The following is a 72,089-nucleotide window of genomic DNA, read 5'->3' on the forward strand; positions in this document are numbered from 1 at the left end:
GCTCCGGTAGGTACCCACGTGGGTAGGCACCCACTACGTGGGTACCTACCGGAGCATGATGGGACGGTGAGGCCTATATAAATGGGATGCAAGGCGCGCTTCCATCATTGCAGCGAGAAGAGGCGTCGGGTCAACATCGGAAGAAGGGAGAAGAAGAGAAGAGAAGAAGATGACGTCACAGAAGACCGCGCTGGCTGCCTGCTAGTAATTGAGCTAACACACGAAGATAGCAGGCAGCCAGCGCTGAAGGAGAAGGCACCGGACAGCTGGAGAAGAACCGGGGTGCGCCGAGTCAACAGCGGAGAGCGGCGAAGATAGAAGAAGACCCCCGGAGAGCGGAGAAGACCCCCCCCGGAGAGCGGAAGAAGACCCCCCGGAGAGCGGAAGAAGAAGCCCCCCCTGTTATTAGAGCTAAAGAAGACAGGGGGGGCCTCCGGAGCAGAATAATAAATGATTTTAAAAACCCTTGTGTTGTGTGTTTAATAACTATCACTTTGCCTCCAGGTGAATGGGTAGGGGTACGATGTACCCCATATCCATTCACTTAGGGTGGGGGGCCGGTATCTGGGGGCCCCCTTATTTGAGGGGACTCCCAGATTCCGATAAGCCCCCCGCCCGCAGACCCCGACAACCAACGGCCAGGGTTGTCGGGAAGAGGTCCTGTCCTTATCAACATGGGGACAGGGTGCTCTGGGGTGGGGGGGCCCGCAGTGCGCCCCCCTGCCCCAGAGCACCCAACCCCCCCATGTTGAGGGCAAGCGGCCTGGTACGGCTCAGGAGGGGGGGGGGGCGCTCGCTCGTCCCCACTCCCATTCCTGGCCGGCCGGGTAGCGTGCTTTGGATATGGGTCTGGTATGGATTGTAGGGGGGGGTCTCCTTACAACCCATACCAGACCTAAGGGCCTGGTATGCTCCTGGGGGGGGAACCCATGCCGGTTTTTTATTTGAAAATTGGCATGGAGTTCTCCCTCTCAGGAATGCATGCCGAGCGACGCTGTCAAATTTTTTTAAATTTTTTTTTTTCCCGACGCAACTTTTTTTACCCGGCGCGATCCACAAAACTCGGCGTAACGTAACTTCGCGCATGCGCAGTACGGCCGGCGCGGGAGCGCGCCTCATTTAAATGGGACTCGCCTCATTTGAATAGGAACGCCTTGCGCCGGCCGGATTTAAGTTACACAGCCTGAAATTTCTAGGTAAGTGCTTTGTGGATCGGGCACTTAGGTAGAAATTTTAAGGCAGTGTAACTTAAATGGGATTTTTTAAGTTGCGCCAGGTTTTTGTGGATCTGGCCCAGGATTCCCATGTATAGCATTATTGTAAGGGTAAAGTTGAGGAGATGAAGGGGAATACACATTCCAGAGAGACCATTCTGCTGCAGGTCCCTTTGTTTGACAATTGAACAATTTACAGTTCGGCTTAAGCTTGCCATACATGGCTCAGTGTTTTCGCCTTCAGCCCACTGGGTGAACAGGAGAAAATCAGTGGATTTCCCCATCTGCACTATGGATTTGATGGAAGAATCTCTAAGGCCTCGTACACACGACAGAGATTCTCGGCAGAATTCACCGAGAAACTCGGTCAAAACCCGGATTCTGCCGAGAATCTCTGTCGTCTGTACAGTTTTGGCTCGATGGAGCCGCCGAGGAACTCGACGAGAAAATAGAGAACATGTTCTCTATTTTCTCGTTGTCCTCGTTGTTCTATGGGAGAAGCCGGCCCGCCGAGCTCCTCGGCGGCTTCATCCCAAAACTCGACGAGGAACTCGACGTGCCAAGCACGTCGAGTTCCTCTGTCGTGTGTACGGGGCCTAATGCTGGATATTGTATTCAGCAGGCACTCCACCTGCGGCAAAAAGCCTTGTTTCCTATTGGGCCAGTGTACACCACTGTGCTTCAGAAAAGCTAAAAAAAAGAGCTTTACGTGGCGCAATGTGGTGTGATGCTGTACATCACACTGCGCCGGGCAGGATTGACAACCTCCCACAACTTTTTTTTTTTGACAGAACATGGAAAATTTACTGACAGAGCACATATTTACTGACAACCTGAAATAATGACAGAACTCCTATTAGAAACTAAAACAATTGATATTTAAACAGTATAAACACAATCTGTAAAAACTGACATTACCCATAACAGTAATTGGCCTGGTTTACATTTAAAAAGTCAACACAGCATGACAAATTATAAGCCACCCTGCTGGGATACAGCATACAGGTGAAAAACAAGTTCTGTTATGCATGCCAAAAAATGCAATGGGCATGACCAGATTGCATCTAATAGTGGGCGTGGTCTAAAAGACGATGATTAAACAGAACTGTTCCCTGACCACCTACCTCTAAGGCTGCATTCACACCTAGGCGTATATACGCCTGAAGCGCGACGCCGCAGCCGCCCCTCATACGCTGGAGGGGTGATTTTACATGGTCGGCTATGGAGATGGTTCACATCTCCACGCCGAACGCCGAACGCCGAGACGGCTGAAGCTCAAAAGAGGTCCCGAACCCTTTTTTTCGGGCGGCTTCGGCGTTCGGTCATAGCCGACCATGTAAAAAATCACCCCTCCAGCAAAAAAACAATGTTTAAAACGTCGCATTTTGTCGCCGCACATCGCGGGACAAAACGCCTATTTGATGTCGCCGCAATACGCGGCAGATCACCTACGCTGAGGTGTGAATGGAGTGTCAATGAACAAAGCAGCTGCTTGGGTGAGTACACGTTGCCATGGCCTCGATGCTTAGCTTCACAGTGCAGCAATTTTAACTCGACATGCAAAGTTTCACAGGCAACAGCGCTTGTCAAACTTGCCCATTGAGCTCAATGGTCAAATGCTTGGCTTGCGGTTGTGACACAATATTTTCAATGCAAAATTCTTATTCAGCTGGAGAAAAAAAAAACTTATTCAGGAGGCAGCAGTATCACCTCCTGCACCAACAGTTAGAGGGTCCTAAAGAGGCATTAAATACCGGGAGTGTGCATTAAGTACAGAGTGCAGGGTTCAAGTGTGCGCTACATACATAGTGCAGGTTTCAGGGGTGCGCTGCATACAGAGTGCAGGGTTCAGGGTGCGCTTCATACAGAGTGCAGGGTTCAGTGGTGCGCAGCATACAGAGTGAAGGGTTTAGGGGTGCACTGGGTACAGAGTGCAGAGTGCAGGGGTGTCACCTTTCCCCCCCAAACCGCCCCCCTCCCTCAGTACAGTGCTCTACTCCCACCCTCAAATTCCCCTCATTGACAGAAAAGAAGGATAGGTTACTCAGGAGGAGAATGCAGTGTAGCTGTAGGGCCATGGGCACAGGCTTCAGAAGCCATTGTTGCCAGACCATAAGGGGCATAGGGGCGCCGCCCCCCTAATCCATGCACCCGGCCACTAATCTACATGCAGGGCGCCGGACGCATGGATTTCGAAAGGGTTTTTTTTTTTTAAGCTCATGATTAGAGCCTGAGGCTCTAATTGGCTTCAATTGGCTACCCTGCATCCTTGTCATCTGCTTCCTAAGGTAAGAAGGCTCCCGATCGCCGCCTTCCTGTCTGTCTCCCATGGGGGGGGTGATTGCGGCCTTCTACTCTGTCTCCCGCCGAGGGGGTCATCACCCTCCCATCCTTTTACCGTGGGTTCTGTATTACACTTGCTGAGCCAATACTAACCTGCCTGAAAAAAAGGACTGATTTATACTGACATAAAATTGCTACAGTGGGGATCGAAAGTTTGGGCACCCCAGGTAAAAATTTGTATTAATGTGCATAACGAAGCTAAGGAAAGATGGAAAAATCTCCAAAAGGCATCAAATTACAGATTAGACATTCTTATAATATGTCAAAAAAAGTTAGATTTTATTTCCATCATTTACACTTTCAAGATTACAGAAAACAAAAAAATGGCGTCTGCAAAAGTTTGGGCACCCTGCAGAATGTATAGCATGCACTGCCCCCTTTGCAAAGCTGAGACCTGCCAGTGTCATGGATTGTTCTCAATCATTGTCTGGGAAGACCAGGTGATGTCAATCTCAAAGGTTTTAAATGCCCAGACTCATCTGACCTTGCCCCAACAATCAGCACCATGGGCTCTTCTAAGCAGTTGTCTAGAAAACTGAAACTGAAAATAGTTGACGCTCACAAAGCTGGAGAAGGCTATAAGAAGATAGCAAAGCGTTTTCAGATGTCAATATCCTCTGTTCGGAATGTAATTAAGAAATGGCAGTAATCAGGAACAGTGGAAGTTAAAGCAAGATCTGGAAGACCAAGAAAAATATCAGACAGAACAGCTCACAGGATTGTGAGAAAAGCAATTCAAAACCCACGTTTGACTGCACGATCCCTCCAGAAAGATCTGGCAGACACTGGAGTTGTGGTACACTATTCCACTATAAAGAGATACTTGTACAAATATGGTCTTCATGGAAGAGTCATCAGAAGAAAACCTCTTCTACGTCCTCACCACAAAAATCAGCGTTTGAACTTTGCAAATGAACATATAGACAAACCTGATGCATTTTGGAAACAAGTTCTGTGGACCGATGAGGTTAAAATATAACTTTTTGGCCGGAATGAGCAAAGGAGAAGAAAGGGCACAGAATTTAATGAAAAGAACCTCTGTCCAACTGTTAAGCATGGGGGTGGATCAATCATGCTTTGGGGTTGTATTGCAGCCAGTGGCACAGGGAACATTTCACGAGTAGAAGGAAAAAGCTAATTTTGGATGGTAACTTGATGCCATCTGTGAAAAAGCTGAAGTTAAAGAGAGGATGGCTTCTACAAATGGATAATGATCCTAAACACACCTCAAAATCCACGGGGGATCACATCAAGAGGCGTAAACTGAAGGTTTTGCCATGGCCTTCACAATCTCCTGACCTCAACATAATTGAAAATCTATGGATAGACCTTAAAAGAGCAGTGACAGACAGCCCAGAAATCTCAAAGAACTGGAAGACTTTTGTAAGGAAGAATGGGCAAAGATACCTCAAACAAGAATTGAAAGACTCTTGGCTGGCTACAAAAAGGATTTACAAGCGGTGATACTTGCCAAAGGGGGCAGTACAAGATATTAACTCTGCAGGGTGCCCAAACTTTTGCAGATGCCATTTTTTTGTTTTCTGTCATTTTGAAAGTGTAAATGATGGAAATAAAATCTAACTTTTTTTGACATATTATAAGAATGTCTAATCTGTAATTTGATGTCTTTTGGAGATTTTTCCATCTTTCCTTGGCTTCGTTATGCACATTAATACAAATTTTTACCTGGGGTGCCCAAACTTTCGATCCCCACTATATATTGGACATTTAGTGATAGCTGTAAAAATCACATATTTTTACTAACTCACTAAATTTACTGACGGTTGGAAACCCTGGCGCTGGGGCCCACAGAACTTAATAAAATGTGACTTGCTATTTTCTAGGGTTGTCCCGATACCACTTTTTTAGGACCGAGTACAAGTACCGATACTTTTTTTCAAGTAGTCGCCGATACCGAATACCGATACTTTTTTTAAATGTGTCTCCAAATGCAGCCATGTCCCCCCCCCCATATGCAGCCATGTCCCTCTAGCCATGTCCCTCACATATGCAGCCATGTCCCTCTAGCCATGTCCCTCACATATGCAGCAATGTCCCTCTAGCCATGTCCCTCACATATGCAGCCATGTCCCTCTAGCCATGTCCCTCACATATGCAGCAATGTCCCTCTAGCCATGTCCCTCACATATGCAGCCATGTCCCTCACATATGCAGCAATGTCCCTCTAGCCATGTCCCTCACATATGCAGCCATGTCCCTCACATATGCAGCAATGTCCCTCACATATGCAGCAATGTCCCTCTAGCCATGTCCCTCACATATGCAGCAATGTCCCTCTAGCCATGTCCCTCGATGCGGCGGCACGATGCGGCAGGAGCGGCGGGGGGGGGAAAGGGGGGGGAAGTATTCTATTTAGGTATCGGGGGTATTTGCGCGAGTACGAGTACTCCCGCAAATACTCGGTATCGGTCCCGATACCGATACTGGTATCGGTATCTGGACAACCCTACTATTTTCAATAAACTTCCAACAAAAAAAAAAGTACAGTATATACTCGAGTATAAGCTGACTTTTTCAGCAATTTTATTTGTGCTGAAAAAGCCCCCCTCGGCTTATACTCAAGTCTCCCGCTGTGTCATGCAGTCAGTCGGCGACTGTCTACTGTCCATGATAGACGGAACACTGACTCACTGCTTGGAAACTGAATTAGTATTCCATCTATTACGGGCGAGGAAGAGGAGGAGGTGGGGCTTTGTTACAGTGGACGGCCGCCGTCTGCAGTTAGGACTGCACGACACAGCGGACACATCGGGAGATCAGGTACATGAGACATGCAGATGGGCACAGTGAGGTACAGTGAGGCTGCAGATGGGCACATTGAGGCTGCAGATGGGCACAGTAAGGCTGCAAAAGGACACAGTGAAGCTGCAAATGGGCACAGTGAGGTTGCAGATGGGCACAGTGAGGCACAATGAGGCTGCAAACGGGCACATTGAGGCTGCAGATGGGCATTGTTGACCCTCTTTTCCACTTCCAGTAACTGCTACATTTCCCACTCTATGCTTATACTCGAGTCAAGAAGTTTTCCCATTTTTTTGTGGTAAAATTAGGTGCCTCGGCTTATATTCGGGTCTGCTTATACTCGAGTATATACAGTATTATTTGATTTGGCACTATATCCTTGCAGGGCACACCAGTGACCAAGAGTTCAGTGCATCTACTTGTGTGAAAAATCCCTAAAATATATTTTTTAGCCCATGGCTTATTACATTTTCCTTTCAAGTATTTATATTTGTTCAATAACTTCTGATTGTTTAATCATTTAGATCCGCAGAAAATTAAATTCCTCATATATATATACTATACATTTACTTTCCAGAATATCTCATTGATTTTCAAAAAGTTGGAAATATCTGAGGTTAATAATAAGTATTCAGTTCCGTTGACATAGGAAGTTTAGTTGGGTTACACTGTTATTTGTAGTATGTGTTGGTGTTCTGTGCATACTTTCTTTTACATGCCTGCTGCATTTTAGGAAAGAATCTCTGTACATCAGGGAGCTATGAGGACATTTTTCAGATTCTCGGGTCTGGTGTGGGATTAACCTGTCAGATTATCTGACATATCTGTGTTATCTCTACAAGAACAAATGTAAAACATAGCTGCTAAAAAACCTGAACAGGTTTACTTATCTTTGTACAGGATAAATACGGAATAAACATAAAAGCATTTAGCAAAAGCATATATTTATTTTTTACACAGATGAATAAAATACATAATCAATGCATAGCCGTGTAATATAGGAAACCATTAATGGGTTTCTTTTCCAAAAAAGTATCAGTATATGACATTGACATACTGTATTATCTATATCTAATCTATTATCTAATCTAAATATTGCTAATTTTGTCTAGGGAATTGTTAAAATATGAAAATATAAGCATACAAAAATTACTCTACAACTGGCTTTAACCACTTCAGGACCCGTTCACGCCGATATACGTCGGCAGAAGGGCACGGCTGGGCACAAGCACGTACCTGCATGTTCTCTTTAAGAGCCCGGTCGTGGGGTCGCGAGCGCGCCGCTGGCGGCGGACTCGCGACCCGGTCCGAAGCTCCGTAACCATGTCCGCGGGACCCGTGGACCCAATCGCCGCCGGTGTCCTGTGATCGGTCACAGGAGCTGAAGAATGGGGAGAATCCTCACAGTTATAGGTTTCTGGATTAGATGGTTCAGACTCAGAAGAACCACCTACTGGGGAATCTGGGTAGTCCCAGAGTTCCCAGAATTTTGGGAAATCCCTTCCCACAATGGCGTCATGTGGCAGTTTGGGAACTAAACCCACCTGGTGACACAAGTTACAGAGGGAGGTTTCAAAGGAAACCGTAGTCACCGGATATTCTCGAGTGTCCCCATGTACACAAACTACAGCCATTTTCCTAGGATGTAAGGTTTTTCCCACCACTAGATCACTTTTCACTAAGGTGACCAGGCTACCTGAATCCAACAATACCACAACATTTTTACCATCTAAGCACATTCTATATAAAGGTTTCTCATTTCCCTTTACTGCAGTGCATGTGGTTGCAAAAAGGGACTGTCATCTCTCTGTCAGATAGTCACACTGCATGGGTTCATCACCCGCTGGGCAAACCGCTGCTACATGTCCCTCTTCCCGGCAACGGTAACAAATCAACCTTCTGGTCCTCTCCTGTGGGATGGGTCTTCCAGCCGCTCTCGCCAAACATTAGCAGTAGTCCCGATAATTCCTCTAGCTGCTCCTTGGACCCTCTCTCCACCCCCATCCCTTGATGCAGTCTTACCTATAGGTGGGGAGGGTCTGGTCTTGGGGTGAAAAGTCTGTGCGTCTCTGATAGAAGAGGACAAATTCTCCGTTGTTAGGTACCTTTCGACCAGGTCTACAAGTTTGTCTGCGGTTTCCAGACCACCATGGTTCACCCATTTCTGCAGGGTGTTAGGAAGAGACCTAAGAAATTTGTCCATGACCACTCGCTCCAAGATTTTTGGTTAGGACAGAGTTTCTGGCTGCAGCCATTTCCTAGCCAAATGGATGAGGTCATACATCTGCGACCGAGGTGGCTTCCTCTGCTGATAACTCCAATTGTGGACCCGCTGAGCACGGACATCCAGGGTTACACCGAAACGTGCCAATATTTCCAATTTTAACCGATCATAGTTTTTTGTATCTGCAAGCTCCAAATCAAAATATGCCTTTTGGGCTTCTCCAGATAATAGGGGGGGCACTAGTCCAGCCCACTGTTCTTTAGGCCAACTCTCTCTTTCCTCTGCTCTCTCAAACGTGGTCAGAAACATCTCAGGGTCCTTATCTGCAGTCATCTTTGGCAATAAGTGTCGTACCTGAAAAGTCGGTATGTTACTGGCCTGACTCCCAGCCTCGGTCTGCTGTCTCTGAAGCTGTTTCACGATGGCCTCCATTTGCTGCTGGTGTCTCTGTTCCAAGCCTGCAATGCTCTCTCAGTGAGCTGCAAGGCTCTGTTGGTGAACCTGTTGTTGAACTGCCATGCTCTCTTGGTGAGCCTGTTGTTGAGCTGCGTGACCCTGTTGTTGAGCTGCCTGAACCTGTTGTTGAGCTGCCATGCTCTCTTGGTGAGCCTGTTGTTGAGCTGCGTGAGCCTGTTGTTGAGCTGCAAGGCTCCGCTGCAAACCTGCATTCGTCTGCTGTTGATTTGCATTTGCTATAGCCAGCTGTTTCAGTATCTCCTCCATTTTGGGTTTACTTTAATTGCCCGCATTCTCCACCATATGTAAGGGGTTAGCTCGGTAGCGGGGTGTGTGACCCCTTGGATGGGTTCACTACACACTGAATTTATACAGACAGGCAGTCGAAGATGGTTGAAAACAAAGATTTTGGTTTATTCTTCCATCTTGCTGGAAACAAGTGCAATCATCCAAACAGCATAAACAAAATCAAACATAAAATAAAGCCTGGCCACTTGGGGCGTCTATCTTCACCACACAGTAACCTATCTAGGGAGTCTGGCACAGCCTAGTGCTGGGCAGACACTGCTGGTCATACAGCAGAAAAACAATAGTCTTTTGATTTTTATCACACAGAAAAATCAATCACCTTCTCACCTCCTCAGAAGACTTTCAGCTACTGCTCTCCTTCACTCGGAAAGCCTCAGGATGCAGCAATTCAGTGGTAATCCTCTGGATTACTTATAGAGGCCTTAATTGCCTCATTCTGAACAGCTGAAGTTTTCCAACGCCCTTAGACCTTTTCTGGCTACTTTTGCAGCCGACGCCTAATAACAATTGGTGTATTGTCTAAACAAGGCAGAAATGTGTGTCCCGTCTGTGACAACACCCACAGATTTACCTGACTTCCTGTCACAGTATGTATGTCAGTGTGTGTGTGTATTTCAGTGTGTGTGTGTGTATGTCAGTGTGTGTATGTATGTCAGTGTGTGTATGTCTGTCAGTATGTGTATGTATGTCAGTGTGTGTATGTCTGTCAGTATGTGTATGTATGTCAGTGTGTGTGTGTGTATGCATGTCAGTGTGGGTATGTATGTCAGTGTGTGTGTGTGTACGTCAGTGTGTGTATGTATGTCAGTACATACACACACTGACATACACATACTGACATACATACACACACACTGACATGTCTTGAGTTCTATGGTACAGGTCAGTCTAAGGTTCCATGGTCCCGGTCAACCTTAAGGTCTATGGTGCCAGCCACTCTTAGTTTTTTTTTTATACAAGCTGGCTTCTTATTCTATGTTATCAGCTGGTCTTAGAAACAATTTGTTCTTCCCTAGGGTGGCACAGTACTTGTAATATCCTGATGTTCTCTGTTTTGCCAGGTGTAGACCAAGGCTAGTCGCATACAGTACACCAGGGGTGCCCAACCAGTGGCCCGGGGGCCACATGTGGCCCGGCGGAGCCCTCTGGTGTGGCCCACAACCTCCTGCTCTGGAATGTATGGTTGGCAAGCCCAGATTGCAGGATGCCGACCTGCCATCCCAGAGCATCAGTGTTGCGAATGAAGCTGGCGGTAGAGGAAGCAAGCGGCTTTTCATAAAGTACACCACACCTGCAGGATATAATAGACGTCTATGGCAAAGTGCAGCTAACCAGTGGGAAAACCACAGGTACAACAATGTGCCACACCCACAGTGTGGGTAGACCGCAGACCATCAGTGTAAAAGCAGCCTTAGGCTCCTTTCAAACGATTGGTCTGACCCAATCGGACCCTCCATTCACCTCTATGGAGCAAGAGAAGTAAACAGACTTGTGTCCGTTTACACCTGCCAGAGGGCCCATAGAGTAGTTGGGCTGTGTCTGCTTTGCATATGCAGACTAGACACAGCCCTGTCATCTACCCACTCCGTTCATTGTGGCCCACGACTGGTTACTACATTGCTTAAGTGGCTCTCAGCCTTCAAAAGTTTGGGCGCCCCTGCAGTACACATTGCATTGTCTAAGTACCTTTAATCTTGCAGGAGAAGGGAAGCCTTTGATGGAAGCTACCGTTTCAGCAACCCACAACTTAACTGCTACAAATCCTAGATCCATGGTTGACCTTCCAACCATCCAGTGGCCAAAGCTCCCTTTCCCTCCTCGTCGCACCCATAGGGACTCACCTTCCTGGCAGGGTCCTGTGTGTTTCACCTTCAGCTCTGTCCTCAGCCTGGTCCTGGCAGCCTCCTGAAAGCGGCAGATGTTTTTGCAGGTCCTGCGGTCGGTGCCGCACACGCTCTCCTAGCTGGGGCAGACGCACTGGGGTTCCTCGCTTTGCCCAACTTTTACTTGGCATCTCAGTTCCTCTCCACAGGTCCCAAAATGATGCTCCATCCAGGGCAGGTCACACATCTGCCCCTCCACATTGGCGCACCCCCAGCAGCAGCCACAGCGATCCTTCACACCCCCTGGGTGTACAATGCCGCGACGGCATTGTAATTCCCACCTTCTGGAGCTCTGCAGCGCCTATGATGGACTTCACACTTCCCGCGGTCCCGGCATTGGACCAGTGGGCCAGTGGGACGTCCATCACAGGCGTTGTGCAGGCTCTAGAAGGTGGGACCTGCTGCTATGGCACTTGGCTGCACTCGGCCACATTCGGCGGTGCTCGGGATCAGATCGGTCCCGGCGCTCGCCGCTCGTTCGGGGCTAATAATGGAAACCTGCAGTCATGAGACTCTGGCTTTTCGGGGTCACATTCGGGGCTTCAGCCCCCCCTAGCCCCCGCCCCTGGGTGTGGGGACTGTGTTAGTTAAAAGAGGCCAGAGATGTGGGGGTTGTGTAAGTTAAAGGAGGCCAGAGATGTGGGGGTTGTGTAAGTTAAAGGAGGCCAGAGGTGTGGGGGTTGTGTAAGTTGAAGGAGGCCAGAGGTGCGGGGGCTGTGTATTGCTATCTTCATTTATTAGCAGGTGAATGCAGCCCTCCATTCATTCACATACACTGAATCCAGCCCTTAAAGGAGATGTAAAGGCAGAAGTTTTTTTATCTTAATGCATTTTATACATTAAGATAAGCTTAAGTGCCGGTGGACTGACCGGCAGACAGCGAGGGGGGGGGGTTTAAGTTGCCATGGAGGGGGGGTTTGGTTGTTTGCCGCCCCCCTCAAATAAAAAACACCAGTCGTTACTGGTAGCTCCGCAACAGCTGGAGGGCTTCCAGTTTGACACCCCTGATCTACTGTATCCCAACAATCACCCAAAATTAAACTGGAGAATTTCCCCTGCAGTGCCCCCTAATGGCAGGAATGCATATTTCTCTTGTTTTTGAACTGCATTGAGAAGTACAGTGTTACTAGAACTGTATTCCAGGACTTGCTTGTCTTCAGCTGAGAGAATTTGCAAAAATGTAAGACTTTACATAACTTCTCAGAAATGTTTCATCGTGTTTTTTCACCTTAATGCATCCTATGCATTAAGGTGAAAAAACACCTTGCACTCTCCGGCCCCCCCGTGCCCCCATTTTACTTACCTGAGCCCCGAATCTCCGTAGGCGCGATCCTGCGTTGTTCTCTCCATGGCTGATCGCCTCCTCATTGGATAGATTGATAGCAGCGCAGCCATTGGCTCCTGCTGCTATCAATCAAATTCAGTGACGCGGCCGTTGGGGGGCAGGGCCAAATCATAAACTCAGCGGCTATGCCCACGGAGTGTATAACACGGGAGCGCATCCGCAAGGTAACCCCCTCGGGAGAGAGCTTCCCAGAGGGGGTTAGCTCTTGCGGGGAGGAGCCAAGACAGCCGCCGTGGGACCCCAGAAGAGGACGTTCGGGGTCACTCCACATGCTCGGAATCATTGAACTTATTTTTTCTCGGCTTGTCGTAGTGTTGTACGTGACCACGTTCTTGACGTTCGGAATTTCCGACATTTGTGTGACTGTGTGTATGCAAGACAAGTTTGAGCAAACAATCCGTCAGAAACGTCGGAATGTCCGATCGTGTGATCTGTCAGTGCTGTGTAATGTAGTGCAGGGATCTGACAGTGCTGTGTAATGTAGTGTAGGGATCTCTCTGTCAGTGTAGGGATCTGTCAGTGCTGTGTATGGATCTCTCTGTCAGTGCTGTGTAATGTAGTGTAGGGATCTCTCTGTCAGTGCTGTGTAATGTAGTGTTGGGATCTATCAGTGCTGTGTTGGGATCTGTCAGTGCTGTGTATTGTAGTGTAGGGATCTCTCAGTGCTGTGTAATGTAGTATAGTATAGGGATCTGACAGTGCTGTGTAATGTAGTGTAGGGATCTGTCAGTGTTGTGTATTGTAGTGTAGGGATCTCTCTGTCAGTACTGTGTAATGTAGTGTTGGGATCTATCAGTGCTTTGTTGGGATCTGTCAGTGCTGTGTAATGTAGTGTAGTGTAGTGTAGGGATCTCTCTGTCAGTGCTGTTTAATGTAGTGTAGGGATCTCTCTGTCAGTGCTGTGTTGGGATCTGTCAGTGCTGTGTAATGTAGTGTAGGGATCTCTCTGTCAGTGCTGTGTTGGGATCTGTCAGTGCTGTGTAATGTAGTGTAGGGATCTCTCTGTCAGTGCTGTGTTGGGATCTGTCAGTGCTGTGTATTGTAGTGCAGGGATCTCTCTGTCAGTGCTGTGTAATGTAGTGTTGGGATCTATTAGTGTTGTGTTGGGATCTATCAGTGCTGTGTAATGTAGTGTAGGGATCTCTCTGTCAGTGCTGTGTTGGGATCTGTCAGTGCTGTGTATTGTAGTGTAGGGATCTCTCTGTCAGTGCTGTACAGTCCTCTGTATCTCTAAGATCTCAGAGTTGCTCAGAGTTGAAGTTTGGGAAGTTTGTTGTATTTGTTGTTAGAATGTTGGATCAGCTGGTCGGCGGAGGACACACTGTGATTGGCTGATTATTCTCCCGTGGAGGAGGACACCCAGCTGATCCATCACAGGACTCGGCCCCGCCCCTCCTCCCGAAGTTTAATTGATGAACCCCCCTCCTCCTCCCCTCCAATGAAGAGTTGCCCTCCGTAGGTCAAGCCGGTATAAAGCTCCTTCCTCCCGCCCTCCTCTTCTGCACTCTCCCCCCTCAGCACTCACAGACCCCGCTGCACTTCACCCCGCACAGACTGCACCTCACCGCTCCATCCCGCACCAGACTTGCAGCACCGGGGACGAGGAGACACTTTCTGTACCGGCAGAGGAGCCAAACACCCGCCACCGTGGACTCTGCTGAGGACTCCGCCGCTGGTTTATACACCATGACTACCCTGAAGACAGACAGCGAGCACAACAATAATAACCTGGAAGAAGAGGTGAGTGTCAGCTCCTGTGCCCAGACACCTCCCCCACCCTGACCTCACTGGAGGAGCCCCCTAGGGTCTGGGCTCAGCTCTCACCTTTTTATCTATTATACAGAAAGTATTTCTATTACCACTTTCAGTGTTTTTTATTCTCAAAATAGTTTTCCTAACAATCTGATAACTTTAGTATAATGGTGGAGTGGCCAGGAGTGCTGTCCGTAAATCGCCCTTGCTGACTGATTGTACTCACTACAATTACACCATGGGGGTCACCATGTACACACTTCAACTTCAATCAATGGAACTGGTCCTTTATGTAGTATAGGAGTCTATGGAACTGGTCCCCCTATGTAGTATAGGAGTCTAATGGAACTGGTCCCCCTATGTAGTATAGGAGTCTAATGGAACTGGTCCCCCTATGTAGTATAGGAGTCTAATGGGACTGGTCCCCCTATGTAGTATAGGAGTCTAATGGGACTGGTCCCCCTATGTAGTATAGGAGTCTATGGGACTGGTCCCCCTATGTAGTATAGGAGTCTATGGGACTGGTCCCCCTATGTAGTATAGGAGTCTATGGGACTGGTCCCCCTATGTAGTATAGGAGTCTATGGGACTGGTCCCCCTATGTAGTATAGGAGTCTATGGGACTGGTCCCCCTATGTAGTATAGGAGTCTATGGGACTGGTCCCCCTATGTAGTATAGGAGTCTATGGGACTGGTCCCCCTATGTAGTATAGGAGTCTATGGGACTGGTCCCCCTATGTAGTATAGGAGTCTATGGGACTGGTCCCCCTATGTAGTATAGGAGTCTTTGGTACTGGTCCCCTATGTAGTATAGGAGTCTATGGAACTGGATATATATATATATATATATATATATATATATATATATATATATATATATATATATATATATATATATATATATATAATTAGGAGTCTATGGAACTGGTCCTTTATGTAGTATAGGAGGCTATGGAACTGGTCCCCCTATGTAGTATAGGAGTCTATGGAACTGGTCCCCCTTTATATAGTATAGGAGTCTATGGAACCGGTCCCCCTTTATATAGTATAGGAGTCTATGGAACTGGTCCCCCTTATATAGTATAGGAGTCTATGGAACCGGTCCCCCCTTATATAGTATAGGAGTCTATGGAACCAGTCCCCCTTGGTAGCATAGGAGTCTATGGAACTGGTCCCATATACTACAATGCATGTCACTTTAAATCTCCCTAGGTCTTAAGATTGTATATGACCATCCTAATGGTGGCCATGCACTATACAATCTGATTGTACAACTTAAGTTTTGGTTCACACCTGTTGTGTGGTATGTCTATTGGCTTGGCAGCCTATTTGCTTACATGGGCTGCTGTACCTGCATCCCTGACCATCCCCCACTTTTTTATGGATGCATGGTGCTCTGGCATGGTCCCCGCACACCTGAAAATGTGCTGTTTTTCCAGAGAACAAACAATTGATGTCGTCCCACTCGTGATAACGAGCAGTGCGTCTTGGCTGCAGGTGCCGCAACACTTACCACCAGCTATGTAGTGAGGTCCTGCCAGCATTCGAACAAACTGAAGATTGCTGATGGGTGTCCTCCTGTTGCATAGTTTTGGTAGCTCTAATGCCGCGTACATGATAATTTTTCGGCATGAAAAGTGTTTTTCAAAAATGTCATTTAAAATGATCGTGTGTGGGCTTCACATTTTTCAGGTTCTGAAAAACGACAAAAAAAAACATGCTGCATTTTTTTAACGTCGTTTTAAACTATGTCGTTTTTTCGGGTTGTAAAAAATGATCGTGTGTGCTAAAACAACGGAAAAAACCTGCACATGCTCAGAAGCAAGTTAAGGGAGCGCTCGTTCTGGTAAAACTAGCATTCATAATGGAGTAAGCGCATTCATCACGCTAGAACAGACAAAGCGCAAATCGTCTTTTACTAACAAGGAATCGGCTAAAAGCAACCCAAAGGCGAATGGAACTTCCTTTTTATAGTGTCGTACGTCACCGCGCTTTGCTAGATCATTTTTTTAAAAACGATGGTGTGTGGGCAATGTCGTTTTATTGATGAAGTTGGGAAAACTTCGTTTTTTTTCGACATGCTGAAAAATGATCGTGTACGCGGCATCAGGGCCAGTTCACACCAGATGCACTTCCATACAGTTTTGTGTGCATTTTTTGTGTTCCGTGTATTCCAATGGCTCTAGGTCACACCATGCAGTCAGTTTGCGGTGCAGAAACTGATCAGAAACTGACTGCATGGTGTGAACTAGAGCCATTGGAATACATGGAAAACACTGCGCATGCATTCTGTGCAGAAAAAAAGCACCCGGAACTGCGTCTGGTGTGAACTGGCCCTAAAGGAAATTGTACAATCCAACTTTTAGATTTATCAAAACTTTCTAATATGACGAGCTACCTAATCTACCCACTCAAACTGTAGCCAATCGGGCAGATCTAGTAGCCGTAAAACTAAGGGAGATTGTAATGTGTATGGTGAGCTTTAGCCCTGGTTCATACCAGTGTGGTTTTTGAAGCTGTGACATCAAAGCGGTCTGCTTTCTTGTGCATGATTTTTCTGTTATCTGCAACTTTGTTTAACAGATTTAAATCCAAGTTGTACAAATAATGCAGGAACCCTTTTCAAACTTTCTGCGACTTGAGTTGCAGCAATTTAAATGGCTCCATTGCCACAAATTTGGTGCAACTTTGAGCGGTCAAGTTGCACTGGTGTGAACCAGGGCTAAGGGTCTTTATAAATGTTACAACCTTTGTACAGCTGTATTTAGGTTTATTGAAACTTTAACTTGAGAATCTACCTGAATTATCCAAGTGTTATATAATCGGCCAGGTCTTGCTGTAAAGCTGGGCACAGGTCAAAATTCCAGCCGCATTTCATTCTGTGTGGGCAGCCTGTCAGATTTCTCCCAAACCATTAGTGCCGCTGGGTACAGCGTCCCTCTGCTGGCAGAACAGTTGCACTGTGGGAGCGATTCCTCCATCTCTGACTGCGTTGGGAGAATTGCGCATATTTTCCTTCCACTGAGGGTGGAAAATTGCATAATCTATGACCTGCCTTATGTGGTGAGATATGGATCTACCAGGCACTGGTGGAAAGGCCTGCCTAAAATTGTTTAACAAACACTGGGTCCTCATAGCTTTGATAAAGCTGATTTTATAGACATTGGGTTTGATTCTCTGAAGACTGGAGGGTTCCCCCCCAAGCTTAAGCTGAAGTTGACTACCATTCATGTATGCACCAGATTTTATTTATTTTTTGCACTCCAATCCCGGATGTGTTTCTGTGTACATGTGTTTGATGCATTCCAGTGTTTTTGATGTGGTTCCATTTTTTTTTTAATATATACTAGGGTACAGTCCAGGAATAATGCAGCATGGGTTTTTTTCTGTAACTGACCACTGGTGTGACCTATGCCATTGGAAACCATACAATTTACTTTCTACATGTCTATTGACGCAGTACAATTCAGATTGCATGTGGTGTCTACTAGCCCTTAGTAAATCAACCCCATTATTGCATGCCTGGTGACCCACAGTGATCTGGCCCAGCAACACTCGGTCCGGGAAGGATGGATGGGGGACTGTTAGATTGGCGCACAGAAAAAGTGCAGATCCTTGCATTAAAACAGGGGTGCCCAACCTTTTTGAAGGGTGAGGGTCACTTAAGCGATTTGGTAACCGGTCTCAAGCCACAATGGGCAGAGCAGGTGGATGGCAGCCCACTCTACACTATAGAACTCTACTTTTTTATTTATTTTTTTATTTTTTAAGTAATATAAACTTGCCTATATTCTATTCCATCCCAAAGGGGAGGTCGCTGGCCACATCAGAGGGCTTGGCAGGGCCACTGGTTGGGCACCCCTGCATTAAAAGATGAATATCATTTAATGCTGCCTTATGGTGGCAACTGAAGAAACTTTAGTCAATAAGTGAGAGTTGCCATGTGTTGGTGTTTACACTTTGTGTTTGTATTCTTTCTCTGTTACTCCCCTGTGTTGTGCTGATATAAGAACTTCCCCCTGTGTTTCTAATAAATGTGTTGCTGTTTAGCACCTGCAATTCCTTGTCTGTCACTGTGGATGTAAACAGAACTCTGAGCCGTCTTCTATGAACCTTTTAATCCATTTATAATTCTTGTATAGTTGTATCGGTTTCATTAATATGGAGGGCTGCTTGTCTTATAACCAGGGCCATCCTATTGGTTTTCTTACAAATAGAGCCTTCTTTTGGTGGTATTTGCTAACTCTGCAGTTTTTGCACTATAAACAAGAGAGAAGTTTGAAAACGCTTTTTTACTGTAATTATCCCAACTTTAAAAAAAAAAAATCCTCAGTTTAGGCAGATATGTATTCTACATATTTTTGGTAAAAATCGCAATAAGCGTATTGATTTGCGCAAGATTTATAGCATCTACAAAATAGGTGTGTGGGTTTTTTTTTTTTTTTATAGTAATGGTGGCAATCTGAGATTTTTTATCATGACTGACATTGCGGTAGACTTTTTTTTTACACTATTTTGGGGACCATTCACATTTATACAGCGATCAGTGTTATAAAATGCACGGATTCCTATATAAATGACTTGACAGGGAAGGAGTTGACACTAGAGGGTGATCAAGGGGTTAAATGTATTTCCTAGGGAGTGATTTTAACTGTGGGGGGGAGAATCGCAAGAAAAACGATCCATGTGCTTCCAGTACGGAGTAAAACTGATTGGTCTTTCACCTGACAGGACGTGGATCTGTTTGCGCACACACATCCAGGTCCCTGGCTCTGTTGCTGGACATCGTGGCCACCGGGCATGCACACCAGCTCCCCAGGAAGTCATGTGACGGCTGCCCAGGATGGGAGATCCCTCCTGCGGATGTCATATGGCTATGGGTGGGTAGGGAAGTGGTTAAGATGCCGCAAAGCACGGTCCAATTTTTCAATATGTTAGAACTTTTTTTCACATGTTCACAGCTCTTGCAATGACCCATTCTATTAAACGGCAATCCAACCTCTTCCTCAAAGCTCTCCTACGTCTTTTGCAATGACCATACTTGCTGGAAAAACGTTCAAGAGTTTTGTGTATTATGGGGTTGATTCTCTAAAACTGAAGAGTGTAAAGTCTGATGTGTAAAGTCTGATCTGGATAGACCAATCGGCTTCAAGGTTTTAGCCCCCCCATTCACACATGCGTGACTTGACAGTTCCAAATTGCATGTTGTACCCAATTGGCAATGGAGCCGTTCAAATTGGTGTGACACTGACATTGGTACTGCACCAATTTTAAACAAAGGGTTCCTACACCATTTGTGATTTCAGGTGTGACTTGCATAATCTGTGCATAAAGCATTGCAGATGTCAGGCAAGTAGCCCCTGAAATCGTACTGACCTGCTACTTTGCCATTGTGCTACTTCATTTGATTTCAAAGTGGCATTCAGTGTGGAGCAGGGCTAATTGTTAAAGCTTTACTGAACAAGCTGAAGTTAGAAGCTGGCTACCAAGCACAGCTGTACCATATTTTGCACTCCAGTTTTAGTAAATCAATCCTTGTGTGTATTATGTGATCACATCTTACCCCAACCACGTTTTCAACTAACTACAAGACTAGCAAATCCTTCTTTTTAAGCCGACCATACAGTGACCAGTAGATTTGCACAAATTCTCAGTATGTAATTTGACAAATGTCATTGAGAATTCCCTCACAATTAAGTTTGCTTTTTAACATTTAGTTCTGGAGCAAATTGACATTACAGAATGTAATCCATATACACTTAAGTTTTGTTCCTAGATATTTTCCATACAGCTTCACATTTTCTCATCACTGGTTGACAAATTAAAACTAGTTTGACCCTAATCTAACCTTCCTCAAAGCAAATGTAGTGTATGGCCAGCCACTAGTTGGCTGATCTTGCTGCAGTTTATTTACTAAAACTGGAGTGCAAAATCTGGTGTAGCTGTGCATGGTAGCCAATCGGCTTCTAACTTCAGCTTATTCAATTGAGCTTTGACAACCTGGTAGCTGATTGGTTTCTATGCAGAGCTGCATCAGATTGTGCAATCCAGTTTTGGCAGATCAACCACATCAAGCAACCCACAGGCTTTCTGCAGCTGCTGAAAATTGTTTGACATGTTGCTTTTCCATTGGTTTTGTATATACTTGACAGTTACAATTTTGGGCTTTTTTTTTTTTTTTTTTGGATAAATTACAATGTAACAAAGTAAATTGTTTTGCATAGCTTTTAATAGTGGTTGTGTGGTGGGTTTTTCATCTGTATGTAAATATTGCTTTTGACAATTGTTGCCCATATCTTGCACCTCCTTTTGATGCATGTATAATTTTTAGCAATTTTTTCCCTTTCTGGGTACTAGTAGCCCTTTCTGGAATATTTGTTCGGACAATCCCCATGACATCCAGGATGGTCTTGTGATGAGGCTCTAGCCCATGGGTGCTCAACCTGTGGCTCTCCAGCTGTTGCAAAACTACAATTCCCATCCTTTGGGAGACATGCTTGTACCTGTCAGCGGCTTGCAATGCCTCATGGGAATTGTAGTTCCGCAACAGCTGGAGAGCCACAGGTTGAGCACCCATGCTCTAGCCTTTTTTTGGGCTGTTTTTCCTTTAGGCAGTAAGTACATGGCGTTGGGTCTTCACTGTAAGCTGCATTTGTATGCACCCCCCCCATGCACTTGAACAGCATGAACGGGGCTCACAAATATTTATCTTGTACCCTATCTATACCTTACACTTGCTGTTTAAAATGCAACTCAATAGACCTGGTTTAAAGCAGCCCCACACTTTTAGAGATCTGATTTTTAGTTTTTGGTGGTTAATGAAAAGGTGTTTCTAGATGTCATTTCTACATGTCCACCTCATTTTGTCCTATACTAGTCTAGCACTTTTTTGATTGTAAGATTGAATGGAAGTATATTAAGGCACGGTAGAGTGACTTGAAAGATCTAGTACACATTTATTGCTTGATTGTGATCACTCAGCTGGAAACTATACATTTTAACACAAGGTCATAGCATCTGTCTGAGGATAGCTTACTGTATCTTTAAAGTGACATTAAGGCCCTTTTTTCAGATGGCGTGGAATCGGTCAGAGCCACCTGCTCAGCAGGGGGGTCTCTGCACTGGGCAGGTGGTTGACGGGTCTGTGTCCCCACGGACATGCAGCGGCTTGTTATCCTGGTCAAAATAACACAACCACTGTGCTGATATCTTTTTGATGGGGCAAAAAGTGGTTAAAGAGATGTAATTCAAAAGGTAGTGTAAAGAACCTTTTTATATGGGGGTCGTGTTTAGTACTCGCCAATACCTACTGCAATTTTTTTTTGTTTGTTGATTTGTACCACTGACAGATGAATTGTAAATTTTACAATGACTATTTATTTTAGTGTGAAACATACAAATATAATGAACAAAGTTAATTTAAATAATTAAATGTGGAAGGAGAATAAGGGGTTAAACGGTAACTATTGAACCACTTGAGGCCCTCTCCACATGTAGGACATCCCTCAAGTGCAAAATTGGGATGTGTCTGCACCACGGGAGCGGACAGGACGAGTCCTGTCTGATGGCCGACGGCACCCGTTAATCGTTCACTGGAGAGGCAGAGCGGCAGTCTGACTATGTAAACAAGACTGACTGCCATTCTGTCAGGAGCTAGCAGGCAAAAGGGTGTGAATGTGCCCCTGCCAAGGCACTTCAATGGCACTGCCCATTGATTTCATACACTGCTCATTAAGAGCTGCAAGATGCAGGATTTTTTTTTTTTAGCTGGCATGCAGCTATAATTGCCTCCCCAGGATGTGGTTGGTATATCTCGATTAAACAGCATGGTTTTTCCACTCATACAGTTCATTCTGCAACCCTGTTTTGTTCTGGGTTGTATGGTACAGTAGTTTGAAATATGCCATGCTTTCTGAAAATTGCCTGTTATCACATGTATATTCAGTTTCCTCTCCTGTGTGCAATACACTGCATTTTGTCAAATTGTTCCTTGAGCTAAATACTGTTCAAGTTTCTCTAGTACTTCATTTTTAGTGTCGTATACCCAGAGTGATGTCTATAAAAGTGAGTACCTTTCCTGGAGTCGCTTTTTCTATTGTCAGGACTTCTGTGTCCAAGTTATCTGACGTGTGAATGCAGTTTAAATGTTTACGTTTTTGTTTTCCTCGAGGGTATTAAAAACCTCCATTGAGGTTCAGCTGATACAGTTCACTAGTAGTTTTAGCCTTTGCAATAAAGAGACCCTTTTTTGTTATGACACTTTTTTTTTTGTTATGACACAACTACTATGTATACTTGCATATAAGCCGCGGTACCTAATTTTACCAAAAAACATATTGACTCAAGTATAAGCCAAGAATACAGCAGCTACTATAGGCAGAAGGGAGTCAACCATGTCCATTTGCATAATTCATTGTTTAAAACTCAGCCTCCTCCTGGTCCCTTCTGTGGTAGGCGTTTCTCAGCAGACATGGTTCCGCCTATCACAGATGTTCTCTTGTCCGAGGATAGAAAGGCATCTGTGATTGGCTGAACAGTGTCTTCTGGGATGGGTGAGGATGAAAGCATGTTCATGATAGGTGTTTCTCAACAGACTGAGTTCCACCTGTCACGGAAGGGACCAGGAGACCGCGAGTTTTAAACGATGGAAGCCCGCAGCCTCAATTTTTAGGTACACTGACTCGAGTATAAGCCGGGGGGGGGGGGCATTTTCAGCCCAAAAAAATGAAAATCTCGGCTTGTTCTTGCGTATATACAGTTATCTTGGAAGGTCACTACATTGCCTTCTGGGAATTTCTTGAAAACTTTCTGGTTAGTAAGGCCCCATTCACACCTCCGCGACAACGCCCGACACCAGACGCTCGTGCCGCTGGAGGGGAGAATTCCCATTGCTGTCTATGAGATGGTTCACATCTCATAAACGCCGTACGCCTAGAAAAAAAGTCCCGAAACCTTTTTTTCAGGCGGCATTGGCGTTCGGCCATACAAAGCAATGGGAAGGCTTTGTTAAAAAAAAAAAATTACACTCGTGGCGTATCTTGTCGCGGAGGTGTGAATGCAGCCTAAAAAAGCAAGGACATGGGTACTGGTGAATGTCATCTATCTGGTACTCTGAGAAATGTAGCTAAAGAACCATCTCCTATTCTGGTTCCATCATTGCCCCTTGGCTGTGGGCTTTTTCCTTCTGGTCAAGGTGAATAAAGACTTTTATTCTCTAAATGTGGCTTTTGAATGAACATGTCTGCAAAGATGCATTGTGACTTAGGGATCTATCTTCATCTGAAGGAAAATCTGTTTCTTCCTTCAGATTTTTGGCCTATTGTAGTTTGTTTTTTTGCATTCTAACTTTTTAGTCTGCAGTTTGCTTTTTAAATGACCTTGTTTCTTGCACACATTTGTGGTGTTGCTTGTTATTGGTTTTTATTTCGATTTCATTTTAAAAGCGGACTGTGACAAGCACTCTCACTAATGCTTTGTTTTACGCTTGTTCATCTACAAGCTTGCCCTTAACATTCCAATGTCCATCTGGGCATGCATCTAGTGTTGGCAAGTGCTTCATAACGTTCTGGTAAGCCACAGTAGTGTTCTTATTCCCCTATACCTCTCAGGTGTTCAACTATTTCCAAGGTGTACCTTATGTAATCCGCATATTTTAACCTTTCATCAGCCTGGTATAGCCTTCTAATCAAATCGTTTATTGCAGAGATTAGCTTTCATGCACCTTCTGTAATCCTTAAGCAGTTTCACGCTTGCATATATGTATGATTTGATCTATAGGCCATATAGAAATTGGTGTTGAACTGCTCCTGGCAACTCTTATCCTGGTGAGCTGTCACTGCTTTCAAGATGAGATTTAAAATTCACCCCCAGAATGAGGGGTAGCAAATCGAAGGGGTGCTTATTGTGATAACATGTGGGATTTCACAAGAGATTTTTGAGGGGATGCTTTAAAATGGGGAACACAGATGAAGATGCATGATGCAAGTTTTAACCAAAGCTGTACTGTCTGATTGTCCACACTCCAATGCCTGGCTGCCTAAGACATAAAGCCAAGTGGGGGGCCATAGCTAGAATTGGTTACTAGAATTGCCTTTAGCCCAGCATCTAGCAACCAGTGATTTCATAGGAACCTCTGTGCCTAGTAAATTTGCCCCCCCCTTCAGCATGGCAATGGCGCACATCTGAAGAGGGCTGTGACTGAGCAGCTGTTGGTCCACCTGCACTGCCCCCTGAGGTGTTGCAGCCTGTATACATGTTCTGCTCAGCATTGACCCTGTCCAGGCTGTTCTGCAACTGAGTTCCCATAGCTAAATGTAGGAGTGAATCATTCAAGCATTTAAGGTCAATTTAACATTCCTTTAAATGGTGTGCCAGATGCAGAAGCATTCCAAAAGTGTTCTAACAGTAAATTAAAATGTTCACCTCAATAATAGAATAAACGTACACAATGTGCCTGGATTTAGTATGCAGATCCCCTCCCTTTTACCCACTATTTTTGTAGCTTCAGGCAGGGTTGATCCTGGATAGGTGCATTGCATGGGGTGCGCTGAAGTGCAAGATAACCATGGTGCTGTGCTCTGGCCTGCGGAGGGTTAATGCCTGGGCACCGCATGGCCATGCAGCAGAGGGGACAGATCCATGGCTCTGTTGGGAAGGAGACTCCTTCCAGCAGCCAGAGCAAAACTTATTGCAATTAAATATTCTCACTGCACCAGAGCTAACCCCCACTGGAGTACTCAAAGCAGTCCCCACACAACTGGAGGTGGCACATCACTCTCTGGGAAGCAGTGGGTCCCCCAGGAAGAGGCCTTGTCAGGGCTGGATGGATTCCATGGGGATCCAGGGGTCCACCTGCAGGAAGACACAGCTACTATGCCAATGCTGCAGCTGGCTACCACCACCATAAGAGCCAGGCCCCCCCATTCCTGCTCCTCCATCAAGAATGGCCTTTATAGCCACCCACTGCCTCATCTACCTCCCTTCTGATTTTCAGTGCCATAAACAGTAAGGACTGCTCAGGCCTCTGCCAGTGTGCCAACCTTTGACAGCCCCTCCTTCCACCCTGCCTGTGCACAGCTTCAATACAGGGGGTTGGGAGGTCCCAGTCAGTGCCGATCCTCAGCCATGGTGGGCCAGGTGCTCCACACTCTGCACTGCCTGCTGATTGGCCTTTCTTCTGCCAGGAGCTCTACCCCCCCCCCCCCCCAGGAGTCCCAGGGGACCTACTGCTGCCTGATGGGGATAAGACCTCTGAGGTGGTAACTCGCACAGCCTTCTCTTCTAGGAGCTCTAAGTACAGCACTAAGTCACTGATAACAAGATAAAGACCATCAGTACTGAGATGGAGAGCACTAAAACAGCACTTTAAAGCGCTTAATGTATTCAATTTATTCATTTAATGTTTTAATAGGAAGAATAAATCCAAGCCTCATGTCTAGGTTTTGCCTAAGGCCTCAAAGCCTAGAGCCTCCTCTGCACACCACACAAGCTTTGGTCAAACAGAATACCAGTGGTGCTTTAACAATGTTCCCGCCTCCTAGACCAGCTCCTGTGAAATGGACAGAACACTGATCCAATGCAGTGAAATTTAATCGGTGTGATGTGCATCATGGGAGCCAGGAACCTGTTAGTGGCAGTCTGGGGAATTTCATAGTCAAGCTCTGTGACAGGAGATTGTTGCCACTGTGATCCAGGGGCACTGGCAGGCTGCATTGATCTTTTGTATAATTTCCAGTCTGACCATCTCCTGTATTTCTGGGGGCTCATTTTAACAGAAGCCCTCTGTTAATTAGACCCCCCCCTCCAGGTCCCATTGGTGTACTCTTCCTGTATTAAGAGATCCTGGGAGGATAATGGACTCCTTAGGGGAGTATCCCTGTTTAAGTTGTTGCCATAGAAACATTTGTAAAGGGGAGGAATTGGTAAGATGATCACATCCATGTGGGGTGAAATATTTCTGCACCCAGGCATCTAGGATCGCCCTGGTCATGGGGCTTGTCTCTTTTCTCTGGGAAGAGCCGTGCTGAGGATGAATTGCTGCTATGCGACCTTGCCACCCTCTGTGGGAGCCCAGTTGGGGTTCCAAACGAATATGGGCTTTGCTGTTAAATGGACTCTAGTTCATTTGTGGTATGACCACATTATGGGGCACTTGGTAGGCTTTGCACAGGAATTTTATGGAAGATGTTGCTGATGGCTGATCTGGTTTTTACATAAGTGCTTAAGTCAATCAAGTCTGAAGTCACTTAAGGGGTGCATGTGTGGTGTACCAAAGAATAGGAGGGGGAGGAAGAGAAGTTGGTGAGTGACTGCATTGTAATGTCAGATGGTTAAGTGGCCTGCCAGCAGAAGTTTAGGTGCTATGGCAGGGGGTGACAGGAGGGCCTTGCCATGTTTGAGCTGAGGGGGTTAATTAGTGCCCCATATACAAGGGTATCCCATGGACCTAAAATGCAGGGTGGATAATCTGGAGGGGTGTTTTGATAAAAAAAAAAAAAAAAAAAAAAAAAAATTTTAGTTGCTTTACTCGAGCATTTTATCTAAAGCTTTCTATTTAGGATACATTAATTTCATTTATTCAGCATGAAATTGAGCTTGGTTATGTAGCATGGGGCTGTGTATTCTGTAACATTTACATTTTTGCTAAACCATTTAATGAATGCAAGCTAAGATGACATGCATGTCACAGTAACCATGAGATGACACAAAGTTCAGGCATATTCCATTGTGTTGCAAATCTATGTACGCTACAAACTGTAGGATTGAGCCCACAATTCACATCAGGCTGATTTGACATGTCTAAATCACTTTCCGAATTGGCAGCCATCTCGGCAATGACACCGTTCAAATCAATGCGATGCTAACTTTGCAGTGCCAAATTGGTTCCCAAAAGTTGTTGCTGTACTAATTCTGGTGACTTCAGGGGCTTTTTTTAAAAAAACATCTGTGCAGGAACCAGCACAAAATTCTCTGAAATTGCTCTCAAAGGCAGACTGACATGTGGGTATAGTTCAGGCTTTTGTTTGTTAAAAGTTGGCAGCTACAAAACTGCTGGCTTTTAATGCACTCGCCTGCTCCACGTTTCAGCGCTGCCCGGAGCACAGCTTTTCTCCCCCCTCTCCGGCCGGCGCCTTCATTTCTAGTGTGGGCACCCGGCTGTGACAGTTTTTGGCTTCACGGCCGGGCACTCACTGCGCATGCAGCACTGCGCTCTGAGTGGTCAGGTGATCACCTGGGACATGTCCCAGGAGATTGCCTACAGTGAGGGGCCGCTGTAGGCAATATGACATATCGCCTAAGCGGTCCCTGGGAGGAAGTGGGACAGGAAGTCCCACTGCCCCCCAAAAGAATTGCATGCCAAATGTGGCATGTAAGGGGGCAAGGAGTGGTTTAAGCAGAAGTTCCGCTTTTTGGTGGAACGCCTCTTTAATTGTTCTGATGTTGCTGTTTTACTAACCTGACGGCAAATTCTAAATGAGGAAACCATTTTTGATTCGAACTACCAGCAAGAATAAGTGCATACCTTAAAGAGCACCTGTCATTACTAGAGGTCGACCGATATATCGGTCGGCCGATATCGGCCGATATTTGGCCGTTTTTAAGAAATCGGCATCGGCCGATTATTGTAAAAAAATTGGCCGATTTTCGGCTGCCACGCTAAACCCCGCTCCACGAGAAATGAATCCTTCAGCCACGCTGCTGGTAGCCTGCGCCCCTCCCCCCCTACCTCGACGGGCTGTAGCAGAAAGCAAACTTGTCACAAGCCCGAGCAGCTGCAGTAGTTGCTTGTCTGCGCGAAGAGATCACAAAAGCTTCCTACAGCCCGTCGAGGTAGGGGGGGGCGGGGCCGGCGCGCAGGCTACCAGCAGCGTGGCTGAAGGATTCATTTCTCGTGCTGCTGGAGACTGGGGTAATGTACAGTGTGTACATGTTAGAGCACACACCTCTCCTGTATACACACTCATTTTATATATATATATATCTATATCTATATCTATATCTATATCTATCCATCCCCACCCACGGCCAGCTCCATCCATCCCCCTTCACAATACATCCCCCACCCACAGCCAGCTCGCTCCATCCATCCCCCTTCACAATACATCCCCTACCCACGGCCAGCTCCATCCATCCATCCATCCCCCTTCACAATACATCCCCTACCCACGGCCAGCTCCATCCATCCATCCCCCTTCACAATACATCCCCCACCCACAGCCAGCTCCATCCATCCATCCCCCTTCACAATACATCCCCCACCCACAGCCAGCTCACTCCATCCATCCCCCTTCACAATACATCCCCCCACCCACGGCCAGCTCCATCCATCCATCCATCCCCTTCACAATACATCCCCCACCCACAGCCAGCTCGCTCCATCCATCCCCCTTCACAATACATCCCCTACCCACGGCCAGCTCCATCCATCCATCCCCCTTCACAATACATCCCCCACCCACAGCCAGCTCGCTCCATCCATCCCCCTTCACAATACATCCCCCCACCCACGGCCAGCTCCATCCATCCATCCCCTTCACAATACATCCCCCACCCACAGCCAGCTCGCTCCATCCATCCCCCTTCACAATACATCCCCTACCCACGGCCAGCTCCATCCATCCATCCATCCCCCTTCACAATACATCCCCCACCCACAGCCAGCTCGCTCCATCCATCCCCCTTCACAATACATCCCCTACCCACGGCCAGCTCCATCCATCCATCCCCCTTCACAATACATCCCCCACCCACGGCCAGCTCCATCCATCCATCCCCCTTCACAATACATCCCCCACCCACAGCCAGCTCGCTCCATCCATCACTCTTCACAATGCATCCCCCACCCACGGCCAGCTCCATCCATCCATCCCCCTCTACAATGCATCCCCCACCCACGGCCAGCTGCATCCATCCACCCCCCTCCCTCCATCCACAGCCAGCACCATCCATCTCTCCCCCTCCACAATGCATCCTCCACCCACGGCCAGCTCCATCCCTCCATCCCCCTCGACAATGCATTCCCCACCCAGGGCCAGCTCCATCCATCCACCCCCTTCCCTCCATCCACAGCCAGCACCATCCATCTCTTCCCCTCCACAACGCATCCCCCCTCCAAGGCCAGCAACATCCAGCCATCCCCCTCCACAATGCATCCCCCAGGCACAGCCAGCACCATCTTTCCCCCTCCACAACGCATCTCCCACCCACGCCCAGCACCATCCATCCTCCTCCACAATGCATCCCAATCCAAAAATCAGCCCAAAATATCGGCCGCAAAAATCGGCCTCATATATCGGCCATCGGCTGCCCCGATTTCTAAATATCGGCATCGGCCAGAGAAAAACCAATATTGGTCGACCTCTAGTCATTACAGATCCATCATGGCAGTGCCTGTTGGCAGGCATTGACTCACCTGCTATGTCCCCCACCTTGTGTCACTGCCACATCACCAGCCGTTCCATTAAAGTGAATGGGACTGTCAGTGAGCTGCTGCAGGACAGATGACGGTTGCCCTTTAAAAATTATTTAAATCAAGCCTTTTACTAGTGATTTAAATTGCCTGGAGTCAAATCCACCCTAATGAGCTGTTGTGGAAGTGATGGAGAAACTCAAACATGAAGAGGATCTCTTGTGTCAAAGTCTGTCACGGAGTGAGGTGACATGTCGGGCTGTGCTGGTGTAGGGTACAGGCTCCATGGTTCCCACTCAAAATGGCTGCATCCTTTGGGAGGTTGTAGGAAGTGAAGCACAAGGGGGCTAACTGCAGGAGGAACCCAATGCTTCAATGTGGCCTCGGTCTGTGATGCAGGCATTGTACTGTGACAGAATCGGGTTCCAGAGTTGACCAACACTTGGTGTGCTTGCTCTAAGTTGGCACTCTGCCTTAACAATGATTTTTGCATGTCTGCAGCCTTCCCCTGTAGATTCAGGCACTAGCAAGTGCTATTAAGTCTCCAATTGGGTGCATTTAAGCCCTGGAGAAACATTACTGGACCCAAAATGCTCCTCGGTCTAATGCGGGTCAGTTGTGTATTAAAGAGTTGTTGACCCTAATGCTGAATGATTGTTTATTTTATAGCTACTTTGGACTCCTGCATGAGATAATGTATTATATTCATCTCAATTCATTCCCTGTGGTCCATTGTATATAGGAACTTGGCCACCCTCTTGAGATGGGGCTATGGCAGGGGTGTTAACCTTTTTGACATTCCTGTTTTTACATTAAAATTTTGGGGCATGCTATAAAGATGGCGGAGCAGAAAGTCGGGCCGATCACAAGTTTAACACTGATATAGATGTACCTGTGAGTAATCTTTCTTATAAAAGAGGGAAACGTGAAACTAGAGGGATATCCGACTGATAATGTGTGGAAAATGACTATACTGGAAGTATAAACACCGCACTACTATGAAAAACTTATAAAATGCAGCCAACACCACAGAATAGATCAATTCTGAAAAACAAACAAAATAAAACAAAGTGTAGCGCTAATTATAAGTGAAATGAAGGATTGGGTATTTTGAAAATTATCCAATCATAGAAAAGTGTCCATATGAAACACGTTAAAGTAGTCCATAAACATAAACTGTGAAAAAATTAGTAATCCTCAAAATTCAGTTCAAAGTGGATAAATGTGCAAAAAACTTCAATAAAGAAATGATGATAAATCTTCATAGGTAAAAAAGATGTGTAAATCCAGCACCGAAGTAAATGGAGGCTTACCAGAAGCTGTGGACCCAGAATAGGCATATACCTAATGGGTCAATTGCGCTTAAAGTTGATGATACCAGCGAGGAGGTGAAGTCCAACACAGGATCAGGTGAAAGTCGGTTCAGAGGCACCTTGTATTAGGTTGTAGACTTGGGTCCATATGGAGGTTCGGATACTCAATACTTTACAACCCCCTTTAAAACTTAACTTCAAGCTCCATGCAGATTGGCAACCCACTGCAATGCAAATTATCCATTAAAAACAAATTTTGATCAGCATAAGTGGTTTCTATGGTCTCATGCTCCTTTGCAGTCCACTCTATGCGACCGATATCAAAGCTGTTTATTCTGTCCCTGAGGGGCGGCGGCGGGTTCCTTCCTCCCAGCCCCAGCCTGCAGCTCTACTTCCCAGGTCTCGCTTACCTGCCTGGGCGCAACCTAACCCGACCTGAGTAGCAGTTGCCTCTCTCCTCACAGGATGCAGCAGTGGTTCTTGTGAGTGGATTCAGCAGAGCCACACTAGGTCTATATGCTCACAGGCATTAACCCACACCGCAAATGGCTTTCTATGAGGTTACTGGGATACGGGGATGAGCCAGGAGTTCTGACGGGGTACCCTGGCAGAGGTTTGTTGGCCATACTATGCAATACAATTTTTTAGAGCATGTGTTCTCAACCTGTCATACTTGCTGTGCAGTGGATTTTCAAAGGGTATACCCCAATTTAATTATCTGGTCCCCCCCACTTGTGCCCCTATCCCCCTCCCTGCTGAGCACCCCCAATAGCAAGCCTCTTGCTATGAGGGCACCTGAGCAGGCTCACTGAATACACACAGCAGTGACTCTGCCCTTCTCTCCTCACTGGCTGAAATTAGATGAAGCTGCTGCTTTCATGCACATTGCTGGGTCAAGATTGGGCTCAGGTAAGAGGCTGCAGGGCTAGTGTGTACACACCTTGAGCCTTTACAACCAGCTTAAGCCGTATCCATGTTTTGCAGTCTATAGAATATCCTGGCAACTAAAGGATTTGGGTGAAGAATCTGCAGTTATCACTGAGGCTCTTGTATTGTAGGTTTATATTTGATACCAAATTTGTACAGAACTGGATAAAGGGCAATAGTAATTGGTGCCCTCGGGGTTAACGGAACATGTTCAAGAGTAAACCTAACCATTTTAAGGTGATGCAACAAGTAAAAACGCATATGTGGAGTCCGTGTGCCGCGCACCCCAAAAATGCAAAAACAAAAATGGGAAGGTCCCCCAGTGGGGTTTTTTAGCGGCATGATGTTCTCAATAAATAAGAGTGGTTGGATGATATTGAAGTTAAAATCTTTACTTGGTTTCAACATTAAATTACAATAAAATGTACAACATGGTTGGAGCATTTGTAAAATAATGTAGATAATATACATATAGTACACTCTGATTATACATGAAAATAACAGTGGCAAAAATCAACACACGTTACATCATGATTCAATTGTTTCCATATGAGTACCCCAAATTTTATGTTGAAACCAAGTAAAGATTTTAACTTCAATATCATCCAACCACTCTTATTTATTGAGAACATCATGCCGCTAAAAAACCCCACTGGGGGACCTTCCCATTTTTGTTTAGGTGATGCAACTTATAAAATGGGACATTGTAAGGCAGTTCATTAATTTCAGCCTGAAACTGCTGCAGAAAGGAAAATGCATGCAGGAAACTATTGCAAAAAGTGCCTAACTGAAAAACTAAGCTTCTTTCTATATCACGGTGTATACAATTGACTGGGGTCCATTTTTACTGAAATGCATTTTAACCAATTAAAGTGGAGTTCCACCCAAAAATGTATCTTCTGCTTTAAGCAGCACACATTTGTGTAAACCCTTTTTAGAGGGTTCCAGCTGCCACTTCTCCCTGGGCACTGCATTTCCAGAAGGAAGTTTACCTCTTGCCTGTCCCCCACATATGTAACCGTAAAATCGCATGTCTCAATGACCTCTGTACACATGGTTCCCCCCTCCTGAGGGACATTCCTGAACTTCCACTCAGGAGGAAGTGCCCACCCATATATGTACAGTGGCTGGGTGGGAAGTTAAAGAACACTGCAGATATGTGCATAAATTTTATGAATCTGTTTTACATCCACTTGCCAACTGTCACAGATGCACTGCAACACAATGACTCTCCTGGACAAAATCCCATACGGGCATGCTCTACCTATTTTCAGCCACTACAGGGCACACGCCCACAGCAAGGAACCTGATGTGCATGGCCAGAGGGCACAATCAATGCTAGCCGTGTGCTTTAATGCCAGCGTGTCCCTGGGCTGTCAGGAGCCATATAGTTTGTTACGAAAGTAGAAAAAACCTAATGGCTTGTCTCCTAGTCACTTTTCCACACAACATTCTGAGGAAATATGCATTTAACCCCTAATAACCCCATCCCTGCTAGTGACAGTTGCACAGTAATCGGTGCATTTTTATAGCACTGATCGTTGTATAACTGCCAATGGTCCCAAAGTGTCAAGTCTCCAATCTGTTTATCTGCAGTACTGCTAAAAATCAGATGACCCCATTGGTAGTAAAAAATGCCAAATCTTCTCCATAGTTTGCAGACGCTATAAATTTTTACTGCAGAAGTGATTAAATGCCACCGAACAAAGCTCCATTTGTGGGAAAGACACAAATTGTTTTTGGGTACAGTGAATGACTGCAATTGTCGGTTAAAGCGACGCAGTGCCAAATTGTAAAGTGCTCTGGTCAGGAAGGGGGTAAAATCTTCCAGGACTAAAGCGGTTAAGCAATCCCAGGAGATGTCCCTGTGCTCAGGTGGTTGTCCTCAGCTGTGGAGATTTCTCTAGACTGTCTGGGGGGCTGTACATCCCTCCACTCATGTTGCCTCTCCCTGCTGTACAGTGACATCATCAGATTCCTGCCCTCTGTTTTCTACAACCTTCTAAAGCTCACATTTACACATTAGCGCCCCGGCAGGCCATATCGCCGGGGCCCGTGATGTGCCGCACCTGGAACCCGCGAAGAACCCCGAGTAATGGCCTCCACAGAAATGCCCCTCCCAGCATGCTCTTCGAGGGAAAACTCTAATTGGCTGCTGTGAAGATTTAAAATTTAAATAAATCAAACACAGATGAGAGCAAGTGTCTCATCCTACTAATTTTAACATGGCACCTGTATGGATAAGTACACAGGCGCTACATTTATAAAATTGGTAACCTGCACTGGGCAATTGTAGAGTAGCCTCGGTTATCTTCAGTACCCACTGGTGCACCCGACCCCCCCCCCCCATAGCAAATAGCTAGCTATGGGGCACACCTGCATGCTCTAAAACATCACCTGCATCTATAGACTGACAGAGTGGCCCTGCTCCATCACATGAGCTGCCTCACCCCTGTGAGTGGGGACAGGACAGACGGTACAGGGCTTGATTAATGCAATACTCAGTAAGTATAAGGGGTGGATGGAGGGGGCAATACAGCTACCAAATTTTCCTCAATGCATTTGTAAAGTTTAGGCTTTAAACTAGAAAAATAGAGGTTGGTCTTGGTGGCTGGTGACAGTATCTAGGCACATTTTGGGAAAGGACCCTGATGGATTAAACTGTGGGCCCAAAGTATTGGTCTTGGCTCCAAGTTTGGTTTTATATATTCTCTGTACTTGAGCATGAAAAGTAGGTCTAATGTCAAGTATTTCAGTCGGCTAGTGCAAAGCCCATGTAATGTGCTTTATTCTGCTATTGCCAGGCCACGCTTGTGTCATTATTGGCCTTTTAAGCTGGCTATACACTGATTAAGATTGCTGCTGGCTCAATCATTCTATTTGACAGTTTGGTTTCCTTGTTGGAAGCAGCCGCCAGAATTTTCAGCCAACGGCACCATAAATTAGATGCTGGCAGTGCAGCTATAGAACGGTGGTTCCTGAATTCTGATCCCGTGGTGAACTCTAAGGATATTGAGTACAAAAATCCTGTTTTCTGTGTGCATACAGAAGTTTTTTTTTTTTTTTTTTTTTTATAATTTCCCAATTTTGGATTCTTTTGTTTAATCTCCCTACATGGCTTAAACAATTTGCCAATGGTTTGCTGCTGGAGTGCTGTGCAGTAGATTTCCAGTATCTGTATTTGTTTAGAACCTTATAAGTACTTTTGCATCATAACATTCCAATTGACTTCAGTCAGCATCGGCTCTTACTCGATGTACATGTAGCAGGCTTCCCTGCCAGAGCTTCAGTCTGACTAAAACATTGCTTGCCCAAACTCTTAAGGGTAGCAAAAATACCTGCTTAACAGTTTTGTCTTGAGATACTGTGTGGTATGTGGGTGTTAACACAAGGTTGGCTCATACAAATGTAATAACTTGGTACATGACATGTGGTTTCATGATACAAAAGGGAGCAGGTAACAATGAAACCTTACATGGTATCGTGTCTAAAACCTCAAACAATTATCAGTATTGGTGCTAATATACAAAAGATGTAACAAATACAACCAGTTGTATATTGCATAATACAGTACATGGGTAAGTATGGGGGGATAGGAGCGGTTCGCAGCACAATTGGTTTCAAGCAAAGGCAATGAATCTGTAGTATGCTATCATTGGGGCACCTCACCCCATTGCTGGCCATATCTCAAACCTTATCAAGCAGTTGGGCCCCTTAGTTTAGACTATCTATAGCTGTAGGTCAAAACGGCTTCCATGTGGAATAGATGGTCTTTCTATCACAGAAGGCAGAGTAATAGGAAAACCTTATAATTCACATTCCCAGAATCAGAGGGTCTAAACTGTATAGTGCAAGAGTTTTGTAAGATATCAATGCAGTGAGTGCTGACAATCACTAAAGACTCCAGTAATTTACAGCTCACTGCATTGATTATGTATCTTACTACAAAACGTGTGTGGCCGATCCGCCCTATAGGCTCACTATGCAAGCCGCTTGGGGCCCCCGCAAAGCTGCAGAGGGCCCCCCAAATTACTAGAGGCCCTGCCTGGTGAGAAGGCATTTTCGGCCCCTCACCCCGCTTCTCAACTCGCTGGCTGCATTCGAGAAGAGGTAAGTCATCACCCCCTGCTTTTCACTTTAATGTAATATGTCATTTCCGACAGCGCCCCCCACTTAACTTTAATGTGACATGTAATTTTGCTTAGGGCCCCAGGGAGGTCAGGATCGGCTGTGTGTGTGATTATATATATATATATATATATATATATATATATATATATATATATATATATATATATATATATATATATATTTTCATATTCGGATCCAGCTTGTATGTATATGTGCCAATATAAATCTGTATAGTCTCCCAACTTATAAGGCAGGTTGCCTCAACATTGCCCTATTTGACCTCCTGGGGGTGTATTACACATGATGGATAACTTTTTTTTTTTTTTTTTTTTTTTTTTTTAAAAGCTGTGGAGACGTGTCTCTAGCGGAAATTACAGGGGGTGGGGGATATTGCTTTACTCCGATCAGGATACATTGAGATCCTTATGCCAGACATTAAAGTTACTCAACTTTTTAAAGATGTCAATATTTAACTTGAGATTGAGTCTCTACTTTGAGATGAGTAATGAGTAGGAAACTGGGTCTGGCATGCCTGAATTTGAAGGCTCTAAAAGGGAAAAGCCAATTTGGCAGGGGAAAGATCTTTCTATCAAAAGTGAGCAAGCATCCTTCAGGCATAGTATAATGTATCATTTCTTTTACCAGAAGTTTTGATCAGGTACAGATGGAGATGAACAGTGTCCCCCCCCCCCCCCCCCCCCCCCCCCACAAGTCTAGTGGGACAATCCTTCCCAAGTCTTGCTCACTGTCTCCAATTAATGTTAACGTCATGCCCGAGACTGTGGCCGGAAGTGGTGCAAATACCTGTCTTTAGACAGGTATCTGCACCCCCTCCCCCCTGAAAGGTGTCAAATGTGACACCGGAGGGGGAAGGGTTCCGATCAGCGGGATTTCCACTTTAGGGTGGAGCTCCGCTTTAACACTTTTCATTGTCTTGGCAAAATTATATTTGCATGGATGACTGACTTGAGAGACTTGAAGTTGGTGCACCCAGACAGCAGTCAGAATATGTGGGCATGCAATACACTAGTTCCATACCCACTGCCTGAACAAAGGTGCAATTTATCCATGTCACTCTTGCACAAACGCTGTATCGACGTACAGATTACTGCTTTCTGTAAAATGCAGCTTGTCAAAACGGCCTTTATTTTATATAATCTAAGTAAAAAAAATATTCTGCCTAATGCCTCAAAGGGTCTGCTAGTATTAAGATGTAGACTTTGGACTCCTGCTGCCAAAGTGATGTACAGATGTCCTCTCCAAGCAACCATGCATAACCAACTAAACGGCCTGCTTTGAAGCCCAGATGCAGCCCTTGTGGTGTCTACCATTTCTTTTGCACTGATTAGACAGAACTGGTAAATATTTTAGAGGTTGGAGAGATTGGTCCTGATGTTTACTGTTTTGCCCTAACTCAGACAGAAAATATCCCTGGTGACTTGATAAGTGAGCTGCTAACATGTGTGGAAATAAAAGCCTGTGACAGGTTTGGTTATGGGAGTACAGCTGAATGACGTTGCTGGGAAGGAGCAATATGTAAACACAAACCTAGGATGGCTTTTGTCTTTAGCCCTTGTTGGTTTTTTGCTGGTTAACTTTTGCTTCATTGATGATATTTTCCTTTTGGTACATAAATTCATCTAATCATTGCAGTTTCTACATATGTAGATATCCCTGGATGTTTCTAAAGGTCTTAATCACTTACCAGGTTTATTGATATAGACTGTTAATTCATTTTATTTAATTCTGTATAATGCACACAAGTGTAAATCCTGTATCGTCTTCAGTTTCCTCATTGAGCATCATGATGCTGGTATGACAATGGTAGTCTGACCACTTCTTTGTTAAGAGAAAAAAAAAAACTTCACTTCTCAGATCACCTTGCACATGGATGTAATTTACATTGTATTTACCTGTGTACTTCTGTATACATGGTAAATTACTGTGCTCTTTTCTGCGTCACTTTCCAGATCTTAATGCAGATGTCCGATGCCTAAAATTGGTAGACCATCATTGCAACTGTAGCGTGTTTTGCTTAAATGCTGCTAGTTCTAGCTACTAGAAATATATTTTCATATACAGTGTTGGCATGGGAAGTTTAATTGTAGACCTCTTGAATCCCTTAGGGCTCTTTCACACGTCCGTTCAGTTTTTCAGATCAGTTTTTTTTTCATCAGTTGATCGGTTTTTGCGTCAGTTTTTGCGTCAGTTTTTGCGTCAGTTTTTGCGTCAGTTTTTTTTTTTCTTTTTGGGCTTTTTACATAGAAAAACGGATGTTAGCGGAACGGATGATAAACGGATCATCCGTTAACGTCCGTTTTTCGTCCGTTCCGTTTTTTAGACGGAAGAAAAATAGGGTTTTCTTCCGTCCAAAAAAACGGAACTGAACGCAGACGGATGCTAACGGACGTTAGCGGATGCTCATCCGCTAACGGACGCTAGCCCATAGGGAAGCATTGCGGTCCGTTAACGGACGTCCAAAAAACGGACGAACGGAACGGACGTGTGAAAGAGCCCTTAAATTTCTTCCCTTCTAATCTCCCTACCACACAGGGGCGGACTGACAACTCATGGGGCCCCTGGGCAATAGGATATTATGGGGCCACACAGTATACATACACACTGAAAAGGTACTGGAGAGGCAGGGCAGCAATCATCGGTTTTAAAAAAATAAACTTTTACATACTGTCCCTGGTTTTACTGAGGCTGGCAACCCTGATGGGGTCCTCGGGCAGTGGCCGAATGTTCAGTCCGCCCCTGCTACCACATTAAACAGTTTGGAAGAGTTCCAACAACCTACTGAGAGGGTTGATTTTGAACTCTCCCAGGAGACGAGCATTAATGTGACTGGCTATATAAGGAGCTTGTATAATGGGTCAGCAATATATAAATGCAGGTTTAGGAAAGACTTCATGGTATTTATGGAATAGTCTGCCTGGTTGACAGAGGGACCAAATGTAACCATGATCTAAACTTTGAGGCTTGGTGCTGTCTCGAACACAGCTGTCAAAATGGGCTAGCATATACAAACGTTATCTGGTAAATGTAGGATATTGATGCCAAAATTCCCCCACACCTCTCCCTTGGTGAACCTGCATGTGGGCCGTCGGTGCAGACATGCCTGCAGGGGGTAGCCGTGTGGTTGGTTGTGGCCATGTTTCTCAGACTCGCTGGCACTATGTACTGGGTCACATGTAAGCCTTGACTGCATTGGACACTTTGGTACAGGGTCAAATTTCTCACACACTAGGGGTACTTGTAATTTGTGCTGTCTTCACCAATGCCCTTGGACAAGGCTGAGGCTGCTGTGGGGAATGCTCATCCTTTAGATCACAACATTTTCTATGCACTGTAATGGAATGTGCACTGTAATACTATAGATAAATGTACACCTTCTGCATTACTTTTTGGAGGGACATGCTCCACTACAATCCCCAGTAGCAAGGTGGGCTCCTGCTGTGCACTCAACTCTGGGGGGAGGAAGTGTCCAATCTGAAGCCAAAAATGTATTGGCCTAGAGCAGGCATGTCCAAAGTCTGGCCCGGGGGCCAATTGCAGCCCCCCTGGTGATTTAATATGGCCCCCTGGGGATTTGGAGATTAGATATAGATATAGATATAGATATAGATATAGATATAGATATAGATATAGATATAGATATAGATATAGATATAGATATAGATATAGATATAGATATAGATATAGATATAGATATAGATAGCCATTGCAGCCTGACATGTGCCCTGGGGGCCACAAAAGATATACCGTATTTATCGGAGGGGACAGGACGTGCGCCGTCAGATTACATGAAGAGAATCTCCTGTTTACTCGACGGTGTCTGTAATAGGAAGTCCTGTTTCCTGGGATGCCATTGGATGACTGTTCTGTTTATCATAGGAGGTGGGACTTTGTATTGGAGGCCACAGAGCAAACAAGAAATTCTCCTGTTTGTAATCTGACAGCACTTATCCCCTCTGAGGCTGCGTTCATGGCAATGGTGAGGCTGCGTTTGTTATACGCTGATAAATACGGTATATCCAAATAACACGCCCAAGCTCATCTCTTCACCACATGCAGCCACAAAGGCAAGAGAATTCTTGTTGGGCAGTGTATTAGTGCTCGGACGAACACACTTAGACCGAATTTTAATGGTTCAACGAATGTCAGGCAAAATGGTTGGCCCTTGAGCATGTTCACTTCATCAAATGTGGCCCTCTTTGAAAAAAGTTTGGACACCCCTGGCCTAGAGCCTTTCAATGGCTCCTAATCAGTTTTGTGGGTTCACAAATATTGTACAAGAGTTTTTAGCTTGGCACTGACTATTCACCAGTGTTGCCTTTTGGGCCCCCCTGCAGAGCTAATCTTCCCTATTGCATTAGACTTGCCATGCCTTTTGCCCGGTCTCTTAAAAGGGGACCACCTTGTAGCAACAAGGCTTTGCTTCCTGTGTCAAGATGAAGCTTTCAAAACGGTCCCTTCACCATAACTGCTAGAATTCTGAAATGTTGTAGTGTTTTGCCTGCTCTCAGTAGTGCAAAACGGCTCTTGGCCATAAAGTCTAAGTTTTGACAAGTGTAGCATGTGGAAGACTTGCAATAAAAAATTAAGCAGAATTATTTTAACACTTGCCACTTAATTTTACAGGTTCGTACCCTCTTTGTCAGTGGCCTACCTATAGACATCAAACCCAGAGAACTTTATCTGCTATTTCGACCATTCAAGGTAAGGCTAACTGGTTCATTTACATTTTTTGATTCTTCTTTTTTGACTTCTAACATGGCTTGCTATATTCCGTTTGCTTAAATGATGTAAGTTTGCTTCATCTTGACTGCACTTTTCTTATCTTGTACATAAACACCAAGTGTGCATGCAGCCAAAAACTTTTCTAGTTTGTGCAGGGGGGGGGGCGGCGGGGATGGTATTGCTATGTTGGTTTGCTGCTCTTTGACACAAAAACAAAGATCTATTTCAAGTTAAAGTGGTTGTTAATCCCAAAATAAAAACCTGTGAGACAAGGGCATAATGAGCTAGTATGACTAGCATACTAGCTCATTATGAATTGCTTGCCTTAGATTGGAGTCATGCTCGTGTCCCCCTCTGGCTGCAGACATCTCTCCCGGAGGTTACTTCCAGGTATAGGCGCTGTGATTGGCCGGAGCGGCGATAACCTCACACTACACTGGAGCCATCAATGCCGGCATTCCCAGTGTGCTGATGTCTACCGTAGATATCGGTGCATTTTTTTTTTTTCTCTGCAAATATCTCCTTAGCAGTGTGGGTTAAGATTTCTTGCACCTACAGGTAAGACTTAGGCTTGCCTGTAGGTGCAAGTAATCAGAGGGTTTACAACCACTTTAAATTGACTATGCATGTTAACTTGGCTTTCCCTCACCTTTCTGTTTTGACTAAAACAGAATGTGATCAAATTGTCTTGGGTGCTGCAATAAACATAATTGATTCTCTTTCCAATCCTGCTAAAACTATAAAAGGCTTTGGTTGCATCGTTTGGTTTCATAACCTATATGAAGAGATGACCTGAGGATTATAACCTGTGTTAAACTGCAAAACCTCTTATCTGGCCTGGTATTGGCAAGTGAAAGACAATGCGTGATTAAAATGCTTACTAAAGCAGACTTGGCTAAAGATTTTGTGTTGGTAAATGTAGTGCTTTTTATATAAAAAAAATGTAACTGGTTAATGCATTAGATTGTATGGCTATTCTGAAGTTTCAATCTAAAGAAAATGGAAAAACTATAAAGGTGTTATCTAACATTGAAGAATGTAAAATCTATTCTGCAGCTTCTGGTTCCTCTTCTGTTACTGGGAGAGAACCTTATCAGGTGGGAAGTATAATGCTGGGTGGTTACAATCCCTTAGTTCTAAGAGGTAACTGGTTTATTTTTCTTTTCCCTCCTTTGCCTGAACTGGGGGTCTAACTACAGTGAAAGGTACCATTTCAGATTCCACCACTCTGCCACTGTACATAGATCAAATGATGGGCAAAATTGACTTGGATTTTACACTTTAAAATGTACTTCATTGCTGCTTAATGTCCTGTTGCTGAACTTGACACACTTTAAAAGTAACTCACAGGGTATATAATCTGGCATTTTAAAGTCTGTATGCCCATGTCAATTTATCTAATCTCATCCTTAAAAATTGCACAGCATACGCACAAATTCCACACTGACAGAGCACAGCCTTAGGCACTGCTGGGAAATATAGGTACCACTTGAGTTCTGCTACTTGGGACCACAGCACCACCCCATGGCAGAGGGTGCAATTACAGCCTCTCTGCAGCTTGTCACTGCTGTCCCTATTAGCTGTCCAGATTACCCTTTCCTAGTATCCAGCACATCCACTCTCCAAAGCTGCAATACCACATGCTTCACCTGCCGCTTAAAGCTATTTAACTTTTTTTGTTCTGCTTTTAGGGTTATGAAGGATCATTAATCAAGTTAACCTCAAAACAGGTAAATGGTTTATTCAGACTGAAGAATTGCAATCACTTGCTGATCAACAGTCTTCTAACATGTTCTCTCTTCTGCAGCCTGTAGGCTTTGTTACCTTCGACAATAGAGCTGGGGCTGAAGCTGCAAAGAATTCCTTAAATGTAAGTACACCACTTTTTTTTTTTTTTTTTTTTTTTTTTTGATCCACTTTTGTCAAACAAGTTGACGAATCTGTCAGATAAGCGTGCTGGAAAACCAGCAGCTGATTGGCATGTTCTGTCAAGGGGGGGCTAACCCCCTATCAATACACAACAGCTCTGCAGAGAGACGTCTGCACAAATCTTCAGGCTTCAGGCAACAGATTAAATGTGTGTGTGTGTGACATTTTTAAACATTTTGCAATGTATAAGTTATTACAAAATCAACAGTGAATCCGGCTAGGGGCTGTACCCAAATGGCTTTGTGTTTCTGCCATTTGGTCACTATTTATATACACAAAGACCAATATTTCTGCTATAAAACCTATCCAAAAAAAAATCCCACTGAATGTAGATGGCATCTACTGACATGTTAAATACTAGTAATGGCAGTGATCAGCAATAGTAGGACTGACGTTAAAACTTCAGCAATTTTTCTACAATTCACAACCCACCATACTTGGCACCCTGAAGTAAAACATAAGCCCTCCCTGATGCTGTGTATTAGGTGGGCCCTACATGTGTAGTGGCTGTTTTTCTAGTTGGAATTTTTCCCTGGGAAGGGAGTGTTGGTTGGAGTTCAGCTTAAATTACGCTATTTAAATATACTAGTACAGGGGTGCCCAACCTTTTGAAGAGCGGGGGCCACTGAAGCGACTTAATAACCGGTTGCAGGCCAAAATTGATGGAATGGGCAGGTGAATGGTCTGTGTCCATGCAGCATATTTTTTTAAATCAGATTGGAGGTAAGTGGGGTACCCAGTTTTTTGGGGTCAGCAAACTCCCCCGCAATGTGGCACATAGCCGCTACTGTGACAGGGCTGTGGTGTCCTCTCCTGGAGTGTGAGCAGCAGCTCCTCCAGTGTGCGCTTCCTCTGCAATGTGTCTTCTGCCAAAGTGCTAGACATCAATGGGATCGCATGATGCTTTGGCCAATCGGGAAACGGGTCTAGCAGACATGCCTCCTGATTGGTGTGGAGGAGCTTTAGTGTGATTAATGGCAAAAATGTATTTGCTATGGTCGCACAACTGTGTGGGTTCGGAGCACAATGCAGATTAAAGGGAAAAGGTTGTTGCGCTAAAATAAAAAATCTAAACAGAAAAATTGAGGAAAAATTAATTATGGAGCCAGTAACCCAAGTCAATGCGGGACTAAAGAGGATAAGCTCAGTCCAATGCAGATTAATTTGAAAGCAGCCTAGTAACCACTGCAGACGGAAATGCCAATTTATACTCTGATTTCAGTAATAAACTTTTAATAACAGTCTTCCATTCAGTTTTCCCTGGCTGTTGCTGTCCCAAGCAGAGTGTATTTGGTATTGAATGTGACAGGAGCTGGCGTTATACAGGAAGCATCAACTTGTACTGCTCTGCAGCTGCTTGCTTTCTCTACCGCCGGCCTCATTCACAATACTGATGCTCTGGAATGGTGGGTTGGCGATCTGAGCTTGCCCAACCATTCCAGAGCAGGTCATGGGCCACATCAGAGCTCCGCATGCCGCTGGTTGGGCACCCCTGTACTAGTGCAGTATAGCAGTGTTTTTTTTTTTCTTTGGTATGAAAGGTGTCTTAAGCTGATCGTTTTAAGAACACCTGCCAGTGTTGGTCTGTCCATCTCTGTAACTGCAAGAGCTTTTCTGTTAAAGAAAATGGTGACTGGATCACCAGATGAAAATCTAAATTGGCCTAAAAGAGAACAAATTTTCCTTATAATATAGGAAATGTATCCATGATATATCTTGAGCACATTGCAGTAAGTGGAAAGCGCAAGTTGCGTTTTATGGGAATATATTCTATGTAGCAACTGCAGATTTGGCGTGGAATAAATTTCTTATGACATTTTATTTATATTTTCCTTAGGGCATCCGATTTGATCCAGAGAACCCACAAACCTTAAGGCTAGAGTTTGCAAAGGCCAATACAAAAATGGCTAAGAATAAGTTAATGGCTACACCTAATCCCACAAACTTCCACCCTGCACTTGGAGCACATTTCATTGCACGAGATCCATGTAAGTTGTCTGTCCTATTTACTGCTTCTAAAATGTCACTTTGCAATAAGACTGAACTGAGGTATCTGTTTACTATAATACAATTTGCAGTTTCCTTGTGATCCTAAACCTTATTTGACAGATCTTAAACTGGTTACTCAACTAAACCATATTACACATGCAGGTTTACTATATTTTTTTGACACTATACCCTAACTTTTTTTTTTTTTTCTACAGATGACCTAACAGGTGCTGCACTTATCCCAGCCTCCCCAGAAGCCTGGTCTCCCTATCCACTATACACTACAGAGCTGGCACCAGCAATTCCACATGCTTTTACATACCCAGCAGCAGCTGCTGCAGCAGCAGCCCTCCATGCACAGGTAAGAATTCTCCTTGGTTAATTTTCTAAGACACTTGGTGGCTTTTTTTTAATAGGTTATGAAGTTATAAATGACTTTTTTGAGAATTTACATTTCTTTATCGTTACATCACGGGACACAGAGCGGCATTCATTACTATATGGGTTATATGGAGTACCTTCAGGTGTAGACACTGGCAATCTTCAAACAGGAAATGCCCCTCCCTATATAACCCCCTCCCATAGGAGGAGTACCTCAGTTTTTACGCCAGTGTCTTAGGTGTTAGTCATGGTTTAGCTTGCCTCCGCATCCTTGGGATTAGGTGAGCTACCGGTTCTGTCCAAAAAAGCCTGCGCGCTAAAGTGGTCAGTAACCGGACCCCAAACCCTTGGGGTATAGCCCATAATGCTTTCTTTTTAAGAGAGCTGGACCCTGGGCCCAGAACTTAGAAAACCTTTGGGGCGCCTAATGTTTTCTGTTTGCCAGGGTGCTGTATGGGCCCAGGACAGTGGATCCTTCATGGAAGAAGAAGGTTCCCAGGGCCTGAAGGTCTAGACATCCCCACGGAGATGGGGGAAGATTGGACCTCTTGCTTGGCAAAGTCCTGCGGCATGGAGCAGGTAAGTGAGGGGAAAAACCTGCGGGGCTTGGCTCTTAGCAAGTTTTTTCTGGGAGGTCACAGGGGACATGCCTAAGGTTATGCATTGCATCTGGCAAACCAGTCACATATCATGAAGATAGGATGGCTCTATATGTTATATTTCCCCATAAAAAGTGACCTCCCTGGTAGTGTTGGAAAAGCTGTGTATGGGGCCTTTTATGTACAAGTGTATGTGTGTGTCAGAGAGCTATGCTTACCTGCAAGCCTCCAGGCGATGCTCTATCCAGTCCTCTCCCTCATGCCTGCAAGGCAGGCAAAACGCTGACCTCCTCGTGTGTTCCAGGCCTGCGGCTGCAGGAACAGAGAGGCCCTTCCTCCCAACCCCCCCCCCGTCGGCGGGCGCGCGCGCGGTGCGCGTGCACGTGTTATAGACGCATTTGGCGCCGTTTTAGCTGGGGGGGGAAGGGCGGGTCAGTGGTTTAAAGGAAGGGGCGGCCCTTCCTTAGATGCCACAGCTCATTCATTTCTCTGGCTTAAGGGAGGAAGGACTGGAGTGAAGCACGGGGCGCTGAGGACACACAGTGGCCAGAAAGAATACTACAGTCTTCAGAAGATTGTGGTTTAGCCTAGGAATAGGCTGGTTTTCTTTTCCATCTCATAGTCTTTTCTTTGGCAATACTACTCAGGGGGATAGAATGTTTTTTCTTGCCTAGATTGAAAAAAAAAAAAAAAAAAAAGAAGAAAAGTTTTTCTTTTAAAAAAAAAAAAAAAAAAAAAAAAGTGTCATCTAGGGTAGAGGAAACATTTTTTATTCCCCAAACAGGTGTTTGGGCATTTAACTATTATAAGTCCCAGGTACCAATAAGTAGCAGGTGTACCTCGGTATTGTACCATGGCATCAAGATCAGAGGGTACAAAAGGTGGGGATTCCCCCGCAGAATCTGAGGTCTCGGATAGAGCTATGCCGCTGCTTTCCCCACAGGGAGCCTTTGGGCCATCGGGGTCTGGGGCTAGAGCTGACGCGAGTCAACCCAACCCTAAGGTGGTCACGGAGGAGGTGTTACTCGCCTCTTTAAATGAGATGCGGAGAAGCATGGGAGAAATGATAGCCGCAGCCATGCGGGGTAGTAAGCGGAATAGATCTCCGTCACCCGTGCGCGGACCCTCGGAAGAGGAGGTCCTTTCCTCTGGGGAATTGGACCTCTTGGACAGAGACCAAGTAGGTTCAGGGATCGAAGATCCGGATACAGAGGAGTCTGGGGCAGTCTCCCTGAGGGAGAGCTGGTGGATTCAGGGCTTGACGGACTTGGTCCATAAGGCATTCAACCTGCCTGTACCAGATCTCCAGGTATCGACGGTTTCAGCTTTGGGCTCACTGAGGGCGCCTCAAAGCAGTGCTGTGTTTCCGATCCATCCTCTATTGGAGGAAGTCTTGTTCCAAGAGTGGAACAAACCAGACAAGGTTTTCTTTCCACCTAAGAAATTTTCTGTCTTATATCCTATGGAAGAAAAGTTTTCCAAGAGATGGGCTTCTCCTGCAGTAGACGCAGCCATCTCATGTGTTAACAAATCGTTAACATGTCCTGTAGAAAACGTACAGGTTTTCAAAGATCCAGTTGATAGACGCTTGGAAGCCCTACTTAAGAACTCCTTCACTTCTGCAGGGGCAGTAGTACAGCCAGCCGTGGCTGCGATTGGAGTCGCTCAAGCTTTATCGGATCAATTTAAGCAAATGCTTGAACTTATTCCTGCCGAGCAGGCAGAAGAATTTTCGGATGTCCCTAAGGCCATATGTTTTACGGTAGACGCAAGCAAGGATTCTATCCAACAAGCGTCACGTTTATCATTATCCCTTATCCATATGAGAAGACTCTTATGGTTAAAAAGCTGGGAGGCTGAGCCCCCATGCAAGAAGCTCCTGGCAGGGTTTCCCTTCCATGGAGGACGGCTCTTCGGAGAGGACTTAGATAAATACATTCAGACCATTTCAAGCGGCAAGAGTACTCTCTTGCCAACTAGGAAGAGGGTTCAGGGACCTGCGTTTAAACGACAGTCCTCCCCTGGGCAGGGGCCCTCTAATGCCAAGCAGTATCGACGGCCTCCTGCAAGAACAAACTTCGGCTTCAACAGCAGATCACAAGGACAGACTGTTAGGGGCAAGAGGCAGTGGTTTCGCAAGCCAGCAAAACCAGCCCCCAAGTCTACCTCATGAAGGGGCGCCCCCACCCACGAAGGTGGGGGGAAGGCTGCGACTCTTTTCGGAGATTTGGGAAGCCAGCATTCCCGACGAGTGGGTACGGTCTTCCGTGGCCACAGGCTACAAGCTAGAATTCCTAAGGTTTCCTCCTCCTCATTTCCAGGAGTCAAGGATTCCAAACGATCTGGAGAAAGGAGCCGCATTAAGGTCGGCTCTAGATCATCTACTTTCCCAGGAAGTAATAGTAGAGGTACCAGTCCTGGAACAGGGGCTGGGTTTCTACTCCAACCTATTCATCATCCTAAAGCCCAATGGAGATGTCAGGCCAATTTTGGACCTAAAGATGGTAAATGCATACTTAAAAGTCCGCTCATTTCGGATGGAATCCGTGCGGTCAGCAGCTGCCACACTCCAAAAAGACGACTTCATGGCGTCCATAGACATAAAGGATGCCTACCTTCATGTTCCAATTTATCAGCCACATCAAAGATATCTACGCTTTATGGTGGCTTCGCGTCATTTCCAATTCGTGGCGCTTCCCTTCGGGTTGGCTACGGCCCCCCGGGTGTTCACGAAGGTTCTAGCTCCAATCCTAGCCAAGCTAAGGATCCAAGGGGTCACGATCCTAGCATACCTGGACGACCTCCTAGTCATAGACCACTCGTCTCCCGGCTTGGAACGAGCAGTGGCCCTCACGGTCCAATACCTCGAGAGGTTCGGCTGGGTCCTAAATCGAGAAAAGTCAGCATTCCAGCCCACAAGGCAGTTGGAATATCTCGGCATGAGATTAGACACGGAACAACAAGGGGTGTTCCTACCTCGGAGGAAGGTCAAAGCCATCAAGGAATTAATCCTACTGGTTCTAAGCAAGAAAGAACCGACTATTCGCCTATGTATGAGATTACTAGGCAAGATGGTGGCTACTTTCCAAGCGGTGCCATACGCCCAGAGCCACACTCGCATCCTGCAGGCAGCCATCCTGTCAGCATGGAGCAAAAGGCCACAGGCCTTGGATATCCCGTTGCCTCTCTCATCAAGAGTCCGGCAAAGTCTGTGTTGGTGGTTAGACCCTCAGAATCTACTGAAGGGAAAATCTTTCAGCCCAGTGGCTTGGAAGATAGTGACCACAGACGCCAGCCTGACGGGCTGGGGAGCGATTGTGGATGGTTCCACTCGCCAAGGTATTTGGGCAAAGCCAGAGAAGCTTTTACCCATCAACATCTTGGAGCTCAGAGCTGTTCGACTAGCCCTCAGGGCTTGGACGTCGAAATTGCAGGGGCTCCCGGTGAGAATTCAATCAGACAATGCCACGGCAGTGGCATACATAAATCACCAAGGGGGGACCAGGAGTCAGGCCGCTCAAAGAGAAGTGAGCTTGATTCTCCTATGGGCAGAGGCTCATGTGCCCTGCATATCGGCAATATTCATTCCCGGAGTGGACAACTTTCAGGCGGACTTCTTAAGCCGCCAGACTCTATGGCCGGGGGAATGGTCTCTGCATCCACAAGTCTTTCAAGCACTCTGCCAAAGATGGGGAGTGCCGGACGTGGATATCATGGCATCGAGACTCAACAAGAAGCTAGACAGGTTCATGTCCCGCTCAAGGGATCCGATGGCCTGCGGAACCGATGCTCTGGTTTGCCCTTGGCATCAGTTCAAGCTTCTTTATGCGTTTCCCCCGCTCCAGTTACTACCCCGCCTGCTGCGCAGGATCCGGGTGGAGCACATACCAGTTATCCTGGTAGCTCCAGCATGGCCCAGAAGGGCTTGGTACTCACTAATCCTAAGGATGGTAGTGGGAAACCCTTGGACTCTGCCTCTAAGGCCAGACCTGCTATCGCAAGGTCCGATCCTCCACCCTGCCTTACGGCATCTAAATTTGACGGCCTGGAAGCTGAATCCTTGATTCTCAGGGGTAGAGGTCTGTCTCAGAAAGTAATCTCTACCCTAATCAGAGCCAGGAAACCGGTCTCTAGGGTGATTTATCACAGGGTCTGGAAGGCCTATATAGGCTGGTGCGAGTCCAAGCTATGGCTTCCTCGCAAGTTCACCATAGATAGAGTTTTAAGTTTTCTCCAGCTAGGAGTGGATAAAGGATTGGCATTAAGCACAATCAAAGGACAGATTTCTGCCCTGTCAGTGTGGTTTCAGCGGCCGCTGGCCACCCACTCGCTGGTTAAGACCTTCCTTCAAGGGGTCTTACGTATTAAACCTCCAGTTAAATCCCCGCTTTGTCCGTGGGATTTAAATCTTGTTCTGTCGAGTTTACAGAAACAACCGTTTGAGCCGTTGGCTGAAGTTCCTTTGGTTCTACTGACAAGGAAGTTGGTGTTTTTGGTTGCCATAGTTTCCGCAAGAAGAGTTTCGGAACTGGCAGCCTTATCCTGTAAGGAACCATATCTTATATTTCATAAGGACAAGGTCGTTCTCCGCCCTCATCCTTCCTTCTTACCGAAGGTCATATCCAGTTTTCATTTGAACCAGGATTTGGTATTACCATCCTTCTTCCCTAAACCTACTTCCAGAAAGGAAGGGTTGCTGCATACCTTGGATATTGTCAGGGCCATGAAGGCCTATCTTAAAGCTACAGAGAAGATCCGGAAAACAGATGTGCTGTTTATTCTACCGGATGGGCCCAAGAAGGGGCAGGCAGCTGCAAAGTCCACCATTTCTAGGTGGATTAAGCAATTGATCACTCAGGCCTACGGCTTGAAAGGGTTGCCTCCTCCAGTATCATTAAGGGCTCATTCTACTAGAGCCATGGGCGCCTCCTGGGCAGCACACCACCAGATCTCTATGGCTCAAGTTTGCAAGGCGGCAACCTGGTCTTCTGTCCACACATTTACAAAATTCTACAAGTTGGACGTAAGAAGGAATACTGATACTGCCTTCGGGCAGGCAGTGCTGCAGGCTGCAGTTTGAGACCCTCGGATTCCGGGGGCTCCTCTTTTTTTGAGTTAAATTTAAAATTTAAGATTATTTTTCTCAAATAAGTTGGATTTATTATGATTTGAGTATATCTCTAAATTAAATCCTTTTGTCTTGGAGATGTTCTCCCTCCCCTCATTGTAAGCATTGCTTTGGGACATCCCATATAGTAATGAATGCCGCTCTGTGTCCCGTGATGTAACGATAAAGAAAAAGAGATTTTTAATACAGCTTACCTGTAAAATCTTTTTCTTGGAGTACATCACGGGACACAGAGCTCCCACCCCTCTTTTGAGGACCATTTTGGGAGGCATACTGCTTGCTACAAAACTGAGGTACTCCTCCTATGGGAGGGGGTTATATAGGGAGGGGCATTTCCTGTTTGAAGATTGCCAGTGTCTACACCTGAAGGTACTCCATATAACCCATATAGTAATGAATGCCGCTCTGTGTCCCGTGATGTACTCCAAGAAAAAGATTTTACAGGTAAGCTGTATTAAAAATCTCTTTTTTCCAAATAAAACAAAGTGAATTTAAACCATGCAAATTGCGCAGTCATTCAGAGATCCATCACATGGCGCATAATGTAGTGTTAAATACGTCCAGTCGCATGTCTAGAGCAGTGTTTCACAATGTGTGAATGGTGCACCATTTTCTAGACAGGACGCAACGTTTGCCTCTCATACCCTGCCCTCAGTATGCATTGGTCAACTAGGACAACATTTCACAATATAGTAATCAAAGCAACTGGTCTATTTTTCAGACTATTACCCAAAAATGCATATGAAGGAATGCCACCTGTAAATCAAGCTGTGGTGGTTGAGGGGGGGGGCGGATGGGTCGCATTCACTGGCTGTGTGGCCTCTTTACTCTGGTTTTCCTCCCCTGCCTAGAGTTTGGTATAAAATAAAAATCGGCATGATTAAGCAGTGTAATTCTTGTGCAGGAGTGCAGCTGTAGCATTAGCTTGTGTGCTTTTTACTATGTAAATTGTGGCTTTGTAGGCATGTGCCGTTTTGGGAATAGTCTCCAACAGACTAAGCATTAGGCTTGAGCTACTGCCTTTTTTTTTTTTTTTTTAAAACTTAAGAGCTAACTCGCAAATTTTAACTTTCTTGACTTTAGCAGTCCTTATAGCTGTGTGAGATATTCACCCAAAAAGTAGCCATGTATGTCTATATAAGCATGCAGTAGTATACTTAAAGTGTGTTGCACAGTTTTAAAACTAAAGTAAATGGTTTACTAGTGTGCTTTATATAGTTAAACATTATATCACGAAGGGACTCAAAACTGACTTTCCTGTTATGCTTCAAACAGTCATCTGGTTTATTAATGCATAATCTGGTTCCTTACAAAGACCTTGGCTATCCATGTACTAAAGTGTCTGGCTCTGCAATTTGGCAAGTATTGCCAAGCACTGACAATTTACATTGGCAGTTGAGCCAGTGACATTAGAACACACTTGCAATGTAACCCCCATCATAACTGCACCCTGTAAAAAAAAAAAAGCCAATTCTATTAAGTGTAAATGCTTCACTGACCTTGAGAATAGTCATTTTTAAGGGGTACTGAAAGCGGAGTTCCGCCCAAATGTGGAACTTCTGCTCGTCTGGCCCCCCTCCGGTGCCACATTTCGCACCTTTCGGGGGTGGGGACAGGATACCTTCTGGGAGCCGCAGATATTGACATGGCTGGGGCTCCCCCTGTCACCGGGCCAGTAAGAGGAGCGGCCTTGCACACGTGCAGTAGGCTTCCTGGCGTGAAGCTGAAAGGCTATGCTGCCGGGTACCCTTGGCCGCAATGGCAGTACCTGACGGAATCAGCTGCAGGTGCTGTCATCACTGGAGTCCAGGAAAGTGTCCTAAAAGCCAGCAGCTGCAGTATGTGTAGCCTCTATAGGACTGTCCACCCGTCGGACGGTGGCACAATGGCTCTCCTGCACAAATCCCTGTAGGTGTATGGTGTTTCACGCAAGCTTGGGGGCGTGCGCTCGCTGCAGGAGTGTGCCCACGTGTCAGGACTCTGTCCTCCAGCAGCCCACAATTGTTTTGTACACAGGGAGATGTAAATAATGCATTTCCTCGTTCTCACAGGTTACATGACTGGGAGCCACTGTTACCAGTGGTTTGGGAACCCCCCCCCCCCAACCCACAGTTGGAATCGCACATAGGGAAAGCAGTTAACCCTTTATTAACCACTAGTGTTAATCCCTGCCAGTGACTTGTACAGTAATCAGTGGCTATTTATAGCTCTGATCACTGTATATATCAATGGTACCAAAAGTGTCTGATCGGGTCCATCCACAATGTCGCATTCCTGCTAACAATCGCTGATCACACCATTGCTTTTAAAAAAGATAAATTCCATAAATCTATTCCCTGATTTGTAGACACTATAGCTTTTGTGCAAACCAATTTTTAATTTTACCAAACTTGTATATAATGCATATTGGCCTAAACTGAAGTTTGTTTTTAAAAAATGTGGGATATTGTAGCAAATTTGAAGTGTTGGAGGGTTGAAGTGGTTAAAGGATGCTGTACAGCATACCCCTGAACATCAGTTGGTGGTTCTGGTTGCCAAGTGTGTAGCACCATTTTGTTTTAAGACGAGCTGTTTAGTTTATCGCAGGAAATGCAGAACATAACCAAGGTTTTCAAATGGTATCGCAATAACCAGAAAATAAGCCACGCCCCATTAAAATGGGAATAGAAAAAAACAAGCCTTACAGTGTTTGCTGCCAAAGACCCAATTCCCCATAATTTCAGGAATTCCAGACTAGGGTATACAGCCATAAAAACCTAAAATGCCTTTTCACACACTAGCCACAACTCCTAATGCATTGAGTCACAAACTGAATCTAGTGGCTAATTTATAATTCATATGCAGGGCATGCAATTATAGTAAACTGCCATACTAGTGCAGAATGTGAGGAGTAAATTCTGCTTTTGTAAATATGGGTTTATTGGCCTGGGCTCTAAGCAAATTGGTCAGCAAAAATTTGATTCTAGTCTTTAAAAAAAAATGCTAAACTTTCCTATGGTTGAAAAATCCTAAATGCATGGTAAGTGTTATCCTGACCCTTTTGACAGCATAAACAATCTAAATTTGTAGCTTCACCCCTGACATAGACTTGCTCCAAAAATGATGCTGCTTAGCAAAGGAATGTTATCTTCTGTTCCCTCCCCCTGCTTCTTGCCACAAACAGATGGAACAAGAAACATCTGTCTGAAAATGGCTATCAGATACTTGTGTAATATACTCATTTAACTAGCCTCTCTCCAGGGTTTAGCTTTTAAGTGGATGATTGACTATATACACAAATTGTGTATAGTAAGCCTTGAAGTTGCTTTTAACTGCAGATCCCCATCTCTTGGCTGTAAATATCCTGAGATTAGACTAAGCATTAAATGGAACTTTCCTGAAAGCCGTTATGTAGATTTTATATTTTTCAATGTTGCCTGCAAACCTAGGTGGTTGCTGCTTTATTTTGGTATGAAGGTCTCACATGTTCAGTAGTAAGTGTAAACCTTCTTTCAAATAGACTGTTTCCAGGGTGCAGAGCATTGCATTGTCTGACAAATGAGGTTTTCCTGTTCCCACTAAGATGCTGCATGAAATTAATTCCATATGGGCTATCTGCAGTGGGAAGCACAAATTGTGAGAACATGTCAGGGGGTTAAACATGTGTGAACTGGAAGTTGCTTTTTGAAAATAAAAGATTCTTCAGTCAGTGCTAGATTTTTGCAATTTAACTTTTAATCTGTTGCACTAATGTCCGACTGGAGAAGGCACTTATGTAACATGGAATAGGGCAGCACCTCAGATCTTGGCGCTTGATAAAGTGCGGTACACATGAAGGGTGGTATGTACATTCAGTAGTTTTTTGTTTTTTGTCTAGCGTGGCAAAAATGGCACTCGAATCACTTTAAAACTGGTAAAGCAACGGTACATATTAGAAGGGCAAAGTAATGCAAAATTACCCAGCTGCCTTTTAAACTAGTCACCACCGAATTCAAATGTTGGCTTGGAATTTTTGTTATTTTGTGATGGCATATGAAGCCCTTTAAAAGTGTAATCTAACTCTAAACTAGGAGCCCTTAATATGGGACATGCATAACCTATTAAGATGAGGTTTACTTGGCGGCAGCCCCCTTTCCAGGATGTGTACAAATGTCCAGAGTGCCTACACTCATCTCTGCATAGAAACCAATCCGCTTCCAGGTTTTATTGCCAAAGCTTAATTGAACAAGTGGAGGGCAGAAACTGTTTCCACGTAGGAGTGAGTCTGATTTTTGGGCCCCCGGCTTTAGTAATTAAACGACATGGTGTCTCAAACTTGTTTACACCATGCCCTTTACGAACAAATGACCCAAGTGTATGCAATGTACATTAACTTGAATGTACTATTTACATGGTCAGATGTGCATTTACTGCAACATCTGTGATTAGGATTAACTGTACACCTAGTATTTGGGGGGGGGGGGGCAATAAGACTATTACCTGCAGACCATGCTTGCCTTCACATGTCACTCTAACCATGTGTAACTGATTTGCAGATGCGTTGGTATCCTCCTTCTGAAGCTGCTCAACAAGGATGGAAGTCCCGTCAGTTCTGCTAAAAGCTCTTTGGTAAGTAAATATTAGGCATAACATTTATAATCCCCCCCCCCCCCCCAATACACCACCAATCAACATTTACTATTGCCAGCATGAGTATTAAAATGGGTAAAAGTAGATCATACAGGGCCAGATTCAGAGCGAGTACGCCGGTGTATCTACTGATACGCCGGCGTACTTTCAAATTTGCCGCGTCGTATCTTTAGTTTGAATCCTCAAACCAAGATACGACGGCTTCTGGCTTCGATCCGACAGGCGTACGCCTTCGGATCATAGGTGCAATACTTCGGCGCCCGCTGGGTGGAGTTCGCGTCGGGTATGCTAATTGGCTTTTTCCGTCGATCCACGAAAGTACGCGCGGCCGTCGCATTCTCTTACATCGTCGCTAGTCAGCTTTTCCCGGCGTATAGTTAAAGCTGCTATTTTGCAGCGTATAGATAGACTTGCCATGTTAAGTATGGCCGTCGTTCCCGCGTCAATTTAAATTTTTTTTTTTTTTTTTTATGCGTAAGTCGTCCGTGAATAGGAAAGGACGTAACTCGCGTCTAAGTTCAAAAAATTACGTCGGTGCAATGTAATTTCGTGCAAAGCACGGCGGGAAATTTCAAAACGGAGCATGCGCAGTTCATTCGGCGCGGGGACGTGCTTCATTTAAATGAATCACGCCCCCAACTCGCCCAATTTCAAATGCGCCGCCAGAAAAACACTATGCCGCTGTAACTTGCAGCGCAAAATCGCTGAGGATTCGAAATTCCGCCAGGTAAGATGCGGCGTAGCGTATCGCTGATACGCGGTGCAAGTGCAAATGTCTGTGAATCCGGCCCATAGTATTTAACCTTTCTTCTGGTTTCTTGGACAAATGATGCCATGCATCCCAGGAATCTGAAGGGGTTCTCGGTTAAGCATATCCATAAATGCTTGAGATAAAAGGCAGATGGCTCCTAGGAAGGAAATGTTACATGAATAGCTGGCCTTTACACAAGATGGCCATGAGCAGAAATGTTAAAGGGTGGTTTTAAAGGGATTTCTGAAAAATAAAGCATGGAGACCTGATCTGAGAATATTAAAAATTAAGGCCCCATGCACACGAGACGCTATTACAAACGCCTCTAATCTCAGCTTTTCAAAGGCAAAAACCGGCATTTAAAACGCCCGTTTTTGCCGCGAATTGTGCAGCGTTTTGCTGCGATTTGCGGCGTTTTACCGCGATTTGCGGCTGTCAGCGTTTATCCCCAAAACACTGTAGACCCTCCCCAAGCTCAGAATCAAACTATTTGTGCTGTGTTTTGCTGCGTTTAGCGTCTAAAACGCAAAAGCTGAAAGCTTCTGAACCCAAAATTTTGGGTTTGGAAAAACGGCCCTAAACCCAACTGCTTTGAAACGCCAAAAAACGTGATCGTGTGCATGGACACATAGGATAACATTAAATGTGTTCAGGGGCAGTTGAAAAAAATGCCCAAATGCCTCTGAACTCGAGTTTAGCAGCGTCTCGTGTGCATGGGGCCTAAATGGTGTTCAGATGCAGTGAAAATGTGCTTTAGTACATGAGCACTAACTTGTCAACATGTAGGACATGCAAGTTGTCAGTTCACATGCAAGAGGACAAAGGAAGGTTCAATTGTCTTGTCCCATTTCTGCTCTGATAAGAGGTTGGGTGTGAAGAAAACATGCAGCCACAATCCATTTAAGGACTGGTAAACTGAAATCCTAAGGCATTTTTAGATTAGATGCCCGAAGGCAAACTTTTTTTATTTTTGTATGCTAGATGGGTTGGAGTGTCCGATTTTATGTTTTGTAGGATATATTTTAATGTACACCTGTTTCTCTTGTAGGGTTTTTTCCTCCATGAAGTAATGTGCCAGAAATGAACAAGTGTTCGTAAAACATTGTACTTCTCCAGATGCATCTGAATGTTCAGCCAAGCCTTCCAAATGTCGAAGGGTCATAACAGTCCTTTTCAGCTACATAAGATGAATTATTTGGCACTTTCTGTGGAAAATATGCCTCTGTGGGTAACAAAGTCCAATGAAGTAACAGGATGTGACTCTTAAAACCATGGTAGACATGGTGCTGCCCTTGCCTGACCATGTTCTATAATGCTACGGATCTCCCTTCATCGCATGTTGACTTTCTGGCATGAATTAACTATTTAAGTGTGTGTGCTTGTTAAAATCTATTGCTTGTTTACCAATTTCAGCTGGTCTGCAATCAGACCCTGAATCTAGTCATGCAGTGATGAAAACTTGGCTTAATGTACTGTTTGGTCTACCACCTCAAATTCAAACAAATGCAGTTCAAACAGTGCAAACTGAACTCTACTTTCATGTTTCTGTGGGGTTTTTCATGGGAGTCTGTCCTTGCCAAATGCAAACCTATGGGGTAACGGAACAAAAGTACCAGTATTTTTGTAACTTGTTTAATAAGGAGATATTTATGCATCATGTGTTTGTGTGATAATTATTAAAAGAATATATTCTGTCCTAAGTTAATGTTCAGTTAAAAAGCTCAAATCTGTATGGTTTGTCTGCTGTACTCTATGAACAATTGTGCAATTTTGTTTTGTTGCAGCCTACTGCTTGGTATTGATGTACTTTCAGTATTATGAAAGGTTTCTGCTTGGAGAAGGAGTTTCTCTATTGATGATCCTAAAAGAATGTGATACTGGATAAAATATAATGTATTTAAAGTGTGAATTTTTTTTGAAACTCTATGGTTTCTGACAAATTAAAGTAATTAAACTAATAAGATCTCTAGTCATTTATTGTGTTGTCACAATTGGAACAGAATTCCAACCTTCATGCAAGATTTCATGTTGCACCCTTGTGCATAATGGAACAAGGTGTCATTCCATAGCCCCTTACCTCGCTCCTAATGGCAGCTCGACAAATAACCTAATTGCCCATATTTGTAGGGCAGCTGGCATTGATACAGAATTTTTTTGTAGATTAATTAAAATCTAGTCCTCTCCAATCGCTATGATCTTTCCATGTAAGTGGAGTGTGGAGGATTATGCAGTCCAGGATAATCCAAATGGGGCAATGCATGTCAAAGTAGCTGTAGTGGAGCCCCAGGCAGTTGCTAAAGTAATGAGGAAATGGCTTTCTAGGCTTTTCTTTTTAGCTATGCAGATAATAACTACATGATGACATTGCCAAGACCCCCCCCCCCCACATTTATGCAGTGCTGATGTCTTTGCCAATGTATGCTTGAGTAGGGTGTCTAACCTTAGTAGTCCAATGTACATCTTTCCAGCAACCTCATGTTGGGAGTAGAGATTTTAAAAATGCATAGTTGTCCATAATTGCCAGTGAATTGTATTTAAAAGCAAAAATGAAACGAAGTCCACTAATTATACTTGCCCAAATATTAATTGCATATTACTGCACAATAACAAGGCCAAATAACATTGCATCCCGGTATACACTAATGTAACTTCAGATTTTTGAAGCCAAGCGGCATCCCATAACTTGAGCTACATTTTGGTGCCCAATTTTTGCAAAGGGCTCTGTACAAAAACATGGGCCTTTAACATTATCAGCCAGAGCTGCTTTTTGTTAAAAATAAAAAGTGATTGGATGCTTCCTGTGAATGATAAATGGGGAGATTATACCCTATATGGCCACACCTGACATTGAAGAATAATTTACAGAGGCAGTAACTAGGAGTAAGCAACACTTGTGTGACTCATTACATTTTAATAAAGGTAAAGCCAGAACGTTTTTGCTCTTGGTTTGAGAGGAGTATGTTGGTGTTGCCTGAATTTTTCTGGCACCCTGGGTAGCAGTAAAAACCAGACCCTTTCTGTCCCGACCAACTTTTTAGCATGCAAAAAGTAAGGGAAACGGTCAACTGCGAATTCAAAATTGCATTGTATAGTAGGGCAAGAGTGGAATAGATGTCTGTCAGTTTTCAGTGCATGGTGTTGGTGCTATGGTGTACAAGAAACTTTTTAAACAAATGAATTTTCTAACGGTTGGAAGGATCCTCTGTAAGGTGGCTGGCAATGAGTACTGCCCTAAACCCAGTTGAGCTTAAGATATGGGCATGTCTGAAACTTTTCCCATTCCTGTTAAACTCAAGGAATCCATTTTAAAATGGTGGAAGCTGGCAATGGCCACCAAAGAAGGCAATTTTACTATGCGAATTTTGGACATGGCATGTGAAATGAGCTTGTGTTTAATCAAAGATGGCACTCTAATGGCTTCAATTATGCTAGGTTTAAGCACAACTACTTGCCAAATAGAATACAAGAATCTGTTGGCCAGCTCATCTCTAAAGGCTGTTGTGGCATACTTGCAGGTCTGACCACCTAGCTGCTATAAAGGTTTATGTACCTTTAACAGTTTAACATGAGAGCAGACCATACAATTGCAAACGTTTAATACATTAGGAATCAATGTACAATTGGGTGGGGGCAGGATGGGCCTCTTTGAAATTTGGTTTTCAGGGATCATCTGAAGGTGGACAGCAGGAGAGTTGGACAGATTGGGGTAGGAAGTTGAGGATGGAAGAGGCTCTGCAGAAGTCGTGCATGGGAGATGACCAGGGAGCTACAGCAAAAGGTCTTGGGAGGAATGTAGACTATTTGGAAACTAGGTTAGTGATGTAGCTGGGGGTGGATGTTTTGTTGGCATTTTGAATTGGGTGAATGGAAGCCAGTGGAGGGATTGGCAAGGAAATGGCACACTGAGTGGTTGCTAAGGTGGACCAGTCTATGTAAAGGTAAGCAAATGAGAGTTTAGGTGGGAGATGACCAGTAAATGAATTGGAAGCCTTGGTGTGGTGTCCTTGGTTAGGAAGGGGAGCATCTTGGAGATGTTGCTGAGGCAGCAAGCTTTGGACAGTGACTAGATGTGGGGCCAAAGTTATAGGAAGTCCATGATCCTTGCACACTTGTCAAAACCTTACTGTATGTTTGGTCTGACGTAAACTTTTTGCTTGGCATGATCCACATTAATTTGGTACAGGGAATGCCAAATCAATAAGCTTGGTCAGCAATCTACATAATGGCTGGTGAAGCAGTGGTGCAGCAATACTGATTTGAGAAACCTTTCCTTGCATATTTAGAAAGAATTGCAATCCACTGGTTTCAGGAATCTGAGGCCAGCAAAGGACGTTAAGAAAAAAACGCAGAACAAAAAAAGCAGGAAGAGATTTCTCCTATTGTGGAGCGCTCTGTCACGCTGTAGCCTTAATTTTATGAATGGACGATAAAATGTAATTAAGAATGGGTTAACATCGGCTCTGGTATAAGTAAGCCCACTAGAGCAAAATATTGATGGCCTTCTGAAGTCCTCTCGGATATAGCATGAAATGGGCAGATCCAGTTTCCTTGTTCACACTAGATTCTTTAAATAAAGGGCACATATCAAGTGTGTGTGTGTGTGTGTGTTTTTTTTTTTTTGTTTTTTTTTGTGTAAATGTAAAAATGCAAACCATATATTGGACCACCCCCCTACACAATGCTAGCAAGTGTGCATTATATGGAGCACAAGTGCATATTCTAAATGCAATCATTTTGGGGCATCTTTCACATAACGGCTTATTTAATGTAGTTTGTAAAGTGCAGGAGCCAAAGGCAATCAGATCTTTCAAGAAGGATTTGGTGTTGACAGTGGCACAATTATTAGTGAAGGAAATGGTTCTTTTGAGGCATTCTTAAAGCTAAAACATTTTTCCGTTCAGGGACGCATGATTGTAGAATTGTGTATGGCATGTGTTTTACTGAGGCCTACAGGTTGACATTGGGAAAACAAACTGTTACACCAGCCCCTCTAATTCCACTTTCAACCATGCCCCAATATTTTGTTTTGAGGAACCTTTCACAACTAATTTTCTTAACACTGATGCTCGGTCTTGAGAGGTACTTACTCCCACTTCTGCTCTGATCGTGTCACAGGTCCCAGAACACTGTCCAAAAATTCAGCAGGTGCAACTTGCACCAAGCTGTGAAGCCACAAGCGGACAGCCGGGTGCCCACAGTTGAAATGCCAGGGAGAGTAGCGATGGTTCAGGCGGCCACATCGCTGGGAAAGGTTTGTGTGTGTGTGAAGTAGGCGGCTGTTTTTTTTTTTTTTTTTTTTTTTTTTTTTGTAGCTGCTGCCTTTTAATAAACAAGTCACTGGAGCTCTGCTTTTTAAGGCCACATAGCATTACTATTGGCCTGACTCCATCTCTCTAAAACGTATCTATAAATGACCCATTGGGCTGTAAACTGATGTCATTTTTATTTTTTTGCTTTGAAATACCTACTGGCTTCTCAACTTTGCTCTGGAATTTCTACCACATCCCACTGATTTGTAAATTGTTAGTATATGCGCAGATTTAAAGTAACCGACTGAACTGTAGTGGACTCGGCAAGGGTCTGCTAAATTTTGATCAGAATGTCTTCTGTCAACATTTTGAAAAACTGTTTCTTGATCGGCAGTTGCTGTCAGACTAGTGTTTCCCTGGTGGGGCATTCCTTCATCCCTCATTTTTGGGTAGGATAGTATACGCAAACAGGCTTGGCAGCATTTTAATTCTTCACCCTTTTATCGTGTGCCTTGCAGATTCTCAACCCTGTTTCTCCACAGTGAATTCTGCTCATTCTGTCTAAAAAATATACTAGCTCTTTGAGGTGTGTGTGTGTGTGTGTGTGTGTGTGTGTGTGTGTGTGTGTGTATATATATATATATATATATATATATATATATATATATATATATATATAAGTGGAGGTTCACCCGGATATGACAATTTTAATCATGCTAATTTTGTCTAGGGGAATTGGCTAGTTTTTTTTAAAATCAAAGCTGTACTTACCGTTTTAGAGAGCGATCTTCGCCGCTTCAGGGTATGGGCTGCGGGACTGGGCGTTCCTATTTTGACAGGCTTCCGACGGTCGCATCCATCGTGTCACAATTTTCCAAAAGTAGCCATGCGCAGGCGCCGTATAGAGCCGCACCGATGTTCGGCTACTCATGACGCAATGGATGCGACCGTCGGAAGCCTGTCAATCAAAATAGGAACGCCCAGTCCCGAAGACCATACCCAGAAGTGGCGGAGAAGATCGCTCTCTAAAACGGTAAGTACAGCTTCGATATTAAAAAAACTAGCCGATTCCCCTAGACAAAATGAGCATCAATCTAAGGTTAAACTTTTTTTTTTTTTTTTTTTTTTTTTTTAAGGGTGAACTCCTGCTTTAAGCTTTTCACATTTCCAGCATAACTGATGTTTATTACCATAGATCTTCCCATCCTGTTTCTGTGGGTGTTTTTCTCCCCCCCCCCCCCCCCCCCCCCCCCTCAATTTTCTAGGTCTAAAGCTCTTGAATTCACACGTGTGTTTTTTCTTTTTTTTATATTTCTTCAGGTCTGTTTTTTCTTTCCCAAAATTGCCTCCCTTGCCCCAATGTTAAGGGTTATAGATATGTAGGGCTTGCTGAGTGACTTCTTGGGCCTCTTTCTGATTATCAATGGTTCCAGCTTGGTTGCGAAGGGGTTTCCCCGCTTGTTCCACCCTTACTCCCGTTTGCACATTACTCAATTAGTCCAGGGTTTTTGTATTTGGAACTTGGATGGGAGAAGGGATGAGTGGGATATGCCAACTGGAACTAATTACTGTACAATAGATAAGGACAATTCTCGCTTGGCCTCACCCGATACTTGAAGCAGTTTCACTGCTTTTAACCATACAGCCACAGGTATGGAGGGGGTTAAGTCTCTTCCTCTTCCAATTGCAACAAGACTGCACTCTCTTGTCAGGTCCCCTCCCACTATGCCCCCTTATTGGACCAGTGGGGAAGAGTCGGCGCAAGCTGAGCTGCAACGGAGTACAATGCGCAGACCTAGCCAATAGATCTTGCTCCCTGGTAGGCAGAAAGCATGTTTTACCTGACCATCTTCCTTGTAAGCGGATAGACCAAAAACTATACTTCTAGCACCTACCTAGGAGGGTGCTACAGATATGTTGTACGTTTCTGATCACTATTTTGTCAATTTCTTGTTACTCAGACATTTGTCTGTCCTTGTTTTACTTTTCCTGAAATCAAGGGGTTGTGGACTAGACTTGAGCTGGTCATACACAATTATAATTCTGGTCGATCCCTGCTGAATTGGCTAACATTTAAACCAATGTTTAAATGTTGGCCAATTCAGCAGGGATTGACCAGAATTATAACTGTAGTAGTTTTGATTTAAAAAAAAATATATATATATATAAAAAAAATGCAAGATGCTGGGCGGTACAATTGTTGACTGAAGAGTGTCCTAATCCTGAATGCAATGGGAAGATTCCTTTTATCTATGCAGTTTGCCTTTGAAGGAGGAATCTATTTGCTTCTTATATCCACCTATATATATATATATATATATATATATATATATATATATATATATATATAGCAAATGGGCATTCATTAGCAGGGGGCTCATTGCGTCTGGGGCTCTTCTTCAAGTGGGGCTATTCTATAAGTGGAAACACTTCTGCACTTGTCTGAAGAATTCTTCTCTGTCTCTTTACAGGTATGTTTCAGCTGTCTGAGATCCACCCAGAATTGAAAACGGATGTGTTTTCTCTAGTTTAAATGTCTATGGTATGTTTCAGCTGTCTGAGATCCACCCAGAATCTGAAACATTGATGTCTGTTTTGTTTATGTCTATTTGATAATACTGGCATGTTTTTGCTTAACCCTCTGCAGATCTGTCCACCTTACAATGCTTTATCATCTCCCTTGACTTACCCAAAATCATGGCCCATTAATTTTATTGCCCTCTTGCTGATCTGTTTTTGAACGAAGAATTTTGCCCTGTTGATCAGCATACATTTATTACCTCCTGATTAGATAATTGAAATGCACCCACCCCCTATCTCTGCCAGTATAAATATAAGCATCCTTTTGGGGGAAGCATTAGCAGGGGGCTCATTGTGTCTGGGGCTCTTCTTCAAGTGGGGCTATTCTATAAGTGGAAACACTTCTGCCTCTGCACTTCAGCAATACAAACTTTTAGTTTGCGGTTCATGATCCAGGTATACATATATATATATTTTTTTTTTTTTTCTTTATTTAATACACATTCCTCCCCTTCGAAAATGAACTCTCTACCACTCCTTCTGACAGTTGTGTCTTCTATCCTCAACCTTTCTTCCAGTCACCCCTCTGGTCCACCCTACACCCTCTATATATCGCCCTCACTTCTGTCCTCTCCTTATTACTGCACTCACCAACTCATGCTAATTCTAAAGTCAAACGCCCAATGCTCCAAATCACTGGGGCAGGTCCACTCATATAAATCGCATTCCCACATTACCTCCCTCACCCTCCTGCTATCCTCTGGTGATATCTCCCCAAACCCTGGGCCTCCTTCATTCAACTGTGCTCAATGCACCCATTACCCTACACCCTCTGGGTGCAGCCGTAATGCACACAATCTAGTTCCCATTTCTCTTCTCCCCATGACCAGACTCCCTCTCTCCTGCGCCATTTTGAACGCTCGCTCCGTCTGTAACAAACTCACGTCCCTCCACGATCTCTTTATCACAAACTCATTTCATCTACTCGCCATCACTGAAACCTGGCTTCACAAATCCAACACTGCGTCTTCTGCTGCTCTATCCCACGGTGGTCTTCTTTGGACTCACTCCCCCAGACCCAGTGGACGCAAAGGAGAGGGTGTTGGAATCCTTTTAGTCCCACATAGCACCTTTCAGGTACTTCACCCACCTCCCTCTCTGTCACTCTCCTCATTTGAGGCGCATTGCATTCGTCTCTTCTCCCCAGTTTCTCTAAGGATAGCTGTGATCTACCGCCCCCCCGGTCCAGTATCCTCCTTTCTTGATGACTTCTCTGCCTGGCTACCCTTCTTTCTCTCTTCTGAAATCTCCACAATTATTCTTGGCGACTTCAACATCCCTACTAATGCTAACACTCCTGCAACTTCCAAACTTCTCAGTCTAACCTCCTCTTTTGACCTGAAGCAATGGATACATGCTCCTACTCACTCTGAAGGCAATACCCTTGACCTTGTTTTTTCCCACCTATGCACTCCATGCAACCTCTCCATCGATCCTTACCCCCTCTCTGATCACCACCTTATTAATTTCACGCTCTCCCTCTCCTCCGTCTCCTCTTCCTCCAAATACCTAACAGTCACTCGTAGAAACCTTCAGCATATCAACCCTTCTCTTCTACACTCTGTGACTGACCACCTCTATGACAAAATTGCACCCCTGTCCTGCACCGACCTAGCCACTTCTGTCTACAACACTTCACTTCTAGCATCACTGGACAGACTGGCCCCCCTCACCACACGCAGAATAAGGCCCCGCCCCCTTCAACCCTGGCAAACTGATGATACTAGAAGTCTGAAAAAACACAACCGTGCTCTCGAGCGCCAGTGGCGCAAGACTAAGTCCCAGGAAGACTTCGTCCAATATAAATCTGCCCTCCAAAAATACAATTCCAGCCTCCTCGCTGCCAAGCAGACCTACTTCATCACCCTCATTAAAAACCTATCATCCCGTCCCCGTCAACTCTTCTCTACCTTCAACTCTCTCCTTTGTCCTCCACTGCCTCCACCTACTAACTCAATCAACGCCCAGGAGATTGCCAATCACTTCAAACAGAAGATTGATACAATTCGCAAGGAGATCTCTACTGTTCAGAAATCCTCCACACCACACACCTCATGCACACAGGTACAGTCACTACTTCCCTCGTTCAACCCCACCACTACAGAGGAGATCGCTAAATTACTAACCAATGTCCATCTTACCACCTGCGCTCTGGATCCTGTTCCCTCACAAATGCTACATTCACCCTCTTGCTCTATTCTACACTCTCTTACCCACATCTTCAATCTCTCCCTCTCTTCTGGCATCTTCCCTAACTCTTTGAAACATGCACTAGTCAGCCCCATACTTAAAAAGCCCTCACTGGACCCATCCAATCTTGACAATCTACGCCCCATCTCCTTGCTCCCCTTTTTATCCAAACTCCTTGAACGTCTAGTCTACAACCGACTGCGCGTCCACCTTGCTGACAATAACCTTCTTGATCCCCTTCAGTCTGGATTTCGTCCTCAACATTCCACTGAAACTGCTCTCCTAAAACTAACAAACGATATACTAACGGCCAAAACTAAAGGACACTATTCTGTGCTCCTACTCCTGGACCTCTCTGCCGCCTTCGATACGGTTGACCACCCACTCTTCCTCAAAAAACTCCACACCTTTGGTCTCTGTGACTTTACTCTTCGCTGGTTCTCTACCTACTTATCCAACCGCACCTTCAGCGTTACTTACAACTCTACTTCCTCCTCTCCTCTTCCATTCTCTGTTGGGGTCCCCCAAGGTTCTGTTCTTGGGCCCCTCCTATTTTCAATCTACACCTCCTCCCTGGGTCAGCTGATAGCCTCCCACGGCTTCCAATACCACCTCTACGCTGATGACACTCAAATCTATTTCTCTGCCCCTGAGCTCACCCCTTCACTTTCCTCGCGTATCACTAATTTACTATCAGATATATCACTTTGGATGTCACGTCACTTCCTCAAACTCAACCTATCCAAAACCGAACTTATTTTTCCTCCCCCACATGCCTCTTCCCCTGACCTCTCTGTCAAAATTGATGGCACAACTATCAGCCCATCCCCACATGCCAAGGTTCTAGGTGTAGTCCTGGACTCTGAACTCTCCTTTAAGCCTCACGTTCAATCACTGTCCAAATCTTGCCGCCTCAACCTCCGCAACATCTCCAAAATACGCCCCTTTCTAACCAATGACGCCACAAAGCTCTTAATTCACTCCCTGGTCATCTCTCGCCTTGATTACTGCAATTCCCTTCTCATTGGCTTACCGCTGCATACTCTAACCCCCCTTCAATCCATCATGAATGCTGCGGCCACACTTATCCACCTTACCAACCGCTCTGTCTCTGCTACTCCTCTCTGTCAATCCCTCCACTGGCTTCCGCTCATCCAACGAATTAAATTCAAAATACTAACTACGACCTACAAAGCCATCCACAATTCTGCCCCCTGCTACATCACTGACCTAGTCTCCAAATACCAACCTAATCGCTCTCTTCGTTCTTCTCAAGACCTCCTGCTCTCTAGCTCTCTCATCACCTCTTCCCATGCTCGTCTACAGGACTTTTCCAGAGCCTCTCCAAGCCTATGGAACTCCTTACCCCAAACTATCCGTCTATCTCCTTCTCTTTCAGCTTTTCGAGGATCCCTGAAAACCCTCCACTTCAGAGAAGCCTATCCTACCCACATCTAACAACTGTATTTTAACTTTGCCCACCTGATCACCCCCCACATCTACTACCCTCTGTTCCACTTCACCCTCCCTTCTAGATTGTAAGCTCTAACGAGCAGGGCCCTCTGATCATTCCTGTATTAAATTGTATTGTAACTATAATGTCTTCCCTGATGTTGTAAAGCGCTGCGTAAACTGTTGGCGCTATATAAATCCTGTATAATAATTCATGCCAATATTCTTTTTGACAAAACTATTTTTGGGTTTACTTTGATTCCACCAGTGGTTCTCTCATGGTGAATGCTCGGTTGTCATCCACATTGATGGAAGAGGCATATGGCTCCTTCAGTTACCAATTCCCTTGTTAGTCCTAATCTCTAACATCCTGCTGATTTTGTACTGTATGTCTTTACTGATATTGTCCCTCTCCACCATTGGTTATTTCTCACCCTTCTAGCATTTGTGCTATGTTTTTTTCTCCTGCTTACTAGTTGGACTAATTTGACTGCAATCCTACAGTTGTATTTTTAAGTTCTTGATGTATTAGAAAAAGCTTGAGACACTTATTCCCCCCCCCCTTTCACGAGTTTGCAGTACAACAACCAGCTGAAGGAGTATGCATGGATGACAACACTGCTGCTTGCAAGACAGGCTGACAGTGGTATGCCCTTGCAACAGGAAGTTCTGTTACTGGCAGGTTCTCTAGGTAGGATTTGCATCACTCACAAAATTACTCTCGTAACAAAACTATACAGCGGACCATGAGGCAACATAGGAAAATAGGATTTGAACTTTTTGTACACTTTTTTCTTTCAAGTTGACTATCTTGTTAAGCACTTGCTCAACAAAGATTGTCTTTTAAGCAGAGCTTTAATCTGCCTTAGTGGAAGTTTCTACGTATAGGGACAAGTTACTGAATTACTCAAGTAGTTAGTGGAGTTAAACATTAAGAGATTTTTCTTTCAAATGCAGGAAATAGATGGCTCTTACCCAAAAGCTTTTATAGTGGACACACTAAACTTCTGACTTGGGTATATAATCATAGGTAGACTTGAATGCCTTGATGACTGAGTAGCTAGAGCTCCACACAATTAGACGGTCTATATAATAAATGTTTTGTAATTAAAATGTTATGCTTGAAATATTACTTTCCAAAGTGCATGTTTACCATCATCCGATCTTTTTTTTTTTTTCTTCGACTGGCTAGACAAAGTGAATGCAGCTTCATCTTATTCACTGGACTACATGAACGCCTTTATTTCGATTTATTTTTATGTTTGTATCATGTTGCAGACAATGTCTTGGTACAATTTATCTTCCATCAATGAGGAGCTTTGTAGTGGTGTTCTATGCACCAGATCCACGACTACCCCTGGAATAACGGTTAGTGGCAATATATGATCCAATGTGATGCTTGCACAAGGGCTGGACAACTCAAACGGCTATAACTATTGACAATCCTTTTCTCTACCTTGGTATGTCTGGTAAAGGCCATGTGTGCTGCATCTGTCCACAGGACAAATTGCACAAACAGTGGTAGGTTCCACCAATTTATTGGGTGAGCAGGTGTTTCTCTCTGGTCCTTCAAAGGAAGCTATCTGCTTATATTAAGTAGAAATTAACCTATGGTTTGGGGCAATTTTCATCTAAACTTCACCTGACATGAAGTCATCAGTCCCAACTCTCGTGCACAAATGAACACAGTGGTGATCTAGAAATGTGAATAGAGGGGATTGCACACTTTGCTCAATAAAGTGGGAAGGATCAGTCCTGTCAGAGGTTTTAAATATCCAAGCTTAATTACTGGATGACCCTGTTTGTCAGCAGCATTAGTTCATTCATATTGAATTTTTTTAGGCAAACCATGCTGCAGAAGATCTACAATAGTCTTTCTTTATCTTTTTACCATGGAGAAACTCTTTAAAAAAAAAAGTTATTTCAGGGAACACCTGCTAAAAATATCTGTCAGTGCTCAGACCATACGCAGCACACTGCATCAAATTGGTCTGCATAGCTTTAGTCCCAGAAGGAAGCCTCTTCTAAAGATGATGCACAAGAAAGCCTGCAAACAGTTTGCTGAAGACAAGGAGACTAAAGACATGGATTACTGGATCTATGTCCTGTGGTCTGAGACCAAGATACAATTATTTGGTTCAGATAGTGTCAAGTGTGTGTTGTCTTTATACTCTCTATCTGATTGCTGCCAGTGTGTTTTGCCTACAGTCAAGCATGGTGGTGGGAGTGCTGCCGGCACTGGGGAGCTACAGTTCATCGAGGGAACCATGAATGCCAACATGTACTGTGGCATACTGAAACATAGCATGATCCCTTCCCTTCAGAGACTGGGCCGCAGGGCAGTATTTCAACAAAACAACCCCAAACACACCTCCAAGATGACCACTGCCTTGCTGAAGAAGCTGAAGGTAAATATGGGCTGGCCAAGCATATTTTCAGACCTAAACCCTATTGAGCTTCTGTGGGGCATTCTCAAATGGAAGGTGGAGCAGCGCAAAGTCTCTACCATCCACCAGCTCCATTATGTCGTCGTGGAAGAGGACACCAGTGGCAACCTGTGAAGCTCTGGTGAACTCGATGCCCAAGAGGGTTAAGGCAGTGCTGGAAAATATTGGTGGCCACACAAAATATTGACTCTTTAAACCCAATTTGGACATTTCACTTAGGGGTATACTCACTTTTGTTACCAGCGGTTTAGACATTATTGGCTGTGTGTTGAGTTATTTTGAGGGGACAGTAAATTTACACTGTTATACAAGCTGTACACTCACTACTTTACATTGTAGCAAAGTGTAATTTCTTCAGTGTTGTCACATGAAAAGATATAATAAAATATTTATAAAATGTGAGGGGTGCACTCACTTTTGTGAGATACTGTATTTTTGTGATTCTTTTAAATATATAAAGTGCCTTGAAAAAGTATTCATACCCCTTGAAATTTTCCACATTTTGTCATGTTACAACCAAAAACGTAAATGTATTTTATGAGATAGACCAACACAAAGTGGCACATCGTGAATTGAAAAGGAAAATGTTTTTTTTTTTTTTACAAATAAATATCTGAAAAGTGTGGTGTGTTTTTTTTTTTTATTCAGCCCCCCCTAATACTTTGCAGAACCACCTTTTGCTGCAATTACGGCTGCAAGTCATTTTGGGGATGTCTGTACCAGCTGTGCACATCTAGAGTGAAATATTTGTTCATTCTTCTTTGCAAAATAGCTCAATCTTTGTCAGATTGGATGGAGAGTGTCGGCGAACAGCAATTTTCACGTCCTGCTACAGATTCTCAATTGGATTCAGGTCTGGACTTTGACTGGGCCAGTCTAACAAATGAATATGCTTTGATCTACACCATTCCATTGTAGCTCTGGCTGTATGTTTAGGGTCATTGTCCTGCTGTAAGGTGAACCTCAGTCTCAAGTCTTTTGCAGACTCTAACAGCTTTTTTTCTAAGGTTGCCCTGTATTTGGCTCTGTTCATCTTCCCATCAACTCTAACCAGCCTCCCTGTCCCTGCTGAAGAAAAGCATCCCCACAACACGATGCTGCCGCCACCACATTTCACGGTGGGGATGGTGTGTTCAGGGTGATGTGCAGTATTAGTTTTCTGCCACACTTTGGGCTAGATTCAGCAAAGATTTACGCCGGCGTATCTTCTTTCTGTATTCAGAAAGCAAGATACGGCGAAATTAGGCTAAGATCCGACTGGCGTAAGTCTCTTACGCCGTCGTATCTTAGGGTGCATATTTACGCTGGCCGCTAGGTGGCGCTTCCGTCGTTTTCGGCGTAGAATATGCAAATGACCTAGATACGCTGATTCACAAACGTACGTGCGCCCAGCAGGATTTTTTTTACATTGTTTGCGTAAGGCTTTTCCGGCGTAACGTTGCTCCTGCTTCTATGAGGCGTACGCAATGTTAAGTATGGACATCGTTCCCATGTCAAATTTTGAATTTTTTTACGTCGTTTGCAGAAGTCGTTCGCGAATAGGGCTGGACATAATTTACGTTCACATCGAAAGCAATGGCGATTTGCAGCGGAATTTCGAGCATGCGCATTGGGATTCTTTCACGAACGGCGCATCGTTAAAGACGTCATTTACGTGGGGTCATGTTTTATTTACATAAAACACGCCCACCTCTTGCAAATTTTAATTCGGCGCGCTAATGCCGGCTGATTTACGCTACGCCGCCGCAACTTACGGAGCAAGTGCTTTGTGAATACTGCACTTGCCCGTCTAAGTTGCGGCGGCGTAGCGTAAATAACATACGCTACGCCCGCACAAACTTACGGCGGGCTACTTGAATCTAGCCCTTAGTGTTTTGCTTTTAGGCTAAAAAGTTCCATTTTGGTCTCAACTGACCAGAGCACCTTTTTCCACATGTTTGCTGTGTCCCTGACATGGCAACTGCAAACAGGATT

The 72,089-nt window shown here is 44.8% G+C and overlaps 1 protein-coding gene across 1 annotated transcript; it reads left to right on the forward strand.

Annotated features, from left to right (window-relative positions):
* The first annotated feature begins 13,991 nt into the window (after positions 1–13,991).
* RBPMS2 (RNA binding protein, mRNA processing factor 2) lies at positions 13,992–58,099 on the forward strand. The gene is made up of 8 exons (XM_040342894.1): positions 13,992–14,277; positions 40,714–40,791; positions 42,504–42,542; positions 42,620–42,682; positions 44,579–44,729; positions 44,946–45,091; positions 55,353–55,425; positions 57,246–58,099. Exons 1-7 carry the CDS (start codon positions 14,224–14,226, stop codon positions 55,413–55,415), a joined length of 594 nt encoding a protein of 197 aa, XP_040198828.1. The 5' UTR covers positions 13,992–14,223; the 3' UTR covers positions 55,416–55,425; positions 57,246–58,099.
* Positions 58,100–72,089: the final 13,990 nt, after the last annotated feature.

The sequence above is a fragment of the Rana temporaria genome, chromosome 3 (assembly GCF_905171775.1).
Source record: "Rana temporaria chromosome 3, aRanTem1.1, whole genome shotgun sequence".
Taxonomy (NCBI): Eukaryota; Metazoa; Chordata; class Amphibia; order Anura; family Ranidae; genus Rana; species Rana temporaria.

Coding starts and splice junctions, on each gene's coding strand:
- RBPMS2 (XM_040342894.1), top strand. CDS start 14,224: ATGACTACCCTGAAGACAGACAGCGAGCACAACAATAATAACCTGGAA. Junction 40,792..42,503: donor TGCTATTTCGACCATTCAAG/GTAAGGCTAACT, acceptor TTCTGCTTTTAG/GGTTATGAAGGATCATTAAT. Junction 42,683..44,578: donor CTGCAAAGAATTCCTTAAAT/GTAAGTACACCA, acceptor TATTTTCCTTAG/GGCATCCGATTTGATCCAGA.